Genomic DNA, 72,089 nt, shown 5'->3' on the forward strand with positions numbered 1-72,089 from the left:
AGTCTCAATTGTTTCCCCAATCTGGGGAGGGTGACAACAGTACTGCAGTGTTTTCTGTGGTGTTAGTTTTAAAACTTTTCTTAAAAGTTTGGGGCATATTTACAGCAGAATGGTGAAGCGCGGCATTAAGCAAACATTGTTAATGCTACGCTCTGCCATTCTGAAAACACAGTGATGTGCGTATTCACAAGAATGTTGCACCCCTGCGTTTCCCCTAGCGGTGGCGCTGAATAGTGCAAGGGTGTCTGCGTTGGGGGGGAATGATTGTTTATGTACAGGAAGGCATCCCGTCCTGCACATAAACAACCCAGAATGCCGATTTTAAACTTCTATGTGTGCTGCTTTGTGCAGCACACTTAAACGTTGCAAATCGCCATTTGTTTTATGATGGTTTAAGTACAGGAAAGGACACTTTCCTGCTCATAAACAATCATTCATGTTGATTTGCTGTTTCTATGTGTGCTGCACAATGCAGCACACATAGAAACAGCATAAATGAGGAGCAATTTGCTCATTTCGCCATGATAAGACCAGGTTTTTCTGGGTCTTCATTTTTGCGCTACCTCCTATTTACGCCACCCTTGTAAATATGGGGCATCGTCAAAATCAATGGGTGTTGCGGCGGAACACCCACCGCAACAACCATTGTCCACCCCATTCACACTAAGTGTGATGTGAAAGGGGGCCTTATTATTTACAAGGCGGCGTTAAGCCACGTTAAGTGACTTAACGCCTCCTTGTAAATAAGGCAAAGCTCCTATCGCCACAGGAACGCAGTAAAAAAAACTTTGCCATGGTGATAGGGGCTTGTAAATATGCCCCTTTGTTTTCAGTTTAGTAATGTGCACTGGATCAAAGTGTTTTCAAATTTGGATTGACAATGGCATCTCCCTCTATTAACTAACTCGAGGGACTGTCCACCCTCCCCTCATCCTTCACTATATGTTTCCTTTTGATAATGTTATTTTGAAATTAGCTTTCAGTATATAAAATAAACCACCAATAAATTAGGTTTATGTACACTTCTATGTTTCTTTAGCTGATAAAAGGCTCTATACTCTACTATATGTGGTAACTCACCTTAAATTTAAAGCACAACCCTGGTAAGCACACGGGCAATGGCAGGCACCAGATGAATTACTGCAAGAATAAACCCCCACAATGTAAATCTGTGGTGTCCAACTAAGGTCAAGGTCACATTTTCAGGATGTGCACTTTTTACACATTTACTCCTGAACCTACTAACCTGCACACCCCGGAACTGGATAAACAAGGGAGACATTAAATGCTGTGCAGTAGTTGTCAGCACACATCGAACATACTTTTAATTTTCTTAGACAAAAAATAATTTCAAGCATAAATAGAGGTGCATTTAAGTAGCACCAGTATGTCCAGAAGTGGACCTTGTGGCTAGGTTGCCATCTGACCTCAAGATACAACTCCGTGATCAGACCCAACAAAGTTAACCCATGTGTCGGTTGTTTGGGCTTCCATTCAGGTGGAACTCACCTCAGCAGATCTGGCTAAAAATTCTATTTGGGGTGTGGCCAAGTCTAATGTGCGTATGATTGTTTCCTTTTTCTAACGGTGCAGTAAAATCAAATGAATGTGTCCTCATCTAAACGCAGCTGGTGCTGTGTAAAGCGCCCTGACACCCGACACCTTCGGGTCAAGTGCGCGCTATATAAAACTCCGTTAAAAAAAGTCAGTGACTATGATTGGTTGAAACATTTCCATTCATTTATATTTTCAGCAAGTCACCACAAAGACACAGTAAACAACGGATATAAAGCAGAGCCTGCTGTCACAGGAGCTAATATGAAGACTGCCCTTCCTGAAACACAACGGAGACTTGTTTGCTCCAAATTGCGTGTTGTCTTACTTTTTTGTCCAAACCTATGAAGAGCAGGCACTCTTCACCACTTTGAAGTTACCAACTCCCAATGATTTGTTTCATTTACCTGTGCAAGACGACGACATTTTTAGGGGTGGGCGGAATTTGCGAAAGCGACTTTCGCAAATTATCGCGAAAATGTTAAAAATCTCCGCAAACACGCAGAAATATCGCGAATATGCGGAAGTTTTTTTCCCGCCCGTTCGCGGTATTTTCTGCGTGGTCGCGGCTCGCCAACTTACCCATGCGGTTGCTCGCGGGCGCGGCCATCTTGTTTTCACTCTTCTCGTGGTGCATGATCGCGAGAAGAAAGACGTGATCGCGCGACGCATGACGTTACTGCGGGCGCGAACTGTCGCGAGACAGCGCAAATGGCTACCAACAATCCAACATCTCGTGGAGAACGCAACCGGATCGGGAAAACTTGCCGGCGAACGCGGGGATTCAGGCAAGGCGATCTTGCGTGCGCGAGAATGTATTATTTTACAGCGCGAGCAAGAAACAAATTATCGCTAAGCTGCGGAATGCGGAAATTTTGACATTTTTGCGCTCTCCGCGGAACGTGAAAATGTCAAATTATCGCAATTTCCGCGAGCGGAACGGAAATTTAGCCCAGGCCTAATTTTCAACACATTAAAAGTTAAAACAATGTCACATAACTAGAATCCAGAACTGTCCTTTTAGTTGCACTGAGCCCTTGCTGGGAATTGTTTATCTTTGACTTATCCATTTTTCCTCTGAGTTCCTAGTCGGTTGTTTTCAAATTTTAAATACATATTTTTCACTTTCTCACCTCTGCACCGTGTGATCACATCTTTAGCACTAACGTTAGTGATTCTACATTTATATGTTTTTTTGCTAATAAAAAATATCATACCTGCTCTCAACTATTTTTGAGACTTTCAGCTTGTGGTATGTAGCGTTTAGTGTATTACTCGTTTAATCAGTTATCCAATGAGTGAACATGCTGATCAGCAATTATGAACCACTATGTAGGTTTTTTGTCACAGAAGATATGGTTGCACTTCTCTGATGAGCCTCAACAATTTTAAAATGTTTGTGGTTGCTTGTGTTCCTGTTCAGAGTGGATGTGCCATAGGAATTTCGCTCTGGACTGTCCATTTTGTAACCAACATGAAACGTCCCTTTGAGCAACAAATATATGGAATGAAGTACTTTGCAAAGAAATTGATAGAGCAATGGTTATTTGAAGCATTGCCATCCATACATCTTCAGTACAAGAAGTATGGCCAGACATATGTGCCATGCCCCCTTTGCCTCTGGATCAAAGCTTTGCCTTAATGGGGCTTTGGGGGGCGGCTCGCACCCCCGGGGTTGTTGGGCCTGGTAGTGCGGCCTGAGCCCAATTGGGATCACGTTGGGCTGTTTTTGGGCTATGGGGTGGGGGGGTATATAGATGGTCCTTTCAGGAGCCGTGTCACCACTTTGGAAGGTGACACGGCTGCCGATTTATCCGCAGTTAGGGAAAGCTTTTGTTGAGGTTAGGATAGGTTGGGAGTTTTTTCCATTGTCTAATAAGCCTTATCGCTGCAATTATGTCAAGGAATGACGCGAGGGTCCAGGAGACCATGAGGCTCCTGGCTGAAGCCGGCTGCATGGAGCCTCGTGAGAGGCTCCATGTGAGAGCGTGGCCCGGGGCGTGGCCGCCGCGATCCTCACTTGTTTGCCGCTGCGAGGTGGCGGCAAGAAAAAGGGCCCAGAGGTATGTGGGGGGGCTGCAGGGCAAAGGCGGTCCCCACAAAAAGGGAAAAAATGCGGGAGGAGCGCTACCATGCACCCCCCTCTGGTCTTTATGGAGGGGAAGGGAGGAGCGGTACGCAAAGGAAGGTGCAATGAGGACACCGAGGCCTTTGGGGCCGCTGTTGCCACAAGGGTTATTGAAGCTGCCTGTGGGCTCGGGGGGCCGGGACCAGCGGGAGGGGCCCCTGAGGTGGGAGGACAGGAGAGTTTGGGGGGAGGGCTGAGAAGGCAGCTTCTGGGGGAGGAGACGGGGAGGCCCAGTGTCAAGGGCGGGCAGGTGATAGCTTGGGGGGTCTGGGGTGCACCAGGTTCCTATAGGGTAGGTGGAGGGGGAGAAGCGGGGTCCAGGGAAGCAGCAGTGGTGGCGCTGGACATTAGGGGGTGGGTGGACAGGGCCCCCTAGGGAGGGAGGGACAAGTGGTTGGTGAAGGGGGGTGGGTGCAGGGGCCTCTGGAAGGGGTGAAGGGCCACCTGGGGAAAGGGGGGAGGCCCCAATGGGCTGGCAGGGGGGGAAGAGGCCAGTTTGCCTTTCAGAATGGAGCGAGGGGGAGGAGGAGGAGCCTGGGAGGGTGCGGGAGAGATTCCCGCCAGCCCAAGGGTACTGGGGCAGTAGTGCCAGGAGGGGGATGGGCCCCGCAACAAGGGGGGTCACTCAGCGGGGCCCGGCAGGGCCAGGGCCGGAACGGTGGTGGGGTGGGAGGGAGCAGGGGGGTTCCCAGAGGCACTGCCAAGGGCCACAGGTATAGAGGGTATCGGCAGTGGTGCCCGGAGCGCGGGCAGGTAGGGACAGACAGGGATACTAACCACGGTATTCCGGACCTTCAATTTGGGTTGCTGCAACATTATGCATGGGGCACATACATGGAGGCGAGTTGCATGCGGCTCCTCGCTACCGGAAAGAAGTGAAGGCAGGTTCCAGGGCAGCCAGCTGGAGCATGGCGAAGGACCACAGCGGCAAAGTTGAACAGAGGTCTGCATTGGTCACGGCAGGGCGACAGTCCAGTGGGGCGCAGGTGCCCACTAGGGCGGCGGCGGCAAGTAACAGACAAAAAGGGAAGCCAGCGGCGGACAGCCCGACTCTCGATCTGGTAACAAAAAAGGTGATACACGATGACATGGTCACGAATGGGCGACAGCCCAGGGGGGCAGGGCCCTCCAGGGCGGCGGTGACAGAGTACGGGCAGAAGCGGAGGGCTGAAGCCACGATAGACAGTTTGTTGAAAGGGGCCAGGCACACGTGGGTAATGAGAATAGAGGAGGAGGGGGAGTGGGAGGACATCCCACTAGATTTTGATGAGGGTAGTTTGGAAGAAGGGGGGGACCAGTAATTTTGTGCCTAGTCTGTTACAGGAGGCGAGACTGGATGCGGAGTACGCGGCAACGGCTCGGATGTCTCAACCCTCTTCGACACTGGTTAGGTGGTGGGATCTGGTGAGGACACCGACCTTGACGTCAGGTAAGAAAGGAGGGTGGGACAGCCCGGATAACATGAAACGAAGGGTGTCCACAGGGATGGATGCAAGGGGGGATGAGGGGGACAGTGGGCTGAAACTATTCAAGGGTAGGTACGTTAGAGACACGGGTGGATACTGAAGGGCAGAGGGTGGTCAGGAGGCAGAAAAGGGGGGTCAGGTGGGACAACGGATGAAATGGCTCAAAAGGACTCAAGAAGCGGCTAAGTGTACAGGTGACAAAAGCAAAGGGGGGGCTGGTCAGTTGATGGAAGGCAAGGAAAGCAAGGAGATCAGACTGCCAAAATTGCGGTACATGGGGGTGATGAAACCATTGGGAGCGCACCTCATGCTTGCCACGAAGGATAAAATATGGAAGGGTGAATATGTAGATATGTTGAAGTTGCAGCATAAGGAATTGCGATCCAAGGAGGGATCAAAAGAAGAGGAGCTGGAGTTCTCCCGGCGACCCAGGGTACCCATGGACTATAGAGAACTGGACGGCAGCCTTTTTAGGTCTCGCGTCTAGCGATGCAGTGCGCAACACTGCTCGCTCAGTGAGAGTCCTTTTGTCCGGGGTTTCAAAACGAAGCCTGATATCGCACACGCTTGTGCGTGTGCTTTTCCTTTTGGCTTCCGCGATTGGCCTTTGCGTGCATGTTTTTCCCAAAGACGGCATGCAATAGGCCAAAGGCGGGCACATTGCTCCGCCCATGGCCTATTGGTGTCTATTACGAGCATTGCTGACATGTGTTTTCAATTATCGTGCCCAGACACGAGCGCGATAATTGAAATCATGTCGCGCTGTGGCGCGCGAGAGCGTGCACCACTCTTTTGTTTTTCAATAGCGATCGCTTTCGCGATCGCTTTTACTGCCGCTTGTTTAGTGAGTGACAGGGTGGCTACGTTGTGGGACACAGATACTATGAGAGTGGAACCGAGAACAATATTTTTATAGGGAGCTGTAGGATGAGCGACAGCCGCTAGGGATCACAATCAAGGAGGAAGTCTTGATGCCACTGCGTTGAGAGCACTGAATGCACTGAGGTCTTGAAAGAACCGGTCTGTATCTCTACCTGTTTCTCGATCAGTATTAAACATGCTCACAGCGGGTGCTAGGGACCCTTGCTTTATTAAGGATGAAATACAGGTTCGATTCCCGCATCTGCCTCGGGGTTTAATGCCTAATGTGCAATTGATAATTGAAGGGAATATATACCTAGGACTCACTTTAATCTAAACATTCTTTGCATGTCCCGACCATGAAACAGAAGGCGCTCGAACAAGCATGGCAGAAATAGATTTCTGGCATGCTTGTGACATTATTTGTGCTTTCGTCATCATCAGTGGGGTCAGTGGTGTCACGTTAGCCAGCTAGAATGTAATTTTCATTATTTTTGGCACATTCAGAGAGACATGCATGTTGATCCGCAGGGGGACGCAGGGCTGTGGGAATGGGATCAGTGATATGGCGGAGAAGCTTAGTCCATCCAGTCAGGAGCTTGAGATCTGAGGATAAAGCCTTACTCACCGACCCCCCCCCCCCCCCCATCCGACTGACAAGATCTGGAGGCGACCCTTCTCTTACCTGGCCCCTTCCTGCTGGAAGAGTCGCCTTATCATATCCGCACCTGTACAGATCACGCCAAATTCAGGACAAGACAGTTCTATTTTAACTTTGAGTACTGACTTGCCTATGTTTACCAACAGCACATGATACACCTTCAGGGGTGATGTGTGCACTATGCTAAATTAAATTAAATTAACACAACATAACACAATATTTGAAATGCAGACTGCAGCAACAGAGAAGCCCGAGAGAGGTGGTGAAGAGAATCCAGAGCTATACCGAGGTGAGTTAGAGTCTGTCATGGACCCGACAGTAAACTTGAGTCATAAGATGACAGTCTCTAATGCCCTACACAGGCCAGCTGGCGCCTCCCACAATTCCAGGCAGCTGGGAGGAAAGCGGGTTAACCGGGGTGTAGGATGAAAACAGGGAAAGTGGAGAGATTGGTCTATCCAGCAGTTGTTACGGTGGTATGATTGGCGGACGTACAAATTCACGACTGACAGGTGGCCTGGGTGAGGCTGCGGGGTGCCGGCCCTTCCCGTTGCTGCCTTCAGTGTTGCCAAATTTTCTGTTTTCAGTCCAGGTGGCAGAGTAACAAGCAACACAACTGGATATGAGATGGAGCCACTAAAAGGCTTACATCGTAGTTTTACCAGTTAACGACTTTGATATGCGGTTTGTTACTTGCCGCTGGTTGTATTTGACTGTACTGTATTAGGCACCTTTTATGATTTCACCTGTTACGGCATTGCAAATCAGATGGCCAACCAGTGTGGACTTGGAACATCTGGGGAAACCCCAAAATACGTTTAGAATATGTGTGAGGAGGTTTACGCTTTAACGGAAGAATGTTGTTCGATTCTTAAGGTGAATTCTTAGGTGACTGACTACAGCTCTCATTAACAATGAACCGGAATAGTGGCCCCTCCATTAAAAAATAAAATTTAAAAAACAGCAAAAAAGCACTTAACTGTAGTTTGTTTTGGTCACAGGCTATCGAAAAAATAACACTCATAATGTGCATTTAGAATCTGATGACCAGTTCTTTGCAGTTTATCCTCCAAAGTGTCAAACATACTTATTGCCCTCAAACCGTGTCTCTGGTAGAATGACGTTGTAATGCTAAGGATGTGGCCGCTATGTTCTGTACAAAGAATTCTTAATTTCTAAGCACTTCAAAGAAAAGAACGTTCGGTGAAACAAAAGTGCAAGATTACTCCGGGCTATTGCCACGCCCCCTTGGCTGCACAAACCCTTCATGAGCTTTTACATTGATTAACTGTTTCAGTTACCGTCACTGCTGCCGGCATTGACAAAGTACGAATTGAGTTTGATGAAAAATATCATACTGATAATGTAGGCTACTTTTTAAAGTGTGTGTTTATTTTGTTTTTTTTTACTCTGTCCGAATGTTCTCTTCTTTAATGTCACTTAATCTGGAACACACACAATACAAATAGAGCAAGTGTTGTTGTCATGGAGGAATGCCCTACCAGGCTGAACATAAACGTTAATTTATATCCAACTGTCTAATCATCATCTTAATTTTGCTGAATATGCCCCACACATAATTGTAGGTCTTGCGGATACAGGTTACCATTGGTATTAGTCTTAACAACAATGCATTCTGCTTGCCTATTGCCCACAAATATGATGTGATTTTCAGAACACGACAACCCTGACAAGACCATGCTCCGTGCTAGTATAAAATACACAAATTCCTAAAAATATGCTTCCAAAAATATTGTAAATATAAGTGAGTGAATGGTAACAGTACAGCTGTGAGTCGTAGAAAGTAATCTGAACATACTTTATCTATACATATATTGAAAATATATATATTTTTTGCAATTTTGTGAGCACAGTTGTTTTTGCAATGTTTTCTGTGACGTTGTCTTATTTTGTACATTTGATTTTAAAATGGTTTTAGAGTATTCACCGAACAAATGTAATTAAAAGGAAATGTGTGAGAGTACTTTGTGGCCAGTATGCTTTTGTCCGTGAGCAAGGCTTACTCCAAATAATTTATGCGTAAATAACTCTTAAGATTAAAAATAACACATTTACTGAAAGAAAAAGCTTTGCAGGTCATGCAAAATAATCTTCAAAATTTCCTTATGTACTAATAAGGTTCTATGGAATTATTTGGGGAAGACTAAAGAAAATGCTGAAAGATAAAGTGAGTTCTAATAATATTGTACTGTCATTTGATCAACCTGACCCTTTTTGTTTGTGATTTATAAGATGCTACATGTCGCTTGTTTTATGTGTTATCTCTATGGCCTACTTCGTAACCACACATCTTTAGTTTACCAAATACGTACTCCCATTGTCGTGTCATCTTTGTGTGCATTTTGTGCCATAGTAGCATACTTAGGTCTCGCATTACAAAAAATTAGAGCTATTGGTGTTGCATTATTATTTGCAACGCCAAAAGCTCAAACTTTTACTGATGCGAGACCTATTGCATTGCAAATGCTTGTTAATTTTTGCAAGTGTGTACTGTGAGAAGTACCCAGATAGGTCCGTGGCTTTGTTTAAATACATGGCTGTAGTTAGGAGGGCACATCTGAAGTACGGGGTTAAGCGTGGTCACACTATGATGAAGAGTTTCATGCCAGACTCGCTTGGGACCTGGAGGCAAACTGGGGGGAGATCGAATCAGATCTCTACCAGCAGACTATGGGGGCGGTGAAGTTTGGGAAGACAACGTACACGGCCAGCGGGTTGCCGTTGGTCTATCGCCCCTTTCAAAACTGTCCCACCCGGCGGGGTGGGATACATGCCAAAGCCCGCAGGGGGAGGTCCAGGGGCCTGTTGGGATTATAACAAGGGCATGTGTGCACAGGACTACTGAAGATTTCGGCACGAGTGCTCAAAATGCGCTGGAAGACACCCTCTGGTGTGGTGCTTTGGTCCAGGATACGCCAGACAAGGTCACTCCGGGGGGCAGGGGTCGCAGCAGCAGAATGCCATCAGTGGGCAGCAGGAGTTGGGAGGCAGGGGAGGCAGAGGGGCGCAGGGCTATCTGGACAAAGGCTCATACACCTATTAAACTGGATTGCTTAGAGGCCTGGCTCACACATTACCCAAACAAGCAGGACGCGCAAATTCTCAGTGCAGGTTTCAGAGAGGGTTTTAGATTGGGTTACGAAGGACCGAGGTTAGCGCGATGGGCGGAGAACCTGAAATCAGTGGCATCTCTAAAATCAGTCGTCTGGGTGAAATTACAAAAAGAGGTACTGGAAGGGCTCATGGAGGGGTCATTTGCAATTAGCCCGTTGAGGTATTTGATTATTTCCCCGATTGGGGTGGTTCCAAAAAAGGAGAGAGGACAGTATCGTCTGATCCAACACTTGTGATGGCCACAAGTGGGGGCGGGGGGTAAGTAAACGATTTCATTCCGGATGACTTGATGTCAGTCTCGTACTCTTCAGTGGACGTAGCTAGGGCCCTGTGGAAAGGGTAGGAAAAGAGGCTGAAATGGCAAAATGCGACATTAAGGCTGCTTTCCGGCTCTTGCCTGTACACCTGGAGAGCTTCCAGCTGCTGGGCATTCAAGTCGACGGCAACATTTTTGTGGATAAGGCCTTACCCATGGGGTGCTCTATATCATGTGGTCTGTTTGAGAAGTTCAGTTCATTCTTGTATTGGGTTTTCACACACTATCTTGACGACTTCTTCCTGGTGGGCCTGCCTGGTTCAACGGACTGCCAGCAGCAGCTGGACAGCTTCCAGAAGTTCATGGGGACACTGAGTGTCCCCTTAGCACCGGAGAAGACACAAGGTCCAAACACTGTGTTGTCATTTCAGGGGATTGAACTAGATTCGGTGGCCATGGAGGCAATGTTGCCGGAGGATAAAAAGCTGCACATGAGGCTGTTGATCGATGACATGCTGGCCAGAAAGAAAGTCACACTAAGAATGGTCCAAGTGTTACTGGGGCATTTGAATTTTGCATGTAGTGTAGTGAGAGTGGGAAGGACATTTTGCAGGAGACTGAGCAGGTCACTGGCAGGCCTCATGCTGCCACACCACCATATGCGTTTGTCGGCAGGAACGAATGAAGACCTAAGCATGTGGTGCAGGTTTTTGGAGGATTTCAATGGGATACCCATGTCAGCGCCAGAAGAGTGGGATTGGGATGCTCAGATATTCTCTGATACCGCAGGATCAGGAGGTTTCGGTTTGTACTGGCATGGAAAATGGTGTCGAAGAGTAGCCTAATCATTGGAAAAATGGAGGCAGAAGCATTGCTTTCCTTGAATTGTTTCCACTAGTGGTCGCGGTCACCCTCTGGGGGTGGAGGCTAGCGCACAAAAGGGTCACTGTCAGGGTAGACAACATGGCAGTGGTGCAGGTAGTCAGCAGGCAGTCCGCGAGGGATGAGCAGGTCTTAAAGCTATTGTGCATATTCATGTTGGGTTGCTTGCAGCACGACATTCAGTTCAGGGCAAAGCACATCCCGGGTGTAGACAATGACATTGCGGATGCTTTGTATCGTTTGCAGTGAGAGAGGTTCCATGAGCTGGCCACGGAGGCGGAAACTCACTAAACGTAGGTGCCCCACGGGATGTGCTCCATAGGAGAAAAAGGATGCTGCAACTAGTTGTAGGGTCTTTAGCACTTTCCATGAGGAAGGCCTATGTGCTCGCGTAGCAGGAATTTCTTCAGGGAGGGGCGAAGAGGAGAAGTGGGACGTGGGCCAGGGAAGAGGACGTCGTTCATTTTGGACTTGATGGACAAGGGTTTGTTGAAGGTTACCATAGAGGCAAAGCTGGCAGGGATATCTTTTATGGGCAAGCTAGTGTGGGGTTGTACTCCAACGGCAGGTGAGCTGGGGAAGAGGTTGTTAGAGGGTTGGGCCAGGGAGTCGGGTAGAGGACAGCGGGTTAGATTACTGGTGCTTAATGTGCTGTTGGGCAGATTGATAGCAGTGTTGCTGAAGGTATGCTGCAGCTGGCAAGAGGCGATATTGTTTTCAGCATTGATGTCTTGGCTATACTATGGAGTTTTCCGGGTGTTGGAGCTGCTGGTAAGAAAAGGGGTCCCAGGGCTGCAATGGAAGGAAGTACAGGGGTGCGAAACTGGGAGTGATGCAGTCTCCATCTTGCTGAGGCTCTCGAAGAAAGATCAAAGGGGGACGGGGAAGTCTGTGGCGCTGTGGGCTAGAGAGGATCCCATGACCTGCCTGGTGAGATGGGGGTGCCTTTTGCAATTGTTTGTTTAAAGTTAGTGGGCACGGGAAAGGAGGCATGCGGTGGCACAAGCTTTTTCCCCTTTTAAATAAGTTGCTGCATCGTCACATTTGCCCAGATGTACTGGTACTTCACTTGGGGGAGAATGATTTGGTGGTTTGTAAAGGGTTGTCTCTGTTGAAGCAGATGAAGAGGGATTTGAGGGCGTTCAAGAGGCAATGATCTGGGTGCTTTGTAGTTTGGAATGAGTTTATTCCCAGGAGGCATTGGAGGGGGGCCGAGCGGCCGGTGGCCATTGATAAGGCCAGGAGGAAGATAAACAGAGAGATTAGGGTGTTTTGCAGAGAGGTAGGTATTGGCAGGGTGGAGCACCCAGAGTTAAAATATGTGGCAGTGGATGATCCGGAGCACAAGTATTCTGCAAAACATTTTTTCAGGGATGATGGGGTACATTTGTCTCGCTTTGGGATGGAGTTATATTTGATTCAGATAAAGGAAGTTTTAGATTCTGCACTGGACATCAGGCGTTATCCTAGACAGGAGGAGGTCAGAAATGTCGTAAGGACTATTTCTGAGTGGCGTCAGTTACCTATTTTTGGCCGGTTTGTTACTGTTTCATTTTTGGTTGGGGACAGGTAGGTAATGAGGTCAGGATAGGTTATACTTAGAGAAGAGGTTACAGGGTTTAAGGGTTAGCATTTATTGATCGCGTAGGTAGATTTTTAGATAGGTTGAGAAGCAGGTTACAAAGTTTTTAAAGAGGCGAAAGTTATTGATTACGTTGCGGTATGTTAAATAAATTGCAATTGTGTTTGGAAAAACATTAGGGGTGGGGGAGGTGGATACGTAAATGTATTTTGTATAGTTAGCTATAGTTTTGTAAGGCAAAGGTGAAGGTTCTGTTGTGTAAGGTGCACCTGTCTTCAATAAAAGCCGCCTTTTTCACACTTATGGTGAGACAATTGTGGTTAATTCCTTGCACTTCGGCCCAATGGGGCTTTGGAGATGGCGGCCGACCGGCAGGGAGGCTCGCACCCCCAAGGTTTTTGGGCCGGGTGGTGCGGGTCGAGCCCAATTAGGCTCGCTTTGGGCTGGTTTTGGGCTATGGGGTGGGGGGGTATATAGACGGCCATTTTGGGAGCCATGTCACCATTTTGGAAGGTGACTCGCCAGCCGATTTATCCCCAGTTAGGGAAAGTTTTTGCCCTCCCTCCTACCCAATCTTTTATGGGAAGAGGGGGTTTGTTGGTTTTTCCTCTGGTTTATATTTTTGCTTGCCACGTTTTCATTGGGTACAGGTGCATCAAGGGGAAATGATATGTATTTTGGTTGTCGCTTGAAGCAAGTGCGTGGCGTCGGTTACCTATTTTTGGCCAGTTTGTTACTGTTTCATTTTTGGTTGGAGACAGGTAGGTAATGAGGTCAGGATAAGTTATACTTAGAGAAGAGGTTAAAGGGTTTAAGGGTTAACAGTTATTGATAGAGTAGGTAGATCTTTAGATAGAAGTAGAAACAGGGTACAAAGTTTTTAAAGGGGCGAACGTTATTGATTAAGATGGGGTATGTTAAATAAATTGCAATAGTGTTTGGGAAAACAGGGTGGGGGAGGTGGATACGTAGATGTATTTTGTATAGTTAGCTAAGTTTTGTAAGGCAAAGGCCAAGGTTATGTTGTGTAAGGTGCACCTGTCTTCAATAAAAGCAGCCTTTTTCACACTTTTGGTGAGTAAATTGTGGTTTGTTCCGTGCACTTCGGCCCAATTATGAGCCCATCAAGACTGACTCCGATCTGGAGTACACCTTCAGAAAGCATGTGACCTGACAGCTTGGGCTGAATTGGCACAGGGCACCTTTTGCAGATGACTGCCCCGCGTGGAGAGTGGTGCAATGGGCAAAATAAACAATGGACTGGAATATGGTCCTGAGCCAGTGTCTGTGGCTGAGACTCATGCAGACAAGCCACCCATAACATGTTGGTGCTTGAACGCCACATACAAATTACTACAAAGTATACATTTACTCTATAATCTATATATTTAACTATAACATTGTAAATTGTTGCTGTTAACAGTATTAGTTGCTATATTTCCTGTTTTTATATTTCATGGTTTTGCTTATATTTTAGATTTCTATCATATGACTTGAGATGTTATTTGTATGTCTTGTTGTGGTAGCAACATGTTTTGCATATATTATAGTCAATAATTTGATCTGTATCTTAATTGTATTAGGCTTAAATTTTATTTTTGATCAATAAATATTTCAAGCGGATTAATAAACGTAGGAAATTTGTCTGCTTCTACAATACACTGTGGGGGACAGAAAAGGGCGCTTGCCACATGCTCTGCACCAGCACATGTTTTGAATAGAGTGACACATTTCCTGGTAGGTAGTGAAAGCAGAAGACTGAAATTGGTGCGTTGGAAGGGTTGATGGAAACTCATGAGGCACAAACTGGTTGCCAAAGAACCACAAGCTGATGAATCACTGTATGAATCTTGACTTCCGTAGCACTCTTAAGCTACCGGTCACCTATGAACAAGGGAGACATCACACACTACTGTTGAAGTCATTATAATAAAGCAGCGTAAAGTGAGAAACACTCATATTGCAATACAGGTAAAATGTGCAGGGTGCTACAGGTGAAATGGAGATATTGGTAGAGATGGTACCATTGCATCAATAATGTTGCTCAGGGGCGCAGAAAGTGTGCCCCAGTCTCAGCAAGAGAAATGGATCTCTTTGTCAACTTGTTGGGTAGTAAAGGAGAGAAACATTTGAAACGGAGAGGGTCCCTCACTCACCTGGGCCTGATGAACTTGTGATAGCTACACTTGTGATGTTGCTTGATCCAAACTGGCCATTGCACCAGCACTCCTAAAGTGTGTACACATGCAAAGGATATTTTGAGCTTGCAGCCACAAAATGATAGACCATTGAAAAAACTGCAAGAGAGCAAGTGCAATGGTGATAAAAAACAGATATAGAGAGACTCATACTGATGAACATCTGCATTATTATGTGTTCATCATTCCATGTATATCTAAGCTCGCGTCTGGGATGCTGAGCATGTATAGTGATGTAATAAAGTAAGTTTGTGTGTTTGTGCGTGCGTGTGTGTATGTTTGTGCGTGCATGCCTGCAGGGAGTTACAGCTGGTGGGAAAACAATGCTGTGACAATGTACCTGATTCAGTAGCTGAGAGCCTAGCATTTAAGTAAAGCAGATACCCTCCTCTACCTAACTGGCTGCTATCATTTTCCTGAGGCACCTCTAACAAGACTGAAAAACAACGTGGTTGGTATGAGCAGAGATTTTCAATGGCAGTAGTAAATACTGTAAAAGTGTGAGGGACAAATTGTGGACCTTAATAACCAGTGAAGAGTTCCTTGGCATACACCCCAGGCTTGGAGTTTGGAAAGATCTCAAAGTGGAATTACACATCTGTTACGATACTGGGGGGGACCTTGCAGTATAGAAAACATTTGGATTTCTGTTTTTAGTGATATTTAAAACTTATTAGATAAAAAATGGTGATAATGCATTGAACTCTAATTGATGGAGTATCAGTTCAAAAGAAGTAACTGGAAAATGGCGGTCATGGTTTGAGCGAAGAGCAAAAACTCCAGTGTGGCAATATTTAATTTTGTTGATTGCATGCCTTTACTTGCCCAACATCTTGAACTGTTTCTATTTTTCCCACACCCTAATTCCTCTATTACCTCCCATTGGTATTCCCCTTCGCTTTTTAACCTATCTACCTCTGGTATATCTTTATCACATTCTAAGCTGGTCGGTTGAAGTGTTTGGAGGAGACTAGCAGCTGAAGAGGAACTGGCAGTGACAGAAAATGAATAAAGACTTTCCTGCTTTCTTACTGCTTGATGCCTTCTTTGGATAATTGATATTAACAGTTATATATTTTTAAAAATGCGATAAACGAAATGTCTGTGAAAGATAATGATAGGTAGCACCAGTACTGGTAATCTACAGATATAATTGATTGTTCACTTCTTATAACCACTGCACCACCAAGATGCAGCAAAAAAAACTCAGGATACAGACATTGATGCTTTTTGGAAAGCAGAGGAAGAATGTTCCGGTGCCATATTTCTAAAGGGCGAACTACCTTTACAACACGGTCGTTACACGCGGTATGTTTACATCGCAGTCATTACAACGCAAATCGTTACAACGATTTTCGCTGGATGGCGCCATACACTAAGTAATAGTATGATTTACTATTCCAAAACCTTCCCTACTGTTACGTAGGCTGTAGTTGGAATAGTAAATCATACTATTTCTAAGTTCAGTGCCCTCCAGCGCAAGTCGTTGTAACAACTTCCGTTGTAATAACTGCGATGTAACGTACCGCGGTCTAACGACCGTGTTGTAACGTCACATATTCTTCTTAAAGGGATCTGATAGCAAACGGTGGTGGTGGCTGATGCCTTTGCCGGAAGCAACACATGAAGACCTTAACCATGGATTCTCTGGCTACTACCCGCTTTTCACAATTGTTGGATTTTGATCTGTTGCCCCATGTAAATTTCACCACCATCATTTATATGCTGATAGCAGAAGGACACAGAGAAAAAGAACATATGAGGAATCGACTTTTTAAATGCTCTTTTTCACAGTAGAGAAGTGTTCACTCATTCCTTCAATATTAAAAATTGGTGAAGCAAATGCTACTGCCCGACAACCAATTTGTATAGTGTATTCATGATTTCCTTGATTGTAAGTTCAAACTACAAAAAATAAATAAAAACATTAAAAAAAAATTGTTGAAACAAAGTAATAAGAAATAAACAGATCTTGAGGCCAGGTCTCACAAGTAGGGAAGAATGACTAAACCTTTACGTTCTAAGCAGCTAAGTAAAAATGCACAATCTGGCTGGTAACTGTGTTCATTATCAGATCACCTCATTGCTGAAGAAATTGGCATCAGGTAAAAATTTCCCTTATGGTGTGTTTGCCAAGTAATTGAAATTTCCAGACTCAGTCATCATAGAGAGTACATGCTGTTCTTTACCATATGCCGCCCTTTGTTTATTGTTTTCTGTTTGAGGCGATTACCACATTTGTTTGTTATGATCTAACATAAGGGTTCCTATATCTCATGTACTTGTGGTGACTACAGTACCTGTAGCCCTCTGATAGAAAAATTTATTGAATTCCACAACGCTTGACGTCCATCCTTTTTCCCCAGCTGCACTTCCTTGTCTCTTGTTTGATGGTGGGTAGTTCGGTGCTTGTTGCTGATGTGTTACAACTTTGTCACCAAGGTCTTCCAGCCTGGGCTGGGAAAAAAGGTAACTTTGTTGCACGGAACTTGAAAGTTTGTGGTATTTTTGCAATAAGCAAAAAATGTGCCTGTCACAAAAAATACCACTAGGCCTGTGGTATGTCACAGCCGGAGCAAGTGTCGAGTCACAGTCTGTGACCCGGCCAAGTGTCCAGCAACCCTGTATCTTTGAGCAAGAGGCTGTATGTGCCAGAGAATGCTGATTTTGATTTGAACGCTGTGCTGTCTCTGGCACCGAACAACCTACTTTCCACCGGGGCACAGGAGACACAGGGGTAGAAAAGAGTTTCTGTGTGCAGGTGAGTAATGGGAGGCACAGGAGATGGGGAGAACAGAGGAGTCACAGGAAAAAATGGGGATGGTAGACAGAAGAGACATGGGGGACAGGTGATACAGTAGACAAATGGCAACAAGGCAGAGAGGCTAGGGGAACACGGTGATATGGAGGGAGGAGAGGCAGAGAGGGTGCATCAGAGGTGATACGATGGAGTTATTATGAGATGACAGACTGCTGTAGTTAGTATAATTGTGTTTGACAAGTTAAAACTCAGTGGGATTCAACTACATATCAAACACAAGGAGATGACGGACGGAGCACTGAAACTTATCAGACACTCATCCCCAGTCACAGATTTGGGTTGAATCCATCATCATTCTTTAGCTCACTTCGCCACCTCAGTTCAGACCCAGCTATATGCAAATCAGTCTTGACCCTGTGCCTCATGGGAGCAGTCCAGCCCGAACTGCCAAGCCAGGTCTTCCCTGAACTGGAAACAAGCATCCTGGGACCGGTTTCTGGGTAACACCCTTCATCAGCCAGGCTAGCTTGAATCCAGTGGCAAAGTGAGCAAGGGACCCACATCTGGGCATAACCTGCCAACTTAGGGCGAACAAAGCAAACACAAGGAGATGACAGACGGAGCGCTAAAACCTTTCAGACACTCACCCCCAGTCACAGTTCTGGGTTGAATCCATCATCATTGTTTAGCTCACTTCACCACCTCAGTTCAGACCCAGCGATATGCAAATCAGTCTTGACCCTGTGCCTCATGGGAACAGTCCAACCCCAACTGCCAAGCCAGGTCTTCCCTGAACCGGAAACAAGCATCCTGGGACTGGTTTCTAGGTAACACCCTTCCTCAGCCAGGGTAGCTTGAATCCAGTGGCAAAGTTAGCAAGGGACCCACGTCCGGGCATACCCTGCCAAATTAGGGCGAACAAAGCAAACACAAGGAGATGACGGATGGAGTGCTGAAGCTTTTCAGACACTCACCCCCAGTCACAGATCTGGGTTGAATCCATCATCATTCTTTAGCTCACTTCGCCACCTCAGTTCAGACCCAGCTATATGCACTGGGGGTGAGTGTCTGAAAAGTTTCAGCGCTCCGTCCATCATCTCTTAGTGTTTGCCTTGTGATGACTGTGTTGTAAAGGTTGTTTCCCGTGACATACTTGCAACGTAGCATATCCCTGTGTGAGGCCAGTGCCATTACTGACAGTGACAACCTTTTTGTGCATTTGCAACATAGTGCATTTCTTATTTATCGTCTGAAAGTTCTCTGATCCTGTTTTTGTCGGTGTCATGAACTTAAATTGTTTACCCCATAATCATTGCACATTTAATAATTTTATTAAATGGTAAGCTACTGCAATTTGGTCATGACAGTTATTGTCCTGCAGAAGTTGGTATTCACCTCACAACAGTATAGTAGACAATATCTCTGTCTCGGTAACTATCACAAATTTTGTTGGGAGGTGCTGTTTTACCAAGCATTTTGAACAAGTATTGTTGTTTAGAATGGACTTGGTGTGAGTTCAACATATGTTTTTGCACGGAAAATGCAAACATGTCCTTAACTTTGTCTCATGTTTTTCTTTCTGTTTCAAGTGATCCCAGTATGTTAAGTAGGACACTGCACAGTCCATGTAGTAAGAAAGGTTTATTGCATGTAGAGCATGGAAGGACACGTCTAGTAGTACCACTGTCCTCCCTTTTTACTGTACGCCAAATGGTCTAAACTCCCACTTCTGTACCAACTTACTTGTTCCTTTGGTATGGGTTTACTTCAATCAAATCTAGGAACCCCTATTTTCTCCACTCTATCCATACCAAAGTTCATCTTCCCAACTAAAAAAGAATCTTGAGTGTCTTCTTTTAAAACAACAGCGCATCTGCTAGACCTTTCTGCCTTACGTACTATATATAGCTAGGACTTCTCCCAAGGAAGCATCATCATTAATCCACAGCCTCTCTTAAATTGCAGGATTAAAAGCATGCATTACAACCTGATCTCTAATTAGGCCATCGTGGATTGCCCCAAACTTGCAATCTAAGGCTAATTTTTTGAGTTCTGACACATAGGTATCGACTGGTTCCACTTTACCCTGTGTCTTTGAGAAAATTAGAATTTTGTAATACCAATACAAACCTTAGGTGCAAAATAGTTATCTAAGTGTAACAAGGCTAAATCATATACATTGATGTCACCTGCAACTGCAGTTTTAGTCATTTGATTATATACTTTCTGTCCCACAAGTCCTAACAAATGCAAAAGTAATCTTTTTTTTCTGTGCTGCTGACATTTTTCCAGCCTTGTCCACTGCATCAATATAGTTCGTAGCATATGCCCTCCAATTCAGCCATTTAATAGGTGGTTCTGATCCAGCTGCCCAAAATGCTTGTGGAGGACTAATATTACAATTTTGGGTACTCATTATATATGGATTTGTCCAGTGTCCCTCCTTAATAAAAGATTAGTTCACTGTCCTGAACTTCACAATATAAGGTACCCAGGAAATTGACCCAAAAAAAAAGAATAATAATAATAAGGCAGTAATAGTCAATATGAACCACAGCACACAAATAAGGATGTAAATATTGTAAATACCGTTGAAATAAAGGTCCTCTATGAATAAAGCTACACCTGTAAATTAAATTTTAGTGATTCCGGGTTTTTTGCTGATTGGATCGATAAAAAGAATAAAGAATTCCAAGGCAGCGGCCGACGAGGTCACGCTGCTTGACCTCGCATGATGACCCCACTTCACACGCTCGGTCCAGTCGCAGCGAGCGTCTTCTGAGGAGACTGTACAGAGCGCAGAAGGCGACTTGCTCTTGTGAAGTCGCGAGCAGCCACAAGGCGCAAGCCCACCAACGGCAATGCCGCTGAGGTTACTCGAGAGCCAAAGAGTCGCCACATTCCCAATTTACCTCCACTTTGCTGGAAAGGGTGATCCGCTTGATCCGCAGCCTCCAGAGTAAGTTTTACTTCTTCTTGAATCAGTCGGCCATGGGTTTAATCTGCACAATACTTGCTTGAAGATTAAACAGCAATAACTTTCCTAAATACGGATTCTCTGCACGCATGAATCCTCGCAGCTCTTCAGCGCTCATCGCCAGTGTTAAGTAGGACACTGCACAGTCCATGTAGTAAGAAAGGTTTATTGCCTGAAGAGCACGGAAGGACACGTCTAGTAGTACCAGTGTCCTCTCTTCAACTGCCTAACTCATGCATTACAGATTGAACACAAACATTTCAGGAATGCTTGCTATTCAAGCATTCCAGGTATCTTAGTAACATCACAAAGTATGTCGTATGATGTTATAGAAGAAGGATTAACATCGTAAAGAAAAAGGATTTTACTACATTCAATTGGACCTGGATGACAGGCACTATATAGGCCAATGCCTAAAGAAGACAGGGGTCAGGAGCTGATGATGAATTCGGTAAGGTTGTTACAGGTATAGATGTATATTGAGTCCCTAAACTTTGCTTAACAATTGATAGAGACAACTTCTTCAATAAGAAACACGTAAAAGATTAAACAGTTGACAATTATGGGAGTCATTAGCATGGCGGGCAGATCACCACTGCCCGACCGGCGTTGGCGATCCACCTGCCAAAACACCCCGCCGGACGGCCTGTTACCCCCGCCACACCGCGGCAGAAGGAAAGACCGTCCGCCGCTTTTCCGCCGGTAGGCAATCGTCACGATTGCCTACCGGACGGAAAAGGCCCACAATCTGCCATCCATATTAGGATGTTGGCGGTTTCATGTCTTGGCATGCGGGAATCGCTTTGGGGGCCCGTTGTGTGCCCCCAGGGGGTGGGGGGCTGCACTTGGGTGGTACCCATGGTACCCCCCTACATTGGCATACACAAGGTGGCAGACACAACATGCATTTATGACATTGTGGTGGGTGCTGCTCACAGCACCGCCCGCCACAATGTTGTATATGCGGGATGCGACTGCCACGGTGGCGATTGCATCCTAATTGGCGGTGCGGGACCACTGCACCACTGGTGGCCGGTCCTAGCACTGCTAGAGTGGCGGGCGGACTTCCTAATGGACCCCTATGTGTCTAGTTTAAAGAAATTCTTGCTAATTTGTAGGTATAGTAATCTTAATAGAGATTAAAGTTAACAAGAGAGAATTTGGGTCCATAGAGAAGTTTAATTCAATGCCAACTGCTTTTGTGAAGAAGGTGTACTTAAAAGACCATGTGCAAAAGCCATTAAGCTCGAAGGTAGATACTCAGGTAGCGACTCAGCAAATAGAAAGAATAATAGCACTAAGAAAGGTTGGGATTGCAATAGTTCCAAGAAGAATTCTGAACAAAGACTATTGGAGTTGATACTAAATGTTACAGTTGTAGAAGAAATATACATTTTGTGTCAGGCAAATCATGCCCAACTATCAAACAGAGGTGAAATGTGTTTACATTCATTCATCATTTTGCTAGGGATTATAGAAAAAATACAAGTTGTCATATGTTCATTGCACCTCAAACAGAGGCGCAATGTGTTAACATTCATGCATCATTTTGCTAGGGATTATAGAAAAATACAAATTTTCATATGTTCAGTGAATGGAAGGACAGGTTTAAACCTGTATAGTTCATGACAAATATGGAGCAGGGCTGGCAATCGTAGCAGATTCTCGTTCACTTTATAGTGGCAAAGAAAGTGTTGGAAAAATAATCTGAAAAAGATTGGGTAGGTATCTTGCACCTATTGATGTGAATCCAGTGGGGTACAATGGTAGGCCTATTAATAAGATTGGGTATCATATATTTACATTTAAGTTTAAGAATAGGGTTACATGAGTAAAATTGCACATGGCTAAGAGTTGACCTTCTATTTTCGAATCGAGAGATCAGAGAAGATCTCATATCGTTTTAGATCCAAAAGCAAAGAATACGTTTTAGGGGTTAGAGAGGAAGGCTTGAAATAAAATGTACAGGATGTGTCCAGGAGTGTTTTCTGGATGAATAAAAACAAGTTTAACAGATTGATACTCCAGATTACACTAAAAGAATATACGAAACCTAAAATTCATAAAGCTGGGAATATCCAGAGTAAGTAAAGAAGCAGAACAGAAATTACAGATGTTGCAGGATTCATGGACTATAGTGCAGACTGAGTCAGCCGAATGACTGGGCACTTTGGTTAATCAAGTCGGTCAACTGACAAGGTCGACTATCCAGATTTAATCAGTAAACATTGTGATTGATAGATTTCCCCTTCCCAACATCAGTGAAGGGTTGATATTAATCAAGGGAGTGGGATTATTCTGCAATGTATCACCAAATGTCATTGCATCAGAACAGTATACATTTGACAGCCTTTATAACACAATTTGATGTTAACACAAAGGTGTCATATAGTTCCAGGCGGATATTCTGGTCACGGGAAGTATAAAGGAAGATCATTACACACATGTGGAAAAGAAGTTGCACATTTTTGAAGATAGGAGGTCTTATGGTGGAGTTATCCAACTGCAAATTTGCTTTGACAAGTATTACATACTTAAGTCAGGAAATGTGTAAGGAGGGCTTTAAGCCAAAAGGAGCCTTGAGCAATCTATTAGAGATACATCATCCACAAACAAACAAGGATGATCTATGTTAATTTTCAGGATTGTGCAGACTTGCTTCAAATATATGTAAGGACTGTTTCTGGCAAAACATACCTCCTGACAATGTGTTGAAAAACATGTGTTTGAGTGGTCAGGTGAAGATGCAAGGGTAGATAGGATAATCAAGAATGTGGTCTATTCTGCTTCTCCATCACGATATTTTGGCCTCAAAACTAAAACTGTGATTACCACAGATGCAAATTACAAGTGACTTGTGCAGGTTTCTCTTGAAATGCAACTGAAAAATACATTTTTGCCTTTAATCCACATCCTGGTGCAGAGACAGTATATCGAGTAAAAAATATCGAATTGCTCAAATATAATGGCAAAAATATCATGGGTCAGGAATATCGACAGACAGATTCTCCTGGTCAAGAATATCGATTTTAGGTAAGTTATATCGATTTACAAAATATCGAAGTGTTTAATATTTTTTGCAAAAATATAATTGTTAAAAATATCGATTTTTTAGTAATGTTATGTATTTTAGTAAATACTTTATAGGTGTGTGATGTTTGTTTTTTTGTATAAGAATTGTTTGTATTTTTATTGTTTGTGTTTAAATTTTAGTAGCTATTATGTTTTTTTTTATTTGAAAGTTGCATTTTCAGTTCCGTAGCAGGTTGTGGGTTTGTAGGGGAATAGGGCGGGAAGTAATTTAATTATGTTACGTTTATTGAATAATTTGTATTTATTAATATTTGTTTAATTGAGAAGTTATAGTGTTAAATGTGTAAATTAAGTTATAATTAATTATTTAATAATCAGTTGTTAATACATTTTAATTAATTAATTAGTAATTAATGGTGGTAATTGTTTAATTAATTGTAGGTGTGTGTTGTGGTGTTTATAGGTGTAAGTGGTGGGAAGTAATTTAGTTTTTGTTGATGAATTATTAATTAGTTGTTAATTAATTTAAATTATTTATTAGTAACTAATTATGGTAATTGTGTAATTAATTTTAGGTGTGTGTTGTGGCGTTTATAGTGTTAGAGAATGTGTACTCCAAAAATGTTTATCCTATTTTTTTATTGCTAATATTTTTTACATTCATTATTAATTATGTTAATTATGGAAATACATTCAAATAAAAATGTTGAAGTCTTTTTTTTTATTGGTGTGGTGTTATAGGGTAGGAAAAAAAATACATTTATGTTTTTAATAATTTGTTTGTTAACATTTGTTCCTTTTAAATAAATATTGTTTATAAATGTATGTATTCATTTATTTTATATAATATTTGTACCTTTTTGTTATTATAATATGTGTTCTTATGTTTAATATATTTAATCGTATATTTTTCAAATATTGATTCTTTATTTTTAAGATTATTTAATTTTTTTCAATTGTTTAAATGTTATTAGTAATTTTTGTTTCTCTGCTATCCAACACTTTCCCGACTGTTGCACTCACTGGGTTGGGAATAGTAATTTTTACCCCTCCGCTATCCAGCACTTTCCCTACTGTTGCACTCATTGGAGTGGGGATAATACTTTCTATCTCCACGCTATCCAGCACTTTCCCTACTATTGCACTCAATGGAGTGGGAATAGTAATTTTTACCCCTCCGCTATCCAGCCCTTTCCGTACTGTTGCACCCACTGGAGTGGGAATAGTAATTTTTACCCCTCCGCTATCCAATACTTTCCCTACTGTTGCACTCACTGGAGTGGGAATAGTAATTTTACCCCACCGCTATCCAATACTTTCCCTACTGTTGCACTCACTGGAGTGGGAATAGTAATCTTTACCCCACCGCTATCCAAAACTTTCCCTACTGTTGCACTCACTGGAGTGGGAATAGTAATTTTTACTCGTCTGCTATCCAGAATGTTCCCTACTGTTGCACTCACTGGAATGGGAATAGTAATTTTTACCCCTCCGCTATCCAATACTTTTCCTACTGTTACACTCTTTGTAGTGAGTCTTTGTAGTGGGATAGTCATTTTTACCACTTCGCTATCCAGCACTTTCCCTACTGTTGCAATCACTGGAGTGGGAATAGTAATTTTTACCCCTCCGCTATCTAACACTTTCCCTACTGTTGCACTCTTTGGAGTGGGAATAGTAATATTTGCCCCTCTGCTATCCAGCGCTTTCGGTACTGTTTCAATCACTGGAGTGGAAATAGTAATTTTTACCCTTCCGCTAGCCAACATTTTCCCCACTGTTGCACTCACTGGAGTTGGAATAGTAAATTTAATTAATCCACTATCCAACATTTACCCCACTTTTGCACTCACTGGAGTGGGAATAGTACATTTTACCCCTCTGCTATCCAGCACTTTCCCTACTGTTGCACTCTTTGGAGTGGGAATATTCATTTTTACCCCTCCGCTATCCAACACTTTCCCTACTGTTGCACTCACTGGAGTTGGAAATAGTAATTTTATTTATCTCTCAATTCAACATTTTCCCTACTGTTGTATTTATTGTATTGCAAAATGTATGTTTTTTTTTTAATAGTTTAATGTTTTAATTAATTATAGATTTTTTTAAAAATTTTAAGTTATTGATATATGCTGCTGGCAATTTGTTATGCTGGGACCCTCATCAGACCAGCACTGGGGGCATCTTTCTCCATCTTGACTTTTTTCCTGGTGGGACCGCAGTCCCAGAGAGCACCTCCACTCTGCTGCCTGCATTCTCGTCATTCCGCACTCCACCCTGGCGGCACTGCAAGTCCCCGGGTGCAACTGGTCTCCTTCCCGCTGCATCCGCTCACAAGGGGGAAGCGCCACCACCGCACTTAAAGCGCTGCCTCGCACCCCACGGCGCGGGACATGCACGGTCAGCGCCCGGGCTGTGCCCGGGCCAAGCGCGGGCCCATCCTTGCCCGTCATTGCCAGGGAGAGGCAGAGCAGGGCCACCTCCCTTTCATCCAACTCCTGAGCTGCGATGCAACTCGACAAGGTACTGCACTAACTGTTGCATCAGGGACTGTTTGTGGTTAAAGGATACAAGTGGGGAGCCTACTATTATAAATTTTGTGCAGGGCCTTGGACTAAGCATACAAGCTCTCCGAAACAACTTGTGACTTGGGGTACCGCGGGTACAAACATTTTGGGGGCTGCTTCAAGCACCCTGCCATATTAATTTATTGGGGGCTAAAAAGATGGGTAAAAGGAAAACGATGGAGGGAGTGGGGGCGGGAAATGGCCCTAACCGGGGGGGGGGGGGGCAGGAAAGGGGAAAAAGGCAAAGAAAGCCCATAAAAATGCCGCCAGTAATTGCGTGATGGACAGAATAGGCACGCTTATCCATGAATGCGAAGGCATTCTAGAAACAGAACCAATAGCCCCCCACACTAACACTCAATCGCCTCCCAAAAGCATAAGCCCTCGATGTACAACCACCATCCCCATAATGTTCTGGAAGCCCCCTCGGAAAGGAACACCAGCACACAGTAAAGACGCACTACAGGAAGATAGAGTAGAACAGGTGAACGCTTCTCTTTCCCATGTCTCCTCTTCCCAACCAACAAATCTCTCCATTAGCATCGGTGAGAGCCAAACTGGCCTCCCTATTATCTGCTCGAACCGGTTTTCAGCATTGGCAGATACACCCGATGTCTCTGGGGTTGAGATGCTGCAGTTACAGTCTACAACTCCAATTGAGAGTAGGGAAGAGGAAATTTCACCGTCCCATAACATTTTCCAGCTTGTTAGCTCCCTCAGGTTGGAGATAGGAACCATGAGAAAAATGATTGAAGAGCTCATCACTACGGTTAAACTCCTAACTACAAATGGCACACCCCACAATCACAAGCAGCATGTACACCCCTTGCATGAACAACGTTCGCTGGCATATCGAGCTTGCTTTCCCACCCATAAAGAAAGATGCCCAATGGGAAACTGACCTTCTTTGTCTCGCTCTGCACCACACAAGCAGGCACCATCACATTCCAAGCAAAAACAGGCTGACAATCCTATACTTAACCATCAGATTCCAGTCCCCCCTCAGGCCCTTGCAAACCACACTAGTCCACCCAGCTTACCACTAGTTACACGCCCTCGTGCAAAAGATCAGAGGAGCTTTCCAGTAATTCCCCCCCTTCCTCAGGCACAAAAAGATTTTATGGTCAATGTCCCCAAACGAGATCTAAAGGGCGGCTATGAAAACAAGGACGCCCTAATTAATAAAGCGATCCATTGGATCCGCCATGTTAGGGGCTGCCGCTCAGCAATATGAGAAGATATTGTCAGGGCGCGGAGATGCATGTTCCCTACTCAATCCTTGGACGGCATCGAGCTCACCCTGACCAACGCCGATCTGGCTGAAAATCTTCTCACACAAGAACACCGTACCTGCCCCTCTGGCTCCTCAGCTATACAATTCAGACAATTCCCTATCACAATAGTAGCTAGGTTACATGATAAGCATCCACCGAGGGCCTCAAGAAGAGGGTCTCCATTAGAAGCCATCGATTGACTGGAAAGCGAATAACAGTCACATCTGGAATCACATGATATCCCTTCAATAACTAATCATGGTCCCCCCCAAAAAACCCAATCCCTTTTATCAGTCCGGAGCTGCCTACAAATAGCTTGGAAACCATCGCTCAAAGTCAAAATCTTATAGATACTATGAGGGCTCATGTGGCTAATTCCCCCATAGACTTTGAACTTCCTGCCTCGCCATCAGCCCCTGCGTCTCTTTGTCAACATATCCCTAGTAGAGACCTAACCCACGATCCAGCTTTCAAACACCATCTCAAGATAATTTCCTGGAATGTCGCTGGGCTTAGCAAGAAATTGTCATTGCCCCACTGGAACGAACTGATAGAGGGCTTTGACATTTGTGTTTTCCAAGAAACTTGGAGTTTGGTTCCATTATACAAATCTGGTTATTGCTGTTTTCACTCACCAGCCATCAACATAGGGAAAGGGCACGCTTCAGGTGGGTTGAACATCTGGGTGAACATCGCCTTGGGCTGTAGAGTCTCTATACAACAAAGCACGAGTCCTGACATCATGAGGCTCTCCATCAAGGGCCCAAGCAGGGGGTGTAATGCTTGATTTATTTAATGTGTACATAAAAGGGACTCCAGGGGGCAAACCTTCACCTATTGTTAAGTTATTGGAGCAAGGTTTATCTAGTTGTTTGTCACACTCTAGAGCTGTGGTTGCAGGAGATTTTAATTGTACCTTTGAGCCCCTAAGTGTAGAGGACATGTTGGGCGTCGAGGAAGATGACAAAAAATGGTCTGTCCCCCCACTGAGTCTACCTCCTGTCAAAAGATGGTCGCAGATAGCAATTCAGCTTAATGCCCATACCCTGGAATTTGGCCTAGGGCAGCAAATGGTAGATCCATATCAGACTTCCAGGGGGCCTACACGTATAATAGAGTGAGCTGTCCTTCCTGCATTGACTACGTCTTACTAGACGTAAGACTATGGGGAAATGTAATAGACATGGTAGTGGGTAATACAATGGACAGTGACCATAACCCCCTTTGTGTGACCATGAAGACTCCATGGGGCCCCCCCTACCCTCCATTGGGTACCCACATGTTATCTTCAACTAACAAGTTGTTCCCCTCAAACTGCAAAAGGTTCCTCAAATGGCACAAGGTTGCCGCACAAGACACAAAAATAGATGGTATTAGGGAAGTATTGAGTAAGAATATTGTAGAGCTACAGGAGGCAATGACAAGTACAAACAGGCTTGCAAATGTCCCTATTATCCACCTGAGCACAATAGATCAGATTGGTGCATAACATAACTTGGTGCACAAACAAAGAGCAGGCAGACATGGTACACTAAAGATTGCAGACTTAAGAGACAGGCATTAGCTTCAGCAATCAGAAGTAAGAATTGCCCTGCAATTAAAAATGCAAGAAAGAACTATAAAGTGGCTTTGCTTCAGGCTAAGCTGGACTGGGACCACAACCGCTGGCAGAAATTAAAGGATGCTAGCAAATCAAGGGATACAAACCTTTTTCTGGAATTTTGATGGGCAGACAAGAGGGATCCAGATCAAATCCCCAAACATATCTCATCCCAGGATTGGCATGACCATTTTGGGAAACTTTATTCTGGGCCTGTTGATGCTTGCCTGGAATGGCAATGTGATTATCCCCTCAGTCCCTCTGACGGTAGCAACAGCAAACCTTTCTCACTGGCTGAGGTAGAAACTGCCATAGGTAGGATAGTCCCCGCCAAAACTCCGGGCCCAGATGGCCTCCCTGGAGATTTGTTTCTTGCAGATCCACGAAACTGGGCACGTTACATTCTACTTTTAATTAATTCCATATCTAATGGTTGCCCAGTACCAGAATCATGGAAGGGGGCAGAGAGGGTCCCTATCTTCAAGAAGGGAGCCAGCGAGGACCCTGCCAATTACAGACCAATTAGTCTGATTGATGCTATCCAGAACGTAGTTGGCAGGGTCCTGCTGCAGAGGATCCAAACTTGGGTTGAGGCTGAAGTTATCCTCTCCCAATATCAAGCGGGATTTAGGGCCAATACGGGCACGGTGGATCAGGTGTTTAGGCTTCTTATGATTTATTGGAAAGTCATTGTGGTCGGCAGAGGCAGTCTTTACCTTGCTTTTATCGATTTAAGGACTGCCTTTGACCTGGTTCCCAGGAAAAGGTTGTAGCAAATATTAGGAGAGTTGGGCATCCCCCCACTAATTCTTAATTTACTGATCAGGCTCCATGAGGGCAACTATGCACAGGTGAGATGGGGGACCCAAGGTCAGCTGACGGAAAGGATACCTGTAAACAGGAGAATACGCCAGGGCTGCGTGATTGCACCCACCCTGTTCTCTCTTTACGTGAATGGGGTGGTTAGCTTCCTACAAGAAGTTCCAGCTGATGCCCCGTCCCTGGCAGGTGACAAGGTACCCACTCTCCAGTTTGCGGATGACACACTGCTGATCTCTAAGACCCCCGCCGAGTTGCAGAAATTATTGAACAGGTTCCATTCTTTCTGCAACTCCCGGGGGCTGATCATAAACACTTCTAAGACCAAGTTTATGACATTTAACCCCCGCAAATCCTTCAGACATAATCTCACCTTAGTCGGGACACATGTAAATGTAAATGTATGGTTTTTTATATAGCGCCGATCACCACTACGGGTATCTCAGCGCTGTATTCATACCGCTGAAGGAACCCTTCCTGGCTTTCCATGTGAGGTGTCCACTCCTGGGCACCCCCATGGTGAGGCCAGGCATCCCAGCGCTGTTGGGGCCGTTGTGGAGATTAAGCAAGCTATTGCCCAGAGTTGCAGCGTGGGACCCATGATTGGAATAGGCACTGAGGCGAGAATATCTGGTCCGCGGAATTTATAGCCCGAGACCCTGCCGCGACGGGATTCGAACCCTGGTCCCGGACCAGTGCTCTGCATCGAGGTCTGCCGCTCTAACCATTGAGCCACACTTCTCCACATTTGGAGAGAGTCAACACATTTGACTACTTCGGTATTCGGCTCACAGAAAAAATGCAATGGAGGCCCCATCTTGAAGAAATGCTTTTGAACCATAAATGTGCGGCCGGGGCACCAAGCAAAGAACATCGCTCTTCGCTAAGTAGGCCAGTTGCCCCAGCACTCACGTTTTATGATGCAAAGGCAGTTAGTTCGGCACCCCCAAGCTATGGGGTTTTGATAATGTTGATGAGGTTGGTAGGTCAGAGCATATGTTTTTAAGAGATTTGGTCATGCTACCCCGGAATGTTCCACTAACACCCTTGATGTACGATATGGGTAGGCTTGCATTCAGCGATATTGCCAAATTACGCCAGTTGCTTTTCTGGGCTCGCCTTAGGCGGATCACTGAACTCACGAACAATGCCAAAGCACTTACAGAATTAATGAGTCTAGATGTTAACTATGGAGTTAAGTGGATATCTAATGTCAAGAAATTAATGACAACTCTTGGCCTTAAGGATTCCTGGGACAATCAAAAACCTCTGAGCAAAGCAGATCTTAAACGTATCTACTGGGACTGGATTGATACCCGGGGTCTTAGTGATCCAAATGTGGGAAGGCTACCGGAAGAATTTTTCCAGCACAAGCAACATAGAAGCCTGGAACCATATTTGGATAAAAGCCTGATTCCAAGAGACAGGGAGCTTTACAGCCAATTCAGATTTAGATCGCTCACGGTCCACGAACTGACTGCTAAATGGCGCCCCCAAAATCAGACAATAGAAGACTGTCCTTGCTGCAAGGCACTGAAGGAGAGTGTTGCCCACCTTATGTTTGCCTGTCCAGCGTATGAAATTGCAAGATCTAGATGGCTGACACCAATCTGCAAACAACTAGGTACTCTTGATCATCGTACTGCTCTACGTATTCTAAAATCCGATGCAAGAACCCTCTTTGTGTGCGGAGTGGCAAAGTTTCTAAGCTGCGCCTGGACGGTCAGACATAAAGCTCTACAAAGGGCGACCTAATTTTATATCATAAACTCCATGGAGAAAACACTAGAGCACAAGACACTCAAATATTGCTTAAGCAAATACCTATGCACTGTCACTTATATAAGGCACATTGGGTTTTATTCTATTTTATTTTTTTAACTATGGTTCAAATATTTTGATCATGACGAAACGGTATTTTATCATGTCCCGATTGACCAAACTTTATGTATCTGCTATGTCTTTCTTAAGTTTTATCTGTACAGAGTCTATTTTTATAAAGGATTGTTTGATGCTTTTATGATACTTGTTATTGAAATAAAGCAATTTGACTGACTGACTGATATATGTACATATTTTATTTTTATATATTTTAAAAGTTTAAAAATGAAATAAAGACAATAGTTAATAAATTATTTTAATGTAAATATATGTATATGTATAAATTATTATGTCTATGTGTTTATATTTTTTTAATTAAGTTTATTTTTTATATTTAGTTAAAATATATATTAATTTTAATTTATTTTGTTAAAGATAATATTATTATTTTATATATTTAATATATATTATTTTATTTTATTTTTATATTTTTAAATCAATAATTTTTACATCTATTCTTTTAACTTAGGGAGTCGATATTTTTGCATTCTATATTTTGTTTGATATTTTTTACATCAATGTTTTTAGAATTGATATTCTATTAGTGAACCCACATCCTAGACCCCCACTGAGGGGAATTACTCTGTCATCGAGAAATACACTGATGTGTGTTTTTGAGCTCAATTTATATGGGGAGACGTGGTGAGAGTTGGTGAGGGTGCATTGTGACCACAAATCACTTTTAAAGTTGGATGGTCTTATTTATGCTTCTCTGAGAATGGCCAGAATATTGATGAGTTTGCAGGATTACATATATATTGTGGAATGTGTGCCTGAAGCAAAAAATGAGGTGGCAGTTTTTATTTTCGTTTTCTAATGCCCTTGCAAGTGGAGGATTGTACTAAGGAAGATTGGGAGAAATGTGTGCAAGCACTTGTGGGACATGACCTTGCATTGTCCAGTGAATATTGGTGTGAAAGTTATTTGCAGAACAGCATCTTCACATATGTGAGGAAATATGTGCATGATGGTTGGCCAAGAAAAAGCACCATGAAAGAAAAAACGGAGCTGAAAAACAATTTGACGGTTAGGGTTAATGGAACATACCTTGCGAGAAGTGGTAAGATTATACCGCCATTGAAATCAGTATTTGCATCGTGGCTTGCTGTCATGATAGACATTAGGACCAGATGTACATAGATTAGAAATTGTGAGTTCCTAATTGTGATTCCATGCGAATCATAATTAGGAAATTGCAATTTAAAATGTGCAAAACTCTATTGAGTTTTATTTGCAATTCCCAGAGGGTCGCAAATGGGCCTACCTCATTAATATCCATGATGTAGGTCGCAATTTGTGACCCATTGGGAATCGCTAAAAACACATGGATAACGGCCTGCTGGGAACAGCAGACCGCCATGTATGTTCATGCTTTTAAATAAAGCATTGTTTAAAAAAAAAATGCATTCCTTTACCTTGAAGGGAAACGGGATGTGTTTCAAAAAGAAAAATTAAACGTTTCAATTTAATTTTTTAAGAGTAATGGTCATAGGGACCACTGCCTGCCCTTTAGAAAGTTTTTGCATACATTCACAAAGGGGAAGGTGTCCTGTGGGTACCCCTTCCCGTTTGTGAATCGGTTACCACTAAATTAAATTTGGTGGTAAAAGGCAAATGTCTTGCGGCCACATTATGGTCGCAAAACATTTATACATGGCACAGCCACTCTCTATTCAGAAGGGATGCTCTTAACACGCCCCTTCCTAATTTTGCATTGCAAAACTGTAATTGCGATTTGGTAATATTTAGACTTTGTACATACCAAAAAGCCTTTTTGCATTCGCAAACAGGCCGATTCTGCGAGTCGACCCGCTTACAACCGGCAAAACGGTTTGTAGATGGGGCCCATAGTGATTTGCTCAATAAAGAAGACGGTGAAAGATAGGATTTGGTGGCCAGGAGCTCAATTAGAGGTGAGAGATTGGTGAGCTAATGTACCCTGTTGGAGAGAACGCATACATCCCAGAAGATATTGAATCCTCCTTTAAGTCCCATTGCATGTCCCAGTATGCTATGCAAAAAATTGGCAGTGGATATTGTTGGTCTCATTGAGTAGTTTTAATGGATGTATTTTCTAAAGGGCTGGATGTTTTTATTATTGATAAAGCAGACACTGATCCTATCCTGTGAGAGCTGGATGGTACTTTTTTGAGGGAATGATCTACTGCCATGTTCATCAGTGACAATGGAATTTAGTTCATGCCTGATAAACTGTAAAAATGAAAAAGAAAATTGCAATGTAAAACAAACCATATACCATTCTAGCGGGAATGGACTTGTGTAACGATTTAATCAAGTGTCTAAGAATGTTATTGTCCTTCCACAGTGACATAGGGTAAGGAGTGCCATCTGCTTTCTATTGACTCATGGCATACTGTACAAGTGAGTCTTCTCCTCCCTGATCCGCTCAGCATTTCCCCGCTTTGCCATTCTAAACAGTGGGTACATCCACTCTCTACAAGCTCACCTGGGCTCATGGCAAAGGCCGACGCTTCTCTTCCAGTTTCACTCTGTGTTCATATACAATAAAGGAGTGTTCCATGCCATTGTCCAGGGTTCTGCTTGATTCCTCATGGGGCTCCTCACACAAGCCTGTGGAAGATGGCGTTGGGTTAGTAAGGTTTCTCTGGCTGTTTGCACGTATTATTATAAAAATAAAATTTCTCCTTTTTCTTACATTTTGTATACTTCTGAGACAGTGAAACTTAATGGTAACACATGTTATTACTGAAGTTCCAAGAGTTGTTTAGGAATACATTTAGGGCCTCATTCATGAGAAGTGTTGCATTGCTGAGTGAAAGCAGGGATGCAACACCTTCCTCAGTTCAGTGCTCCCTCAGATTTACTGTATGATGCATCATGTCGCATGGAATCACAGATACTTCAGTATTACTGATGTATTTGTCGGCGCAACAGTGGTGCATTGCTTGGGTGTATCTGAAAACACAAGCAACTCCAGCAAGGTTTTGACGCATTGGCGTCCTATAAGTGGCGAAGTGAAATCTTATAGATTTCACTGCACCACTCTTACGACCCTTTCTTGTGGGGACATGCCCACCCTGCATACATTATTCCTGACGAGGTATAATGTAGCGCAGAGGTTTATGAAGTGGTGTATCTGCCTAGATGCGTCACTTTGTAAATATAGCGCACCATGGTGCATTGTTTATGCCGCCGCAGCGTCACTACAGTTGACGCAGCTGTGCCGTAAATGTGACGCAGGCCTTCATAAATAAGGCCCTTAGGATACGCCAATTCAAGATGGTGCAAAGCACTTTTGGGTCATCAGGGGAAGTGCTATCCATGCAGACTATCAACACAAGTACAGTGGATTTCTCTTGGATTGCAACATTCAGGGATACTGTGTCTTTGTTGTAATCTACACCCTAATCTATATCATTTACTATTTTCTTCTTTCCACTCTGTGTAAGTTTTGATTACATTGAACTGTGTGTTTTGTTCTCAGAATGTTTTGTACCTTGTTTTCCTCTCTTATGTTCCTTCATTGTTTTCTATGACCTTTCCATTCTTCCTTTCCATTTCTTTGACACATTACTTTGTGTCTTCTGTTACTCCCTAGTGCAATTTAGGTAGGACAAATGGAATTAAGGATGGACTGCTCACATCAACCTTCTCTAAAAAAAGGAACAATGAGATAGACAAAGGTAAGACCTGTATTCACAAAGGGTTGAATTTAATTGGCAGTGAAGACTAAATTGAATTTGGAGGAGGCGAAAAGGAAAGTTTAATGGTTTTACAAAACTATGAAAAATTACGTCATTGGAATGTTATTGAGAGGTTGAGCGGCTAACACTAAGGTGAGGCCAGAGGGGATGCAGAGGTGTAAAAAAGTGGAGAGGTTGGTGTGGGCTCATGAGGTCATGAGAAGGATTTAATTTGCTCGGGAGGTGTGTAAAAGACTTTATGGGATGAGAATGAGATCTTAGGGTTGTTGAGACTAAACTGGGTCAGTATATCAGAAGCAAAGTAGGTCAAAGTTTTCCAACTACTTAAAAGTGTCCAATATATTTATCAATTCAGTAAAATTGAAGATGGCAAAAGTTGGCGCTTCTGGAAGTGGTTGTGTGTAATAGATTTGATTAAGTGGATTTGTCCGAGTTAATACCAGGAAAAGAAGAGAAGGTGGGTGAAAGTAATATGAGGTTTTGTGGAAGTGAGCTGGATCTTCAGATACCTGATGAGTCGGTCAGCTGGAGGAATGCAAATATGGAGAAAGATGTTCAAGATTATGATTCCCTGGACTATGACTCGCAAGAAAAGAATTACATGGTGAAACATGGATTACCTGAGCAAGAAGAAATGCTGTATGATATATCAGGAGCAATGTCTGAGGAGGGAACATCTAAAGGAACAGGAGGAGTGCCTAAAAGGTTTGGGCACTGCAATGAAAAAGAACATTGACAAGCATTGGCATAGCCAATGGGTCTCGCCTTTGGTAAGTTATAAGTGTTTAGTTATCCAGCACAATATCCTTGGTGCAACAACATCAACTGTTGCATGGCTAAACACTTATAAGGTCCCAAAGGCGAGACCTATTGGCTATGTCAATGCTTGTTTAGCTAAGGGGCCGTTGCATTCTGGGACCTGTAGTTCATGTTGTAAATATGGGTTGAAAACTCCCAGCATGCAATGGGCTGTTGATGAAAAGCCGACATCTGCCTGAAGGGTTCTACGTGGCTATCATAACGTCAAATAGTGTTACAACCGAAGCTCGGTATGGGGTGTAGTAATGGGGGATGGTCTAAATGAGTAATTGGCGATAATATTCTGCTGCACCCCTGACAGCGGTGAAATGGTCCTTTATTAAGAGAAGACACTCTAAAGTTTCCCGGGCCCCTGCGCTAGAATCTCAGCTATGCAAGTTTTTCTTTGCGCACATGTAGCCCTGAATGTACAAGAGGTTAAATAACAAATGTGTGAAAAATAATACGTTGTTTCTATTTAGCGCTTCATACCTCACTTTGGTGCCTAGGCGCTGTGAAAAAACCCCTACGTCATCTGCAGCGATTGCTGGACTTTGTCCCTTGTGATTGTGGCAGAGATTAAAGTAATTGAGGAGCGGTGGGGTCTACTTATTTCTTCGTTTCTTTCAAGCGCACTTGTACACATGGGCTGGCTTGGTTTGTTAAATAACCCATGAAGTGCTGGAAGGACATGGCCAAGATCACAGGCCAATATTCAACCAGAGCCAAGTTACTGAAACACACACAATTGTGGGAGAGCTGTTAAAAGAATACGCTGTCCTCTGAAGCACTTTTCCTGCAATTAAAAAGAAAAACTCAACGTCACTCTCCCCAAGACAAACACAACTGAAAAACCACTAATAGTCAGAGACATGCAGATTTTTCCCATGTGTGCAGTGCATGGCCGCAGACCCAAAATAAACATTTCATAATAGGCAGTAACCTGAGCACCCTGACAATTTTATTTATTTCTTGTGACTTGTATAGCGCACTATAACCCAGGGGTCTCTAAGCGCTTTGTTAGGATCAGCTATACAATAAAAAGATGCATCAGATTAAAATTTAGCGGCCACCCCACGCTTGCTGGAAAAGCACAGTTTTTAATTGCTTGCGGAAGGGCATTAGTTTCTTTTCATTGCGGAGTTTCAGCGGTAGTTTATTCCACATAGCTGGCAAAGTATGTGAGAAAGCACGCCCACCCACAGTGGTCAGTCTACAGCGTGGCTGAACCAGATATATGGAATCAGCAGATCTAAGCACCCTCCCTGGTTTGTAAAGGGACAGGCGAGATTTCAGATAGGTGGGTGCTCTGCCATGAAGCGCTTTGTGTACAATGCAGAGCCCCTTGAACATTAGCCTCTGCCTAACTGGCAACCAATGGAGTTCCCGCAGGAGGGGGGATGCCTGGGTACTCCTTGGTTTCTTGAAAATGAGCCTGGCAGCATCGTTCATGACCGTCTGCATTCTGTTTAAGAGGCCCTGTGGGAGTCCTATATACAATGAATTGCCATAGTCCAGCCTAGCCAAAATCATTGCAGAAACCGCGCTCCTTAGGGTGGAAAAAGAGAGCAGCGGGGAAACTTTCCTGAGTTGGCGAAGGAGGCCGACGCAGCAGCCCACCACAGCTGTGACTTGCTTTTTCATGGACAGCTTGCTGTCCACCTGGATGCCCAGGCTCTTAACCACCTCAGCCGGTTCTGGAGGCGTGCCCAACTCCCCAGGCCAGAAACGGTCACACCAAGGGTTGCCAGCGATGGTAATCGGCAACACCTCGGTTTTGTCCGGGTTGATTTTTAGGGAGTTGCCGGACATCCAGTTAGCTGTACTTCTCAGAATGTTTTGCAGTCTGGTAAAGGCATTCTGGCTATCCTCCAGCTGGATAATGATCTGGGTGTCGTCTGCGTAGTTATATACCTGACAGTCCATTTGATTAAGCATTCGAATCAAAGGCTGTAGGTATATATTGAACAATAGGGGTGACAGAGCAGACCCTTGTGGGACTCCGCAAGTGATCGAGGTTGCGGTAGAGAGCATGTCACCTAATTGCACTTTCTGCGTCCTCCCTTGAAGGAAGGATATGAACCATGCCAGTGCTATGCCCTGAATGCCGAAGTCCCTCATCCGCGACAGTAGTTGTTCATGACACACGGTATCAAATGCCGCGGAGAGGTCCAACAGCACCAGGGCCCCCGGGATTTTCTTGTCTGCTCTGTTCCTAAGTTCGTCTACGATTGACAACATAACCAGCTCCGTGCTGTGATTCGCACGGAAGCCTGCTTGATTCGGCTCTAGCAGCGTGTTGCTTTCCAGATGTTCTGAAAGGGTGATAAGGACATGCTGCTCCAGGACCTTCGCCAAGAATGGTAACTGGGAAATTGGTCTGAAGTTCTTCAGACATTTTGCGTCTGCCCCCGGTTTTTTTAGCAAGGGAATCAGACGGGCTTCCTTGAAGGCAGATGGCACTTGACCAGTTTGTAGAGAGAGGTTCAGGAGACTCAGCACGTCATCCTCAATGCCCGGGAGTGCGAGTTTGAAGACTTCAGGTGGGCATGGATCCGCCCTAGAGCCGGACTTGACCCGTCCCGTGAGGGAGACTAAACTCTCCTTTGTAATCGAGGGTAGATTAGAGAGCGGGATTATAATTGGCAGTATGGCTGGGATATCCACCGGTGGACAGTCAATTTGCGAGGTTGCCGTAATTTCAGTGACCAAATCAATGACTTTGTTGGTGAAGAAATCCTGGAACTTCTGACAGTCCTCCTGACTAAAGTCCGGGGGCTGTTCCTTGTTCTTCCTGAGCTCCGTGAGGACTCGGAAGACTTCTTTCTGAGGGTTCGTGGCCGTAGAAATCCTCTCCTCGTAGAACTCGGACTTCCTGGCTATAATCGCTTGCTTATAACCAGCGAGAGCCCGTAGATAGTTACTACGAGAGTCAGGACTGTAGTTTTTCCGCCAGGTTCTTTCCAGTTTGCGTAGCCCACGTTTCTGAGCTCTGAGTAAGTCATTATACCACGGGGCCCCTCGTTTCCTATCCGTACGGTTCACCCTACAGATTGGTGCAACTTTGTCTGTGGCATTCTGAAGTTTGTCCATGAGTGCCCCACAGAGGGCCTCTGGGTTGAGGGGGCAATTGTTGGCAGGGGGGTTGGTGCGAAGTAAATTTATCATTTTATCCCCATCAAACTTATTCCACTTCCTAACTGCCTTCCATCCTCCTTTGGTTGTTGTTTTCAGTCTGTCCGCCAAAACCTTGCCTCTCACCAAGTGGTGGTCAGACCATACGCATGGCAGAGCCGCAGCCATGTCCTGGACAGGAACTGTCGTCCACACCAAGTCTAGGGTGTGTCCCTTAGCATGTGTTGGGCCTCTTATTTGTTGAACCAGATCTAATGAGGTTAACGCCTCATCGATCTGTAACGCCTGACCATCTTTTGGGACCTTCTCCCAATGGTAGTTAAAATCCCCCATTATCATTACCTTGTCATATCTTGAGCGAATGTCCTGGGCCAGTCTTATGAACAAGTCAGGGAAATCAGGCGAGGTCCACGGAGGGCGATAGACTAACAGAATCAGCAGACAATCCGTCCCTGATTGCAACTTAACGCCCATCGCTTCCGCGCCTGCCAAATTTTCCGTCAAGACCCTTTCAACCAATAGGCGTGAGTTGTACAGGAGGGCAACACCTCCCCCCCTCTTGGCTCCAGATCTATTGTAGAAAAGTGCCGAAAAGTCGGATGGTAGGGAGGCGACGAGATCCGGCATAGAGGAATCCTCTAACCATGTCTCGGTGAGTCCCAGGAGATCTAGTTCTCCTTCTTCAAGAAGGGTAAACACCTCTAAATTATGTCGTTGCAGGGAGCGTGTGTTAAGGAGGCCAAAGCGTAAGCCGCGGGCCTGACTCATAACCTTACGACCCGGCTGGGGAGTGGGGGCGGACAAGATTCTCTCACGCACAAGAATGTCAACACAATCTGGGCTAATATCAAAATTGCAGGTGTTCAAAGACTCCAACTCACCTCTGGTGTATACCAAGCGAGAACCAGGGGTCGTGGCCCCGGGTCCCGTCTGGTCCCTGATGGGCACAGATGGGCTTGCCTCTGGCGAGCCTCCGGCGCGCCCACGCTGCGCGCATACGCTGCGCGCCTGCATGGTGGCAGGGTTAAGTAGCCTCGAGCGTGCAAGGTGGCCAGGCAGCAACTAGGCTGTCAACCACAATGGCGTCCCAAAGCGGCGCTTCCTCCCCCAAGATGGCTCCCGCCCCAAGAACCCAAGAAAGCAGCTAAAGACCCGCTCAACAGCGGTGCAATCTCCGATTAGAGTGTGGGTATATCCTAACTCAAACCCCACCAGAAAACGGGACCCTTCGAAAAATTTTAAAAGTGCAAATTAATTAATTATTTCCGCATTTAAAAAGCGCTATACTCGCGCTAGTAGCAGCATGTAAATTCTAACAGGAGCAGCCTCAGTATCGCGGCGCTTACCTAGCAAGAAGAAGCCCTGTGCTTCTCAGCTTAAGTAGCCTCGAGCGTGCAAGGTGGCCAGGCAGCAACTAGGCTGTCAACCACAATGGCGTCCCAAAGCGGCGCTTCCTCCCCCAAGATGGCTCCCGCCCCAAGAACCCAAGAAAGCAGCTAAAGACCCGCTCAACAGCGGTGCAATCTTCGATTAGAGTGTGGGTATATCCTAACTCAAACCCCACCAGAAAACGGGACCCTTCGAAAAATTTTAAAAGTGCAAATTAATTAATTATTTCCGCATTTAAAAAGCGCTATACTCGCGCTAGTAGCAGCATGTAAATTCTAACAGGAGCAGCCTCAGTATCGCGGCGCTTACCTAGCAAGAAGAAGCCCTGTGCTTCTCAGCTTAAGTAGCCTCGAGCGTGCAAGGTGGCCAGGCAGCAACTAGGCTGTCAACCACAATGGCGTCCCAAAGCGGCGCTTCCTCCCCCAAGATGGCTCCCGCCCCAAGAACCCAAGAAAGCAGCTAAAGACCCGCTCAACAGCGGTGCAATCTCCGATTAGAGTGTGGGTATATCCTAACTCAAACCCCACCAGAAAACGGGACCCTTCGAAAAATTTTAAAAAGTGCAAATTAATTAATTATTTCCGCATTTAAAAAGCGCTATACTCGCGCTAGTAGCAGCATGTAAATTCTAACAGGAGCAGCCTCAGTATCGCGGCGCTTACCTAGCAGGTGCATAAGAAATGCGGCGGCTCTTTTACAGACACCCGAGACCAAGCCGGCACTCAGGAGTGACCAAACACCAGGCGCACATACAATACGAAAATATCAGCTAACAGTGTCCGCATTGGTACAACAGAACTCCTGGCCTTATTGTCTTGTCCCCATTCGGCTGGTACATGTGCCAGGGAGCTGGGGGCCCTAACTTTGGAAATGAAACGGTGAAAATCAGGACAAGTAAAATTCAAATTTAACAGAGATTATAGGTTTGGAATAGGCTACTTCAGAGGCTGTAACTCCCGTCCTCTCTGTGCCATCGCTATTGCCAGTAGTGGGAGCAGGGTTCGATGGAGCTGCGCTTTTGAAGCAACAGCCTTCTAGGAAGTGACAGCCTTCATTCTAGGAAGCCACAGCCTGCTAGGAAGCCACACACTAGACATCTTTAAACACCACAACTCCCACCACCCCTCAACATATCCCGGTCTCCTGACATACATTCCTCAGGGTTCCACTACACCCCAGCCTCCCCTGCAGGCGCTGCACACTTAGAATAAGATATTACCTCATCGCCGGTAGCCCGAACACTTCCATAGGAGAGACTGCCATGGCTCCAGACTACCTATGAAACCTAGTCCTGACCACTGGCACCACCCACTGCTATACCCAACAGTTCAAAAAGGAAAAGACTCAAGCCCGAAGGAGATTTCAGGCAATCGACAGCACCCGATGTCTCCACAAATTCCAGCACGCCCTAAATATATATATAAAAAAAAAAACGGAGCGTGGTGAGCCTAAATCGGGCGCCGAGCTCTGAATTAAAGTAAACCAGCACTGTAAAAAAATAAAACAAACCCGCGAATGGTGCGCGCGAGAGTGAGTAGCAGGGCTCGATAATTTAAAACACATGTCGCCACTGAGATGCGGGAGCTGCTGGTGTGCGTGCGTGGTTGCGAGCAGCAGCATATGTTTCCAATTATCGCGCCCGCATCTGGGCACGATAATTGGAAACATATGCTGCTGCTGCGCATAACCGCAAGCATTAAGCTGTGAGCGTGCACATGGGTGGGACAAAAGGAGGCTTTGGCCAATTGCGTTCTGTCTTTGTTAAAAAGACGCACGCAAAGGCCAATAGCCTGGGGCAAAACTACAAGCACACGCGCAAGTGTGTGCGAGCGTGTGGTGGATTTTTGAAAGCCCTTACATAAGGTAGAGCCGAGCAGCGCATTCGCGCTGCTCTAGGCTTGACCTAAAAATACGTAGCAAATTGAGGAATTTCATTTGTGAATGACACACTGATGCTTAGTCCATGTGCAACGGTGTGACTGGTTCAATTCTTCCCTTCTTTTTTTATTATGATGTTATGCTTTGTTCTTTAGTTCAATAGTTGAAAAGATGAAATGTGTGTAGTATCTTAGTACTTATGTAATGTGGTTTCCCAACTTTAATGAAATGATATTCCAGTATACCTTTACTTGTGCTGTGGAATTCAGTCCATATTCCTTTCTGGGCTTTCGATGAGTAGCTGGTGTTGGGCTCACTGGAAGAAGGTTGCCTACCTTGTGCTATAGAAAGCACTAGTAATACATTGTTAGAATATTGCATACAGAATTATCATTTGACATAAATATCGTACCACTTGGTATAGATTTCCTATTATTAACAATGATGTGTTATTTGATGCACGCGGCATCTGATTCTTTCCCTCTTGCTGGCAGCTTTTCATTAGACGTGCGCCAAGCTTTTGATAGTCTCAGCTGGCCGTATATGCTAAATTTGACCTGCCCCCGTCCTATTGCGCATGGATTAAATTGCTGTACACTTGTCCCAAGGCGCGTGCTAAGACGGGTAAGACCATCTCTTCCACCTATTCAATATCCCGGGGTACTCATCAGGGCTGCCCCTTATCCCCCATGCTATTTGTGTTGACCCTTGAGCCTCTTACACAGTACCTGCGTCAGATTATGGTCCCATATGGCATTCCGCTGCGTGGGGAGGTACATTCGATATCTTTGTACGCGGATGATATGCTGTTATATTTTCGTAACTTGGAGGATGATAAACACCTAATAGCTGCGTTTTTTTCTAGATTTGGGGAAATATCGGGCTTGGATCTTAACGCTTCTAAATCGGTAGCCTTCGCCTTCTATAATGCAAATGCGCCTCCTACACTACAACTTGATGAATTGCATTTACGAGTTGAGCCTATCACTTTTACATACCTGGGGATTAATATTTATAGATCAAACGCTGATACCATAGACAGTAATGTAGTCCGCGCCATAAACTCGCTGCGCTCCCAGATTGCCTTTTGGACTTCATTGCCTTTGACGGTGGCGGGCCGCGTGGCGGTGTCGAAAATGGTTATGCTACCCCGCCTCCTTTATTACTTTGTAAACTTACCGGTGGTCCTACCGGCCTGGATTTTTAAACTGCTTTTTACGTTATTATTATCTTTGGTGTGGGGAGCGGGCAGGCGTCGATTGGCGCTGACTAAGCTACAGCTGCCCAGTACAGCAGGAGGCATGGGGGCGCCTGATTTTAAGTCGCATTGTATAGCGGGACAGTTACAGTGTCTGGCATATTGGTTGGCAGGTAAGAATTTATTTGAAATTGGATACTCTTCGGAATTGTTAAAGCGAGGGCTTCTTCAATCGCAGCTATGTCCGGTGCACAGAGATTGCGGGATCCTCCTTACTTGTTGCATGTCGCATTGCAGTATTGGGCCAGGCGAAAAGGATAGCTAGGGTATCATCTCCGTACGCCCCGAATATCCCTCTATGTGGACTGCCTACTAGGTGAGGGGTACTATCGATGATCCAAATACAGGGGTCGACTGGGGAAGGGGTGGAGACAGTTGGGGACTTCTTTTTCGAGGGCCAACTGATGCAGCATGACGAGTTTGCACGTACCGTTTCGGTGCCTGACACCTTGTTTCTCACGCATGCTGCTGTAGTGCGTTTCATCCAAACTTATTGGTACACAGATCGAGCAGAACCCCCAGCTTTCCAATTGCTGAGGTCATTGCACATTTTGGGACATGGCCGATACTTGGAGCGCTGGCTTTACCGCGGCTTGAGAGAACATTTGTATATCCCACTGCTACATCTTAGGCAGAAGTGGAACTTGATCTTGGGGCGGGATTTGGAAGATAGGGAATGGGCACAAATATTAGAGCATCCCCGGCGAGTCTCTCGGAATTGCTGCTTAAAAACGATCCAGTTGTTTATCCTGCATAAAGCTTACCTTGCCCCAGCAACGATTCGAAAGATGTTCCCCACGGCGTTCGCGGCATGTCCGCGATGCAAGGCACCTGAAGCTGATTTCTTACATATAATATGGTACTGTCCATGGCTGCGGGGGTTTTGGTCAGAGGTTATTCGGGGGCTGGAGGTGTTGACCGAGCGCACACCGTGGGACACCATTGAGGCCTGCCTCTTAGAGTTATTCACTCTCCCTAAAAAAGAAAAGTTGATACGCGGATTTGCAGGGTTGGCTCTAATATTGGCAAAACGTATGATAACAAAACGCTGGAAGTCTACCCTAGCGCCGCGAGTAGGTGCTTGACGCGAAGAAGTGGGCAGATGGGCGGTAGCTGAAAGGGAGGCTTTCTACCGAGAGGAGAATAGGGGACAGCGGAAGCGACCGATTGCACTGGACTGGGCCCACCTAGTAGAACAATTTAAGGCGGGGGAGGAAGTCGACCCTGTGGTATCACAATATGGTCTGCAGGAGAGTGGTACAGTGGGTTAGAAGCTGGCGGACTCACGACTGTTCATGCTCTACCGGGGTGCCACCCTTTCACTCCCCTCTCCCCGACTGGGTTTATTACTCCCTCCCACCCCATCTATCCCTCCTTCCTTTTACTCCCCTCCTTGTTCCCCTGTCCCCCCTCCTCCTTCCCCCCCTCGGTACACGCCCCTTGTTGGGGTTCTTAGACCTGACACACACCGGACGCAGGTACATCAGCGAGGTGTTTAGTCTATAAAGCGGCTTTTCGGTTTCTTGTTTCGTTGGGGTATTGTTTAGGGAGGGTTCTTTTGGGAGGGGGGTGAAATGGGTACTCCACTGGATAGCATGTATTAGAGTTGTTACTAGCTGCCTGAGATTGCAGTTTGTGCACTTCTGTCTCCAAAATGCATATCACTTACTTTGTACACTTGTGAACTATATGCAGTGCTCAATAAAAATATTTTTTAAAAAAACAAAAAAACAATGATGTGTTATTTTTATACATGAAATTTATGTCATGATACTCACATCAGGCGTAAATCTGCCTATGATATTCTGGTACCACACCATAGTATCTGATACTTATAATAATTTAGCTAATAAATACAGTACTCACACTGTTCTCAGGGAAAAGTTTAAATAGCGAGACGGTACACGTTAAACCTGTGACCTCTTAGCTCCAACATTCCAGTTCATTCTATGCTTGAATGACGCGTACCTGCTGTAAAGACCACAAAAATCCAGAATGCTGCAGGAAAGCTTTTCTCATGACTACAGATAGGCCAACAATTAACCTATTCCCAATAGAAATATGCTGGATCCCTGTTCAAGCCACAATGACCTTTAACATCCTCTGCCTGAACTGATCTGCCCCCACATCTGTAAGGACAAGATCAAACGTCTATACCCCTTACACTTCTACAATCTACACACATGTACCTACTAAGAGTATACAGGATCAGGTGTAAAAGTAGGGGCAGCAGCTCCCTCTCCACATCTTTAGACTCGGTTGTCCATAAACAGTCACAAAATCCCTATCCTCATGCAAATCACAGCAAAAGTAAAAATACACCGCACTTTGTTCTTACACCCCCACTTAGGGAAAACATCCATTACAATGCAGGCATTACAACGCAATGCCTTTACAATGCAGCCAATACAATGCAAGTTCTATTACAACACATGCTATTACAACACATACAATTACAACGCTGACCAGCACCTTCCCTAAGGTAAGCACCTGGCAGTGTTAGAATAGTAAATTACGTTGTAATGGTGCATGTGTTGTAATGGCTTGCGTGTAATAGCATGCGTTGTAATGGAGCTTGCATTTTAAAAACCGCATTGTAAAGGCATGCGTTGTAAAAGTTTGCGTTGTAACGTCATACGTCCCCCACTTAGAGTCTTGACCAGAACCTGTCTGCAGAACATTACTGTAACTATCTAAAATGTGCTGCCAAATCAATGTCTATATATTTGCCATGCCTTAACTTCAACATTTACAATGTGGACTCTGTATTCTGGTTTGCAATTTGTTTGTATTAACATCACTCCCTTAAATTGTTAGACAAATCACTGTAAAGAGTATTGCTCTAAAATCCCAATTATTGTCAAAGTGACTATGCACTGCATGCAGTTCAACAACCATAATTAAACTAACAAATTACACACATATGTACACTGCCACTATCGAAAAAATAAAAGTGCAAACCATGTAAGTGCAATGTTGTTTTGAAATCTATGTACTGTAAGGTGTGTGAAACACACACCATAAAGTGACTGATTACACGCCATAGACTGTTTGTTTATTTAACTGTTTATAACGTTTTTATACTGAGTAATGAATAATGCATATATGTACCTAAGAATTGTTTTCTTAGATAACAAGGAGCTACAGTGAAAATGTACCCTAAAATCATGATTCACCGTGTAGTTGCAATATATGTGATTAATGTGTATGTACCATGGCACACCCAGACAAACATTCATATTCACAAAACAGATATTTTGTTAATTGTACAGCCTACATGCAACAACCAGATCTAGTACAAACTATTGAATTTAATCAAGTGAGTTTTTATAAGGAACTCCCACTGTTTGGAAACCAGGGGGCAGATTTACAAGTCCCTTGCGCCACTTTTGCGTCACTTTTAACATGGGAAAAGTGATGCAAAAGTGGCGCAAGAGGCTTGTAAATATGTCCCCAGATTGTTAAATTACGAGGGATGGAGGCCTCAGCATTGAAGTGAGCCTTGGCTGAGCTTCCACAAAGACAAAACAATGTGATTCCCATTAGGTAAACTGGTTTCCATTAGGCATTCTTAGGAAACAAAGACCTTTGAATACCTACCGGTTAGTAAACAGAAGAGTAAACCTTTATGACCAATATGACACAGAGATTAAGAAAATTGAATGTACAGTTCTGGAACTATTGCAAAAACAAAAGCTCTTCCAAAGGAAGCACTGGGAAGTCAAAAATCTGTGTTTGTCTTTGAGGTGTGTTAGATGGGATATAGGCCTCCCTTGTGGCTGAAGTGCACTGGAGTATATATGGATAAATGTTAATGGTTTGGCTTTATCAAAATGTGTTCACATCCAATTCATGTAAAAAAATCCTCAATGGAGCATGGATGAAGGCTCTAACCAAACATGGCTCCTCAAGACCAAATACTTATTTTTCGCTTACTTCTATAACATGAAACCTCACAGTCAATGGCTTTAAGCGAAGCTTTAAGCGAAGTAGACTGCTCAAATGAAGCCAGGGATGTCAGATATTTTTCTGGTTACAGAGATTCAAGTCCATAGCTGACTAATACTCTTTCCAATACTCACACACAAATACTTCACTGATTCAAGTAGCGAAGTCTTCTTGTTTTTATTTGTAATTTATAAAAAGCAGTTCTCTCCCTAGCGGGCCCATGAAGGCGATCTTAAGTAGGGAAATCAGTCTGTGATTCACAAGGACCCAGGATCAAAGCAAACTAAGGTTTGGTATTTCCCCACAAAGTATTTTTGGCAAAGCTACTTAGTTCCTGATATATAGATATGCTCTTTGGAAAAGGACATTTCAGAGGCCCTTACACTACAGAAAATAAATGAGGCAGGTGTCTGCATTTTTTTACTCACCTTTTCTCTCTCCAACCTCTCTCCATGCCCAGTTTCTCTGACCATGGCTCAAAGAAAATATCCATTCTCAATTGATACATGTCTTTCCTCCCATTTTTTGAGTCTCCCCACTTGTCTAAAGATGGGCTCTCTACGTAAAGAAATCTAATCTACTGTTGAGGGATGATATTCACATGGAAATATGGACCAGATGTGAATGTACCAAGTTTCTCTCCCTTCCTAATTCTTTTTATAGCTCATTTACCAAGCTAGGCAGATGGCCACCCGGGTAGAATTGGCATGAAAATGCAGGGGCGGCTACTCTGCAAAGGCAGAGGAGCGTCGCCCCACTTGTCTCAGAGAGCAGATAAAAAATAAAAATAAAATGGTAATAACTTTGTTATAACCATTTTATTTTTCTTTGCTCCCGGGCTGGTCTAGGGCGTGGCAGGGCTGGGGAGAGAGCCTGGCAGGAGTGGTGAGTGCACATTCTCAAAGTGCACATGACTGCTTGGCCGGCCAGCCGTCTTAGAGCAGCCAAAGCGTAATGCACACTTAGGGGCATATTATCAAGGGCAATATTGCCGCTTTAGCTGCACTTTTTGCCGCTAAAGCGGCGATATTTTTATCGCCCTATTAGCAAGCTGTCGCTAACAGCTGTTAGCGACAGTTTACTGGCAATAGCGTCCGTTTTTTGCCGCTTTGCATGTCAGCGATATTTATCGCTAATGACATGCAAAGTAGGCGTTCCTCACTAAAACTAAATGGAAACAGTCGTAAAGACAACTCCCCTATTATCAATGCCCGCGTTGCGATAAAAAAAGTTGCGCTAACCACGATTATCGCTGCTTCATAACGCCTGATTGAAACCTGACTTAGCCATATTACCAATGGGAGATGGATTGTCAGGCTGAGACCACCTTGGCTTATTACCAAGTATTTCACTATCGCAGGAATTTCATCGCTGGATTTCCAGCGATAATAAGTCATTTCGATACTATCGCAGTTTTTTTTATCGCCTTGGAGATACGTGTTGCTAATAACGCGCTATCTCCGCGATACAAACCAGCGATAGCCGGGGGTAAAAAAAATTACGCTAAGCGGGCCTTGCGATATTTATAGCAAAGCGTTGCTAATATGCCCCTTAGTATGTTCCCCACCAGGCTGCATTACACAGCTTGGTGGGGAACATGCCTAGGCCCCCAGTCCCCATCTGAGCGCCGAATCACAGCACTCAGACTAATCAGAACGCTGCATTGCAGCATTGTGATTGGCTTAGGGGAGCCAATCACAATGCTGCATTGCAGCGTTGTGATTAGATTAGCAGAGCCCGGGTGCTTCCTGGTTCCAGAATTGCCATGAAGAAAAGGAACGATGAAGAGACGGCGGCCGTGGAAAAAGGTACATGGTTTTATTTTATTACCTTTTTTTCCAACCTCTCTCCAACTCTTTCCCCGCCTCGCCACCCCAGTTCCCTGCCAGCCGCCATTGTGTAAATGGACAATGAGGTGTGAACTAGAGGACTTTGTCAGGAAAATGTGAAAAACCCTTTGGTAAATAAGATTGCTAAGTTTGAGGAAGGCAATATGATAAACATTAAAACATACAGATGTGATAATAAAAATCCAAAGGTTTTCTGTTTTTGTCATACTTAATTACATATGAGATGCAAATTTGAAGTTTTTTAGTTTGAAATTTAGAGTTGTTTTATCCACATGGCACTTTTTAAATATAGAAATATTTCATTCAGTCTTGCAGTTCCATAATGAAAGCTTGTGTGATCGAGGAAAACCATTGCACATAATTACAGCCGACTTACCAAAAGTATCAAATCTAGCATTTTTTAACTAAAACGTTTTAATTTTGTCTGGTGCAGCACATGTAACTGCAGAATCATCAGATGGCCTTAGTTACTCCTGAGGTCAAATACCAATCAAGTGTCTTGTAAAGCGTGACTACTGGCCCGTAAGGGTATCAAGGCGCTGGGGTGGGGGACTGATGATCCATCAAAGGCGCTGTGGTTTAGTCGAAGAGCAAGGCTTTGAGGTCCTTTCTGAATTGAGGCAGTGATGGTGATTGCCTGAGGTGGAGAGGCAAGGTGTTCCAGGTCATTGCAGTGAGGCAAGAGAAGGATCTTCCTCCGGCAGTGGTCTTGCAGATACATGGAACGGTGGCCAGGGCCAGTTGGGCAGAGCTGAGGTCTCTGGTGGGTGCGTGGAAGGCAAGACAGTGGTTAAGGTAAACAGGTCCCACGTCATGTTGGGCTTTGTAGGCATATGTGAGGAGCTTGAAGGTGATTCTTTTGTTGACTGGGAACCAGTGAAAGTCTCTCAGGTGGCCAGTGATGAGGCTGTGGTGTGGGATGTTGAGGATGAGTTTGGCGGAGGCGTTCTGAAGGTTCTGCAGTTTCTTGAGGAGTTTCTGGGTGATGCCGACGTAGAGTGCATTGCCATAGTCGATTCTGCTTCTGATAAGTGCGTGGGTGACCATCTCTCTGGACTTGGTGAGGATCTACTTGAAGATCTTTCGGAGCAGGCATAGCGTGCATAAGCAGGATAATGAAACTGCATTGATCTAGGGGTTCATGGTGAGCGAAGAGTCCAGGATGATGCCAGGATTTCATGCCTGATATGTGGGGGGGGGTCCAAGTGCTGGGGGGTCCAAGTGCTGCGGGCCACTACGAGTCGTCTCAAGTGGAGTGGTTGGAGCCTAGGATGAGGAATTTGGTCTTCTCTGAGCTGAGCTTGAGGCAGCTGTTCTTCATCCAGGTAGCGACAGCCGTCATCACATTGTGGAAGTTGTTCTTGGTGACTGTGGGTTCATTGGTGAGGGAGAGAATCAGCTGGGTGCCGTCAGCACAGGAGACAATGTTGTGTGCGTGGTTCCTGACTATAGCTGCGAGCGGGGCCATGTAGATGTTTAAGAGAGTGGGGCTCAGGAAGGAGCCTTGAGCCACTCTGCAGCTGATCTCTGTGGGTTCAGAGTGGAACGGTGGTAGACTGACTCTGTGTTCAGCTGGTAAGGGAGGAGCAGATCCATTCTAGGGCTTTGTCGCAGATGCCAGTGTCATGGAGTCTTTTGTATAGGGTGCGATGGGAGACGGTATTGAAGGCAGCCGAGGGGTCCAGGAGGATGAGGGCTGCAGTTTCGCCTTGATCAAGGAAGGTATGGGCATCGTCCGTGGCAGCGAGGAGAGGGTCACGTTGTTGTGGTTGCTTCAGAAGCCGGATTGGGAGAGGTCCAGGATGTGGTTCGCTTCAATGAACTTGGAAAGTTGGACGTTGACTACCTTCTTGATAACTTTGGCTGAGAAGGGGAGCAGAGAGATGGGTCTGAAGTTCTTGAGGTCAATCTGGTCATCAGAGGGCTTCTTCAGCAAGGGATTGATCTATGCATGTTTCCAGTCTTCTGGGAAGGTGGCGGAGTTGATGGAGCAGTTGATGGTGTGGCAGAGTACAGAGGTAACGGAGCTGCCAGATCTGTAAAAGAGGTGGTGCGGGCAGAGGTCTGAGGGTGCTCCAGAGTGGATCCTCTTCATGATCTTGACAGGTTGGTCAGCGGTGAGGGGTGTCCAGCTGAGTAGGGTCTGCTGGGGTCTGGTGTCATCCTGTGTGGTGGTTGCAGTTGGTGTGAGAGGGTCTTGGGCATCAGGGCTCTCGAAGCTGTCATATATCGCCTTAATCTTGTGGTGGAAGAAGGAGCTGAGGTGGTTGCAGAGGTCATGGAAGGGTGGGATGTCTGCTGTCTCTGTGCTGGGTATGGCAAATTCTTTGACCACGGCGAAAATGCCTTTGCTGCTTAGTGTGTTGGCATTGATTCTTTCTTGTAGGTCTGCTTTCTTTGTTGTTCTGATAAGGTGGTGTTTGCGGTGAGAGCGGTTCTGAAGGCTGAGTGTCTTCAGGGATCTTATTGCTCCTTCTTCTCTTCTTGAGCTGCCTACTGGTGCGTCTGGACTTATGAAGGGCGGGAGAGAACCAACTGGCTTTCTTGGAGTGTCGCTTGCCTGGGGAGCCAGTGTGTCGGCACAGTTGGAGATCCATCGGTGGAGGTTGAGTGCTGAGGTATTGGCATCCGTGGATGTTGGTGGAGGAGTTTTGTGAGGGAGGTGGTGAGCTGTTCTTCTGTGACCTTGGTCCAGCCTCTGCAAGGGTAGTGGTTGGCGCAACGGTGTACGATGGGTTTGGTGAAGGAGAAGTGGAGGCAGCAGTGGTCGGTCCACAGGAGCTCGGACGTGTGGCTGAAGGGGATGTTGCTGCTGGCCGAGAAGATGAGGTCGAGCGTGTGTACTGTTGAGTGGGTTGAGGAGGTGACCAGTTGTTTGAGTCTGACGGTGGTGAGGTTCTCCAGCAGGGACGAGGTGTATTTGTCGTTGGAGCTGCCCAGGTGAAAGTTGTGATTGCAGAGGCAGATGTAGTCTGTGGAGACGAGAACATGGGGTGCGATGAAGGCAATGATGGAATCGCTTAAAGGTGGACGAGGTCCGAGGGGTCTGTAGATGAGTGTGCAGTGGAGTGTGGTTTTCGGGTTGGTCTGGACCTGGAAGTGGAGGTGCTCCATGTTGGTCGAGTGGTCGTCCGAGTGGGTGGTGAGGCTGAGGGTGCTTTTGTGTACGATGACCATGCCTTCACCCAATTTGATGATGCTCTCCTTGTGAATGATCTTGTAGCTGTCCAAGATAGCAGTGGCAATGTCTAGGGCTGAGGTGGAGTTCATTCAAGTTTCTGTGAGGAAGGCGATGTCGGGATAGACGAAGTCAAGTAGGTCGCAGATCTCCACGGCATGTTTGTGGAGGGAGCGTGTGTTGAGCAGGATGCAGCTGCGGCGGTCGGGTCTGGTATTTGTTTTTCCTGCAGTGGGTGGGGCTGGTGTGCGGTGGAAGGTGAAGGTGAAGCTGGAGTTACGGAAGGAAAAGGGCCCTAGGTGTCATTCAGTGATGCCAGCCGGCAGACGGTGTGGCGTCCGGTGTTGAAGGCGTAAAGGATGCTGGCGTTGTAGCGGTGGATGGTCCGAGAACCAGGATCCATGGCGCTGGGTGCATTTGAGGCGCAGACTGGTGCAGACCAGCTTGCCTTTGGTCGTGCAGCGGCCACCATTAAGTAGTGTGAGGGGGAGGACTGGACAGCTGAGAGGCAGGAAAGCAGCATTGGAGGGGGTAGGCAGCGGGGGACGAACAGCGGCAGGGACACGGGGGAAAAAGGTGCAAAAAGTGATAAGAGGTAAGAGTGAAAGAAAAGGGACAAAAAGTGACAAAAAGCAAAGAAAGATGAAAAGAAGGAAAAAGTGATCAGAAAGCAGAGAGACAGAGGGCAAAGCAGCAGCATGGCAGTGATGAACCTCACTGGACCACCAGGGATGAGGCGCAGGTGGGTGCCTGCGGTGGCGGAGGGCCTCGAACTCAGATCAGCAAGGGTCAGGGGCAGCAGCTACCTAGGCGGAGCTGTGTGGGAAGGGAAGGAGTGAACCAGAGATCAGAATGCAAAAAATGAAAAATGAGCGAACTGATTTTCTCACGCTGCATCATTTCTAAGGTTTTTCTACCTGAGTGCATAATATCTAAGATGTCCAGCAGCACAAGCATTTACACCCATTGCTTTGGTATTACAGAGAGGCCAAAGATAGTTGGGTAGATCATTCGGGAGTGATCATTTCCTGGGTGAAAAATCTGTGTGCGTGCCATTGCAATTAGAGAGTTGGCTCATGGCCGCATGCAACAAAGATTCCCCTATTGCCTGTGCACCTGTATGCTGTATCAGTGGTGTAGGGAACCCCCTGATTAAGCAGCTACGGGGGTTGGGGGGCTGCCACTGTGTCTGTCTGTTTGTCTGTCATTTCTGTGGAAGCTCAGAAACAAACCTTCACCAGAATGCTATGGCAATGCTAAAAGGTGGGGGGTCGAGAGCTGAAAGTGGAGCTACAGTGGTGAAGGTGAGGAAAGAGGAAAGATGACATTTAGCAAGGACAGACGTAGAGAAGAATAGAAAGAAACAATAATAGGAAGTGGATTTTTTTTTAAAAGTGAGTGAAAAAGAAAAAAGAAAAGAGGATGGAAATTCCCTGAAACCCTTAGCATAGATACCATAGAGATACAAAGGGATTGTGTACGAAGGGGATTGAGGACAGCCAGGTATATCCTCACTACAAAGTGCAGTCACAGACTGCTCTCTCCCACAGGAGCTGGACTTCCTGACTCCATGATGCAGCAGAAGGCCAGCATTGTGCCTATAAAGACGATGGCAGTGGAACAGGAACAACACTTCCACCAGCCTTGGACGCGAAAATAATATTTAGCAAGAGCCTACTTCATATCTGTATTAAGTACTAGATAATGTTTTTATTCATTACCCAATATTCATATATTTAAATTCTGTTTATACACTATTCAGTGTACCAAATCTCACCTATACTCATTGCATTTTAGCAGACCGGTGCTTCAAAACCTCACACTGAGTTAATTGATGACTCCTTTTTCATTTTCTCAAAATACAAGTTTTGTTCCCGGAGAGTGTGTGTTTTTCACAGAGTTGTTGGAAAAATAAAAATGTCCCCTTTAACTCGTCGAACAATTCTGACCCACAATCTCATAAAAACTTCAAAATGTAGGTCAAATGTTTTGATTCCCTGCCAATGTCAAATTCATATTATAAAATAAACATTATTGTAGAAAATATAAAGTCGAACCTTGGCATAGCCTTTTGGCCAAGACGGGCGCCAGAGACTGGTTGGCCTTGGTCTTTTCCGTAGCTTCATCCAGTGAATTGAAACTTAAGTCCAGTACCTTCGGTTTAGTTTCATTTTCAAGGGATAGAAAGTAAAAGCGAAGGCCTGCTATGAAATGTTCATGTAGCTAATTACTCAAACAAATCTGACATTAAAACGCAGGCCAGCGCAACGTTGTCACACGAATGGGCAGATTTACAAGCCCCTTGCGCCACTTTTGCGTCATTTTTAACATGGGAAAAATGACGCAAAAGTGGCGCAAGGGGCTTGTAAATCTGCCCTGAAGTGTTTATCACCGGCACTCACCCTTAGATCCCGCACAAAAAAAAGTCCGATCATGACCAAGGCATTCTTTTGTGTGTGTTTTTTTTTCAACTTGTCTGACCCTTGGCTTTATTAAACTGTCAGCAAAGGGGAGAGGGGAGATGTACCCTAAGGGCCAGAGCTACCAGTCTGAGACCTGGAGGCAGGTTCCAGTCCTGGCTTTGACTCAACATCCTTACTGCCAGCAATTTCCAGCCAACAATAAAAATGTCGTGATAACTCCGGTGATTAATGTTCTTCCTGGTGAGAGATCAAAAGTTTCTCTAGTTAAGGTTTTGTCTGATCATAAAATAGCACAGAGGGTAAATGTGCCTGCTGCAAAGAATGTGTACCATGCAGATCACAAAGTGCATATAATGTAAATAGGTCAGTGGTTTAATGCTTTTCTAAGACACATATTTTTGTTACTTGCAGTCTATAAGTTAAAATCCTAATGTAGAACAATGAATTATTAACAAACATCAAAGAACTGCATGCACACTGTAAAGTATAGATTCGAGCATAGAATAATGTTACAAAAAGGGTTCATTTAGGTAGAAATGGGTTCTTATTATTAAAGAGAACCCCCAGCTATGGTGTTCTGTTTTCAGTTCTGAGTTTGTGCTTCTACAGACCAAGCACTCAAACTATACTGCTTACCAGTATGGATGACATGTCACTCTAACACCTTGCAGTCCTCTGTTTTATGTAACATTTCCTATAAGCTGATTTACACACGTATGATTGATTTTCGCTGTGTAATGTGTGTGTTATGCAAAGTGCTCTGGCACCCTACACTGGTATGAGTGACGCTATATAACTAATTAAAGTCATCTGAAAGAGAGTGGTTATGGAGACTTGAGGGGCACTGTTAAAAGGTGGTGGGGAGGGATTCTGCACTGGAGGTGGTCACCACCTCCACCATGGATGGGGGCACCAACAAACATTGTCGCACCGGGCGCAACCAGCGCTAAAGCCGGCCCTGGCTTTATCGAAGCAGTGGTACCCAGTTCTTGTTAATTCTGACGAGTGCCTTTCCTTCTTTAGTGACTGAGGAATTCGTAGTAATTTTTTTTAAAGTTTGAATTTTTCTCCACTAGACTGTGTAAAGCCGGATCTGTGCATGCGTTTTGCACCAATGGAATACCCTGATCATGGCATAACATGAAATACAGATTGTATGATGAAACATGTAAAGGAGATGCTGATCAAATGTGAGGACCTCCCGAATTAACTCTGTTTAGCCATTTTAAATGATATGATACCATAAATGAATTGAACTAAATTTTATTCAAGTGTTCGGTATGTTTTTTTAAAAACCATCACACCAGCGCAGCACGTTTTACAGCATAAAAAAAATCCCAGTAAAACTAATTTATAGGTCCGGCAGAGCAAGCCCACCCTTCTCTCTTCTTCTCCTCAACTTTTTCCATGCTATTCTAATGGGTTTATAGTTCCATATGAAGGAGTTAATTTCTCGCTGACATTTTTCGATTGTTTTACGGTCAAATGCGATAGGGATAGCATTAAAAATGAACGTAAACTTTGGAAGAATACACATTTTGACCAGATTTACCCTGCCCATTATAGAAAGTGGCAAGTGAGTCCAGGATTTTAGAAGACTTTTGCTCTCAATGTATATTCTATTCAAGTTAATTTGTCCAATGCTACCCACTTCTTGGGTGACTCTTATCCCCAGATAACGCATGGAGGTCGAAATGTTTACCCCAGGTTGTATATCTAGTAGGTTCCATATCATTGTTTCACTTTTACTCCAGTTAATATCGTAGCCCGAAATATGACCAAACTCTTCTGCCCGCTTAATAACGACTGGAAATGCCTTTAATGGGTCGGATGTAAAGACCAAGATATCATCTGCATAGAGTGCTACCCGCCTTTCCCACTCTCCAAAGCTAAAAGATGGAATATTAGCCTCCTCCCGCAAAAGCTGGGCAAATGGTTCGATATATAAATTAAAGAGGAGAGGGGAAAGCGGGCAGCCCTGCCTTGTGCCTCTGGATATATTAAACACATCCGTCAGAACCCCATTGACCAATAACCTGGCCGAAGGGACACCATAAAGCAGGTTTATAGTTCTACGAAAACCTTCTCCGCAATTGAATTTCTTAAGCACATCGTTCAGATAGAGCCAATTGACCCTATCGAAGCATGTTGGCCTTGGGCTTTCTAGATTCAAATACATTCAACTGGAAAGTTGGGCGAGATCCCAACGCCGCAAAGATGCCCATCTTGGGAAGGCTAGTATACTGGAGCAACGGTTAGTGGAACGACCAACTAGAGGGAAAGAAGTAGCCATATGGTATTGGCAGTTGTTGGAGGAAATTGATGGGGAGTTTTTTCTTCCGGATGAGCTATGGGGGGAGGTGACTGGCCTCCAATGTGAAGAGATGTGGTTAAACTCCTTCGGTCTTTTTCATAGAATTGTGAAACCATCATGGCTAAGACGAAATCATTTATTTTCAGCACATCGTGCATACATAACACCGTTGAAACTGTCTAAATTTCCCCCCGATAAAAAGTGCAATAAATGTAACTTTATTGGAGCATGTGATGTTCACATGTTCTTGGAGTGCCTGGACATTGCCAAATTTTGGGAGGAAGTGAAGAATACTTTAAATTCCATTTTAAATGCATCCCTGTCAATAACTGTACCACTTGTCATCTTTGGGCTGGAAGATAATATCATTGGCAAAGCAAGGTCCTTCCTCTTCTAAGCAATTTTACTGGCCAGAAGGCAAATTTGTATACATTGGGCAGAGAAAACAGCCCCATTACACTCTGGGTGGCTCTCGTCTTTATACGAAACATCTAAAGCTGACCTTAATAGATCATGCAGCAAACGTAACTTGGCTTTCTGGAATCTGCTGATCAAATGGAGATAATATCCTGGTTTTTTTTTTTTCCCCGGGTCCTATGATTATGCCATGAACACTCCTTGGACTGGGTTTAGCCTAGTTACGTTAATGGTCCTGCAGGTTGGAATATACCTAGATGGAGTCAGCAATAGTCCCTCTGATTTTGGGATATATCTGCCACAAACATAACAACTTACGCCTCCGCGTTGTGTAAGGTGATTGGAATCTCCCATATTGAGGGTAAGGCAAATGAGGACAAAAAAAGAAAAAAAACTAATTTATAGAAAGTTAAAACAATTGATCCTTGTTCTAAATTAAGTGCACATTGAGTAAAATTTCAGCTATCCAAAATGAAAGCAATGTATAAAACTATGATTATGTAACAGCTTGTTTTCTTTACAAGTTTTTGTGGTTTCCATAATTTTAGGACTCTGTTTGGGTTTCCACTGGCATTTGACCTAGTTCCTTAAAATACAGATTACAATGTTTTACCCCCCCCCCCCCCTGCATCCTAGTGGGGTTGAAGTCCCACCTAGCCATGTGATTACTGCTTCTCTGCTTGTACAAATGTTCATGTTACCAAATATTTCTTTTAATTATAACTTTCTTTCTTTTAAGAACTTTGGGCATGCACAGAAAATTTGTTGGAGAGATTCACACAGTCTGCAGTCTTGGTTATGCTTTTGCCAGAGAGATGGGATTTGTCCTGTACGTTAAACACAGCGTTCGATCATAAAAAATTGTTTATGTAGCCACATTTACTTCAAGGAATTGTGTGCTTTGAAATGAAGTATTAAAGATTGAGAGTTGGATTCCCCTCACATGAAGGATGATTGAAAATTAATAAGCATCTATATATTTGTGATCTGGATGTTCTCTGGGTTATTCTGACCTCTCAGAGGTAGAATTATTGGCAAGAGAGATAGAACTACTACACTATTGATGCTGCATAGGAATGTTCCTAGAATGAACATTGTTTTGCTATAAAACAGATCAGTGTCTCTCTTCGTATAGTGGAATTTTCCTGTTGTGGTTCCATATTACTTTTATGTCCCCTGGGTGTTGTGATAATTTCATAGGCATCTGAAAAGGTCCTGATGAAGGTGGTCTGATTTTTCTTCTTGTACCACCGATACGCGCGTCGACCTATTATTCAGATTTGGTTTTTCTGAATACAATCATTCCATCTGATTGGGGGGTTTGTTTTGCCATCTGTGATCCCCTTCCTATTTAGATTCCATTTGTATGTAGGATGTGAAGTGTGTATGTGTCTGAATGAGTCTTGTATGAGTGTTGTAATTTTTATAAATGTTTCCAGGGGTTTTCTTAGTAAAATGATTAGTATTGTGTTTTTGTTATATTTGATGTAACAATTGTATTGAACTTTCTCCCTTTTTTTGTACTTTTTTGTAATGTACATAAATTGGAGGAAAAAAATGTAAAATGATATAAGAAAGAAAAAAAATGAAATGCTTTATTAAAAAAAAGAATGAAATAGAATGTGATAAATTATACAAAGAAATGAGATAAATAAAAGAACTGAACAATTTTGTATTATAATTGTGTGATATTCAAGTGAATTATTTCTTATTAATTGAGCCTCATGGTGATTCAGTCCATAGTATAATGGTTAGATAGGCCTAGAGGGAGCTTTTGCAGTTCTGTTTTGCTTCTTTCCCCTCTGCTCCTTGGCCTAAACGTAAATTTATAGAGGGGTCCCCCTATTTATGCAGTATGCTTTTGGTCTTTCCAGGAAGGAATGAGATCCTTTGTTTCCCCCATACCAAAGCATAATTTCATGAATTGATGTTTTAAAGTCACAGAAAAAAATGAGCTGATAAATATTCCTGAGGCTTCCTTGTACCATATGAGCCGATCACCGCCAAGGCATCATCTTGAATGCGACAGGAGTTTTGTTGTTAAATGAATTGCTTTGTTGAAGGCCTTTTTCCCGAAGCTGGAATTCCAAATGTCTTTAGCGCACAGATCCTCTATAACCTGGGTTAGATAGCAGCCCCAGGAGCCATAAATGATATTCTCACCTCATCATTTTAACTAGCGGGTACACAAACTGCTGTTACAATAGACCAACCAGTTCTCCCATATTCTGTAACCAGAACCATCCGAAATCCCTAAAATCAGCAGGCCCTAGTCCATCAACCTGGTGTTAGCCCATGTCTGGTGTGTAAGACACAGTAGAATACTGTAGAATTGTTTGGCAGACGGTTGCAGTTGGAAATATATTTTTCGCTCAGCATGTTCATCTTTTCAAAGATCGATGAGGAAGATATTTGTTGATTTCAGATTGCAGATTTCAAATAAAGACTAGTGGCAAGGTTAAATGATTATAAGATGTGACATTGGAGATTATGCTAAGTGAACCACTTACCTTTGAGGAACTGATTTATTAAAATGCTCCTGTGCAGCCTAGTCGACCCTTGATTAGCCTCAGAATCTAGTAAAAGGATCATTCAAAACAAGGCCAGCGGTCTGGTAAAATGGTTGTTTGATGTAATACTTGAGATATTGTTTTAATTAGGTCAATTTATCAAATGTTTTGTTTACATTATACAGGAAGAAGTGTAAATATCATGATAAGAAATAGTTTTATCTTTAGAGAACACAATAAGGGATACACCCCGTTTTTTTATTTTTATAAATTTGTTTTAATGTTGCTATTGTTGTGGTTTTAATTAACTGAACAATAAACTTATTTTGTATTTGATTTTAGAAACGGTGCCTGCAGTTCGGCTTTCTGTGTCACTGTCCATAATTTCCATGAAAAATCATAACATAAAACTGTTTTCTTTTATAGATGGCCCATCGTATTCCAGGATGGGGTCAACAGTTTTGCGATAGTGAAAAATTCCATACATTTCACCAGACCCTAGAATGATTATGGCAAGACCACTAATTATTTAATTGCGGCTAAAATCAGTTTTCACCTATTTTACATGGGCTCTTGCACTTCACAAATGGCTTATCCAGGAGAAACAATGATCTTGCCTAATCACCAAAAACAATACAGTGATGCTTCATGTAGGTGTTTGCCCACATAGACTCATGAACACACAAACTTTATAATTACAGACCAAATTTCAAGGGGTTGACATATACTAGCAATACTATGCAAATGGGAGTGCACAGCCAGATAGGGCTCCTGGCTCCAGATTAGGTCTTCCACCATGGCCTATCACTCTTAATACTGGTCTTCTCCTTGAATAATATTGCTCCAATAAGTTTGGCCTTTGTCCTGACCTATACTTCCTGGCATAATTAGAGTGCATTTTGTTTCAGCATTATTAAATATTACACTACTGTAATCGGTCAAGCCTTAACCAGTAACCGGAGAGACTGTAATAACATTGGATATGAAAAACTGTTGAACATTGTATGCAGCATTCACCACTGTAGGAGTGATGCTCCCTCGTCCTCCCCAGAACTTTTTTTTTATGTGAATTACTCGGTAATCTAACATTTATAAATGTGTGTGTGTGTGTATATGTATCTATGTAAGTGTAAATCCATATATAATTGTTTAATTATTCAAAGGTCCTTACTAGTAACCCTATGGGGCAGTGGGTGGAGCGGGGGTGTTTGGGAGAGCGAGTTGGTGTAATTTAGGTTTGTTTGGGTGACATGGTCCCAAGCAGATCCCTCAAGAACTGTTTGTTAGGGCTCAGGTGTGGGGGTTTACGGAGGTCTTGTGGGATGCTGAAGTTCAGCCTCTTCCTGGCACTTCCATGGACCCTGTGGGTGGCATTACATTTCTTGTGAGGCTAGTATTACTTTAGTTAGTTAGTGTGTTTAGGTGGGGGGAAATGGAGAATACTATCAAGGTAAGGGAGGCATCTCATGCATTGGGTGAAGCAGGTATGGAAGATTTGATTAGGCCGGATGTCATGGAGCAAGCATAGGTGGTTGTAGGAGGCTTAGATGAGAGGCTGCCGGTGGCATTGCAGCAGTCGTTTTGGCATGTACTCACTGGGGAGGCCATATAAGAGCTAACAGAGAGGCCTCAAAAGCAGCAAGGGTGGCTGGCCCACTGAGCACCAAAGAGGACAATCAAGCATGCAAAAGAGGCTCCTTACTGAGGGTGCAAGCAAGCTCAACATGTGATCCCATGCCTAAGAGCATGAAGGAGCTACTGAGGGGTCAAAGGGTCTCCAAAATATTTCCCGCTTGGTTTCCTTACCTGCGCCCATGCAGGCATGCAGCATTAGTGAAAGGAGTGGGGGCATGGCATGCTCAGCTGGCAGGGTCAATGGTGGCAGTGCTGGAGGGTGGGCCTTGTCTTTGCCGCACTGCCCAGAGGTAGGGTCTCATTTATGAGGCCCCTTGTGCCGCCAGAACATCACTTTTTGTAACGGTCTGTGGCGCAGGAGCCTGCTCTATGTTTACGAGACAGCACTAAGCCACTTCTTTTGGCTTAATGCTGCCTCGTAAATATCGTTACTTTAACACAGTTTTCTGCATCGAAGGGACATGCAATGGGTGTTGCTGTGTGTATCCCCATCAACATCCATGACTTTTTGACACTGTTCCAGATTTACTAGAAATTGTAACTGTGAGGCAGCGCCAAAAACTTACACCTCCCAAGGAGAGGCGTAATGAGGCACAACGAGGATAAATATCTTTATTTCGCCTCCTTTTTTTTTTTTTCTAATAGAAAGAGGACAAAGTCTCTTGTGATTGTTTTTGTGCAGGAAGGTTTCCCTTCCTGCACAAAAATAACCATCTCTGCAACAAAGGCACCCTCGCACCATGGTGTAAAGGTGCCTGCGTTGGCGCACGGCAGCTCATTGTGCGCTGGTACAGGGGAAAATGACAGGATGAGGCGCATTCCTGCCCTTTTCTTTTGCCATAGGGCAGCGCAGCAGGAAGGCTTGTGGCGCTGCCCTACGGCAAAACCTCATACATGAGGCCCATAGTGCTCTGGGTCAGTCAGCTGTGGGTCCAGAGAGCACAAGGGCCAAAGATGAGCGCATCTGCTCTGCTCGGCTCAATGGCCGGAGTAAAAAGAGGGGCGGGGTTTCAGCGTGTGCTGCAAATAAAAAAATGATTTCAGAACAGGGCAACGATAAAACAGAGCAGCCCAATCGGTATCACAGAGGCAGACTGCAACCTAAGATACAGGGGAATGGGGTGGGCTGCCACACAGGGCCAAATGCTAGCATTATTGAAGAATGTTTACAGGCAGATTCTATAGGGTCAGGAGTAGAGGGGTTGAGAAAAGAGGTGAGGAGTTTAGCACCTTGGGCGAGGGTCCAGAGATCGTCTGAGAATGGATTTGGATTCCAGCTGGGGGAAGCAGGTAGCTTCTAGCTGTTGTTCGAGCACAGTCTGGCTTGGGGCACTGACCTGAAGGGAGGGGGCTGTCTGATACGGCACTTCTGACATTGCTGGAGGAAGAACATGCTAATGCGGCACAACCGGCTGGGATGATCCATTGGGTAGTATATGATGGGGGTGTTACTGATAGAGAACAGCCGGGTACGAGCAGTGAGATGACTGCTTTGAATGAGGGGGAGAATGCACTGTTGGAATTAGTTCATAAGAATTATGAGGAGGGGGTTGAAGAAGATGGAATTTCAGGCTAGAGCGATGGGGGTGGTTGAGCAAGAAAAGGGAAAATTGTGGATGATGGGAGATGAAAACGCAGATGACAGAGGTAATGCGGCATGAATATTAGTCTATTGCAGGATGCTCAGTATCCTCAAACATGGAACTAATGGTTTCGATTGTTGGAGAAAGTGTTCATCGGGCATTATAGCACAGGGCAAAGAAGGAAAGAGCAACAGAATGTTACAAACTAGTAGGTCTCAGTGGTGAAAAGTCTGAAATATATAAAAAGGGTTTGACCATTAAACACTTTAAGACAAGCACTGGCATAGCCAATAGGTCTTGCCTTTGGGACCTTATAAGTGTTTAGTTATGCAGCACAATATCCTTGGTGCAACAACATTAACTGTTGCATGGCTAAGCACTTATAAGGTCCCAAAGGCGAGACCTATTGGCTATGCCAATGCTTGTTCCTGCCTGCCTTCCTGCTGAAGAAGGGATACTGGAAGGGGGCCAGCTCCTGAAAGCAGGAGAGGCTGGGGGTCGCATTACAAAGGCTGCCAGGCCTTTGAAGCTCTCCTGCCACAGATGGCTCTTCCTAGCCTGGGGAAGGTGTGAACAACTCTGCCCAGGAAAGGGTTTGTTTCTGGGCTCAGGGAGCGAAGGCTCCCACCCTAGGGGTCCAGAAACAAGTCTCATGGCGGTAGGCCGGTGTGTACTAGACTGGGAACCCACCAGAGCCTGGTCGTTTTTCAGGGGGCATCTCTAAGATGCCCTCTGTGTGCATTTTTCATTAAATCCCACATTGGCATCAGTGTGGGTTTAATGTGCTGAGAAGTTTGATACCAAACTTCTCAGTTTTCAGTGTAGCCATTCTAGTGCTGTGGAGTTCGTAAGGACAAACTCCCAGCACCATATACTCTTAACGGCAGCACTGCACTTACAATGTCTAAGAATGGACATAGACACTGTAGGGGTACAGGGCTCATGCACCTGTACTCTCACCACTGGTTTAGGGCACCCAGCTAGAGGGGTGACTGTTCTATGCCAGGGCAGTGGTCTGTAGGCATGGCACACAGGGATGTGTGCCTTGTCAACTTCACTTTGTTCTGCACCAAGACAAGCAGCCTGCAAAGGCAGTGTGTGAGTGTAATGGTACGGGGCCTCTAAGGGCTGCAGCACTTATTGTGCCAACCTTAAAGGTCTTCCCTGGTCACAGTGCCCTGGGTACCTGTGGTACCATTTACCAGGGGTTTACCAGGGGCTGACCTGTGGCCAGAGATGTCAATTGGGTTTTGTTTAATGCAGGTTTAGGGAAAGAACATAGGCCCTGGGCACCTGATTGGCAGGAGCCCGGGGCACACTCAGTTAAAGCACATCAGTTCAGCAAAAAGTGGGGGCTACCATGCAGAAAGAGGGCACTTTCTCACACAAGTCACACAGAATCCTTCCTTAATCAGATTCTTAGAACAATCATTTTCTATTTTTACACATTGGCACCATGGCATTTGCAGAACATTTCCTACAAGGTGCTTCTACATTGGTCCATTGACTAATGCATTACCCATAATACCGCCACAGCAGCCTCTGTCAATATTGTGGGAGGTATAAAAGCAGACTCCGAAAGCTTGGATATTCACTACTGCACTGGAGAGCATAGGCGTAGGGCCCATGCTCTTGTAGACCTTGAAACAGATGCAGATGCTGGACGAGTGTAGCTGCCGGGAAGACAGTGGCAGTGCGCGGCGCCAGCTGGGCTTCCCACAGCAGCAGTACCTACAGTTCTCCCTGGATGATACCCAACAGGCATGGCAGGCTGCACAAAGCCGCATATATCAAGGGGGCCACAAATCGACTAAGATGGTATATAGGTTATGTCAAGTTGCTTGTGAGGTCTCTCCGGTGCAGGTGATCAGAGATGCTCAGGGCAGGTTGCAGTCTTGTCCCCGGTGGGTGGCCCAGAGTTTTGCTACTTATTTTGGGGCGGAGTGTGCTCGGAGGGAAGAGATGGATGTAGAATACATCACAGCATTTATTGAGGCCTCGTCTCTGCGGACCCTGGCGGACGCAGCCTGAGTCCAGCTGAAGGAGGCAATTACTGAGGAGGAGCTCTCTTCCACCCTGGAGGAGCTGCAGTTGAGGAAGCCCCGGGCATTTATGACCCAATTGTGGAATCTTCTCTTAGAGGTGATCCGCTCTGCGCTGGAAGAGTGTCTGCTTCCACCAGACTAAAGACATGGCAAGAATGTAATCATCTTTAAGCCAGGTGGCCCACTTGAGGAGTACTCCCCGTACCACCCAATCTCTCTTCTAAACTCGGAGGAGAAACTCCTGCCTAAAACCTTAGCCAACACTAATGAAACTTGCCGGATGTAGTCCATCTTGACCAAGCGGGCTTTATGCTACAGGGAGCCACATATCACAATATTACGCGCATATACAATGCCTTGGCTTTGAAAAACCGATCGGGTAGGCCAACAGCGTTACTACTAGCGGACATAGATGAGGCTTTCTATTCAGTCACCTGGGTGTACTTGTTCACCCTTCTTAAACACTTGAACTTGGGCCCCAGATTCCTTTCGTATGTTCGCTTGCTATAGGCCGACCTGTCCGCCACGAAAAGTGTTGCAAGTGCAGACTTGGATCCCTTTCCGATCCGTAGGGGTACACGGCAGAGGTGCCCATTGTTGTTCTCTCTGGCCATGGAGCCCTTGGCTGCATGAGGAAGGGTAGACGCAAGAATTGACTGCAGCGCTCTGATAGTATAGCCTTCTATGCGGACAATGTCTTAATCCTCCTCACAGACCCGATGGCTTCAGGACCCCGCATTTTGCTTATCATGCAGATATTTGGAGAGACCCCTGGGGTTGTAGATGAACGCTGTAAAATCTGTGGTGTTCCCCGTTGGGAGTGGACGCAAGCGACTTGGAGTGGGCATCTGGGTTGACACTAGCCACCTGGGGGTTTAAATATTTGGGAGTATGTTTCTCCAGACCCGGCATTGTAATGGACGCATAATTTATCCTCTGTGCTGACACACGTCAGAAGAGGTGAAGACCTGGACCTAGTTACCGCTGTCCTGGTTGGGTAAGTATTTTCAAAATGGTCTCCCCACCCAGATCACTATACCAGCTTCAGAGCTACCCATACACTATTCCTGTGTCATGGTTTAGACAAGTCAATGCAGTCCTGGGCGAGTTCTTGCTTGTGTTTTGGCAGGGGGGGTGGGAATAGCAGATTGTATTACCCTTCGGATATGCTTCTAGTCCACGTATTGTGGAGGCATGGCAGCCGCAGATGTCTATTCGTACTATGCCGCCTTCCATCTGTTGATTATCAATGACTGGTGGTATGGTCCTCAGGAGGAACCTGCGTATGCGTCAGATTGATGGGCGATGGCGCCCTACTTTACTACCTCTATAGTGGGAGGAGGAAGATAGCGTTTCTTCCTACAGCAGTCAGATACTCGGCGACGCTCCCTCCAGCAGATGAGGTGGTGAGGGATGCAGACAGTGGAAACCGTTGTGACAGGGTTCTAGCCTTCACCAAGTAGCCCTTTTGGGTGGTTTCCAGAAATGGAATACCATAGGAATATCCACACTATGAGATGTTGAGAGGTACCGTGTTAAAATCATTCCAGGAGATTCAAAGGGACTATCGGATGTACCATAGCTAATTCCATCAATATCTGAGGTTTCAGCACGCCATCTCCCCTTACCTTACCTCCGGGACCTCCAGGAGATGCCAAAGTTTAGCTCATCAGAGGGCAAACTCCTGATGGAAGACTTGGGTACACAAAAGATCATGACAATATATCGGTCCCTGATCACAAAATGTTCCACCACACTGCCTAGATTAAGGGACGCAGATATTGACAAACTAGATGATGATTGGATGGAGGCTCTGGGGGCTCCTGTGTGGGGCCGATACTAGCCCATCTCTGCTGATACAGCTAAAATACCTACAAAGAGCCTACAATGCACTGTCACCTCTGGCACATGCGCGTGAACGATTCTATGTGCCTCCTGTGTGGGGCAGAGGAGGGTACCTTCCTCCACAATGTGTGGAGCTGTGTCATGGACTTGCTTTTGGTGGGGTGACGTCCCGCCTCAGGGAAGGCTTCCCACGGAAGGTTACTTTTGATCCCAAAATTAATCTTTCTCCACAACACGGAGATCATAGGAGGGAATCATTATAAAAGGCATTTGTTTCTGGGGCTTATGTTGGGGAAAGATAGCTAAAATGTAGAAAGCGGACACTCTTCCATCAATCAGGCCTGGAAGAGGGGATGAAACATAATATGGGCCTCGAAGTAGCAATGTTTCACACCAGAGGCTGCCCCCCCCCAAAATTTGGCAAGGATGGGCAGATTATAAAGGTATAGTCCTAGCTCCAGTTTGCTCTCTTGATTCCCAGCTGGATGCTGTAATACGGAACTATGGCGCCACGGCAGGAGAGACTGGAATGTGTCAAATGCTTAAAATGATTGTAGGGTCTACTGGGGGTATGTGGTGTGTGGGTGGGATGTATGCGAACAACTGTGCAAGTTGCTGTGTTGCAGTTGTTTACAGGGTTTTTATCACAATCGTCTATGGGGCAGATTTATGAGGTTTTGCCGTAGGGAAGCGCAGCAGGCCTTCCTGCTGCACTTCCCTACTGCAAAAGAAAAGGGCAGGGATGCGCCGTATCTATAAAATGCGGCGCATTCCTGTCCTTTTCCCCTGCGCCGGCGCACAATGGGCTGCCTGCGCCAACGCAGGCACCTCTGCACCATGGTGCAAGGGTGCCTGCGTTGCGGAGATGAATATTTTTGTACAGGAAGGGAAACCTTTCTGTACAAAAATAATCACAAGAGGTTTTTCCTCTTTGTATGGGTGCTGCAGAATGCAGCACACATAGAAAAAGGAGGAGAAATAAAGATATTTTTCCCCGTTGCGCCTCCTTACGCCTCCCCTGGGGAGGCGTAAGCTTTTGGCGCTGCCTCAGATTTACGATTTCTCGTAAATCTGGGGCAGTGTCAAAAGGCTATGGATGTTGCTGGGAACGCCCCCAGCAACACCCATTGCACGCCCCTTTAACGCAGAACACTGCGTTAAAGGGATTGATATTTATGAGGCAGCATTAAGCCACAAAAAGTGGCTCAGTGCTGCCTGATGAATATCACGCAGGCTTCTGCGCCACGGAACGTCACAAAAAGTGACGTTCCGATGGCGCAACGGGCCTCATAAATCTGCCCCTAAGTATGTAGGCCAGTTCTGCCTTGATTTATTGCTAAAATCCAATCAAAGTTTTCCTTACAAAAAGAACATGCATAATGCACAGGGCTTTATGGATGGTCTGCCTTTTTTCACAAACACCTTAGCTTATATAAAAAAAAACCGACTTTTACATACACTGCTATAAAAAACTTGGTTTCTACATTTGTATACTTTACTGTTATGCCCTAACTATGCTCAGGCGGGCATCCTGTTATCAGTGTGCCATTGGAACTAAGCCACTCCCAAATAAGGAGCCGCATCAGGGAAAAACTGGCCTTGGGTTGCTGGTGTTCCAGTTGAGGGAGGACCTGACATGGCAGTCCAAAATGGACTGTTCCGATTGGAGCAGGGTCAAGAGAGATTTCCACATGAAGTGGCATGGTGCGCAAATTAACAGACTGGGATGTGGTCCTGAATAAAAACCAGTGGCTGAGGAGGATTTAGCATTGCATCCATCACTTCTCTGTGTATTTAACGGTTTCCAGATTCATGAAATCTAGGCTTGGGGCTGATGCCTCTCAGTGTTGGTGCCTTCCCTTAGGAACTCTCTCCTAACTCAATAGGCATCCATTTCATTTGCCACTACTATTTTCCCCAATAACCTGAATCCAATTTTCTAAAAGACATCTTAAATGACTAGTCTGCAGATGATAGCTAAGTACCCCTCATCATCCCAAGGGCGATTTGCAGAAATATTGAGTAACATGATAAAATAGACAAGTTAGTACAAAGGTTTGTGCGAATCGATCATGCTAATGCTGCGATAATTAGAAACCGTGAGAAGCGAATAGGGCCATTTTAGCAAAAACCCATGTTGAACCCAGGACAGCAGTGTTTGTAGACAAAATTATTGAAACTTCGTTTTTCAGGGAAGGCAGTCCGTGGTCGTACTTTTACACACCACAAGTTTGTACATTTCGAAAGGCCCTGAAAACGAACATTCTACCCAGATTACTGGACGAGTGTTACCCTGGTGAATTCCTGTCAGCATAACACAGACTCCATTTGTTTCAGAAAGCGCTTTCCAAACCAGCGTCAGGTTTGCAGACAGATTTATGTATTACACGTAATTAGACTCTGGTACCTGCAATGCCACAAATCGTTTAGACCGACTGCACCCGTTTATTTCAAGTTAATACTTAGTTTCACACAGTACTATTTTCAGTTATTAAAGTCTGCGAACTTATTGTTTACTTGGGGGCATATGTATCAAACGATTTTGTATTCGCAAACGCTGCGAATCGCAAAAAAACAGCGTTTGCGAACACAAAATCGCAAAATGAGATGTATGAGGCATTTCAGCCTCGCATTCTTAAGGAATCGCTAATTTAGCGATTTCTTAAGTTTGCGTAAGCATTTAAGAAATCGCATATTGCGATTTCTTAAATGCAATGTAACACGCACCCAAGTTGTGCGATTTCTCCTTAAGAATTCGCAAATTACCACCAACTTCAAGTTGGTGGTAATTTGCGATTTCTTTGAAAAATGCACTTTTTGGCATGTTTCAAAGTGCCATGTGGCGCACATACATGCCCTTAGGGCATGTACGTGCGCCATATGCGCACAAATGCTGATTTCAGGGGTGCATCAGGGTGTCATCATGACACCCTTGCACCTTTGAAAATATTCTCAATTTGCGATTAGCAAATAGCGAATCGCAAATTGAGAAGGACTTCCCATTCATTGCTTCCTGGCCCATAGGAATGAATGGGAAGGTATTCCTTAATTGCGATTTCGCAATTTGCTAATCGCAATTAAGGAATTTTAAGAATTCGCAAAATTTATGCAAATTTTTAGATACATCCCGTTTTGCAATTCTCAAATAGCGATTCTCAAAAAATCGCTATTTGAGAATCGCAAATGGAGATGTTGATACATATGCCCCTTGGTCTTATTGCCAAGACTTGACCAACAGCAGATTGCTGCCTGGGAACAAAAACTTCATCGTTTCGGATTCCATCGCCCCACTTGCAACAATTGTGAACACCACAGGCTAAGCTGATGAAAATTTACATTAGAAAACGTTCAATGTTGCGAGCATGACAAAACCAGCATTTATGACAGACTTGCACATCATATTACACTACGCTTGATGAAAATCTATCAGCTATCATCTTCACATAGGTCAGCCTAAACTTATAAAAAGAAGTAACGAGTACTTGTAAGCATGATGAATTAACAGCGAAAAAATGCACAGAATTTTATTGTTTTCGTATTAAAAAAAAAAAGCCTTGCCACGAAATATGGGTTCGAATTTAAACCGAAGTTACCTGAATTTTAGTTTTTTAAATTAAAGTTCATCCCCACATAGATTGTTTCTATTCCGACATCCTGTAATCGCCATCGTCCAATTAACTAAGGAGTATACCAACCAGTGCTCTGACGAGCCATACAAGAGTACCATGAAACATTGGTCAAGTTAAATTGCAATTAAAAAAAGTAGTAATTTCTTATTTCTTAATGGAAAAACTTGAAATATCCCGAAAGAACAAGCAAACAATGAGGGCTCGTGTCCTATAAAGCAGGGGCTCGAAGACACAAAAAATAAGTCTCATTTTAACTGGCTGAACAACTTAATTAGGTTTCTGAACTTGTGGTTAAAGTTATGAGCAGATGCTTTGCTTGACATTAACACAAATTGTTGAATTAAACCACTTTTTAAAGGTCAATTTACTAGAACTGAATCGAATAAAACTTCAATCCTAGTGCTTCGGAAAAATACTAACCCAAACTTAAGAAACGAAAAAGAAAAGAAACACTCGATAATGAAGAGAAGATTCTATTCAGGCCCAAGATACCAATTCGGAGACCTATCTGTTAAGAGCCGGGGTTCTGCCGTGTAGCAGGGTCATGAGGCATACTGGGTGGGGGCGCGCCACGTGCGTGGGGCCTAGCGCAAGCAGCGCGCAGTAACCACACAGACGCAGATCCTTAGTCGGGCGCGAACTGAACTCGTTCGCCCGCCCCTTTATTTTATACATGCGCTCACGTCCGTCGACGTGAGCGCAAACTACGCATTCCTCATTGCGCTCTAGCCGAAGGCTAGAGCGCTAACTGTAACATCCCTCTCCAAGTTAGTCCTTGAAAACTGTCCCAACTTCAATTCGCGCCGCAACTTACATGACATGCAAAGTCCCGTAATCGGCTGCTGGGCCTGGGGTTTTCTCTTAGCCCATACCTCGCAGGTCCCCGAGGGGTCGGGGCTTGGGTCGTTGGTGCAGCCTCTTGCTCTGGTCCGC

The sequence above is a fragment of the Triturus cristatus genome, chromosome 10 (assembly GCF_964204655.1).
Source record: "Triturus cristatus chromosome 10, aTriCri1.1, whole genome shotgun sequence".
Taxonomy (NCBI): domain Eukaryota; kingdom Metazoa; phylum Chordata; class Amphibia; order Caudata; family Salamandridae; genus Triturus; species Triturus cristatus.